At 39.8% G+C, this 72,089-nt stretch overlaps 4 long non-coding RNA genes across 5 annotated transcripts; 1 reads left to right on the forward strand and 3 right to left on the reverse strand.

Annotated features, from left to right (window-relative positions):
* Window positions 1-27,346: 27,346 nt before the first annotated feature.
* On the reverse strand, window positions 27,347-37,333 carry LOC132781417 (uncharacterized). Its single transcript, XR_010908871.1, has 7 exons — window positions 37,277-37,333; window positions 36,229-36,261; window positions 34,722-34,739; window positions 33,611-33,646; window positions 30,547-30,699; window positions 29,120-29,170; window positions 27,347-27,542 (listed from the first exon to the last, which is right to left on the reverse strand). It is a non-coding gene; the product is annotated as an uncharacterized lncRNA (long non-coding RNA).
* A 1,313-nt stretch (window positions 37,334-38,646) lies between these two features.
* On the reverse strand, window positions 38,647-39,855 carry LOC137095128 (uncharacterized). Its single transcript, XR_010908796.1, has 2 exons — window positions 39,762-39,855; window positions 38,647-38,684 (listed from the first exon to the last, which is right to left on the reverse strand). It is a non-coding gene; the product is annotated as an uncharacterized lncRNA (long non-coding RNA).
* A 2,073-nt stretch (window positions 39,856-41,928) lies between these two features.
* LOC137095534 (uncharacterized) lies at window positions 41,929-48,845 on the reverse strand. 2 transcript variants are annotated; one of them, XR_010908867.1, is made up of 4 exons: window positions 48,473-48,845; window positions 47,183-47,329; window positions 44,082-44,132; window positions 41,929-42,122 (listed from the first exon to the last, which is right to left on the reverse strand). It is a non-coding gene; the product is annotated as an uncharacterized lncRNA (long non-coding RNA). The 2 variants fall into 2 exon arrangements; XR_010908866.1 differs by having other exon boundaries at window positions 48,290-48,845.
* A 17,208-nt stretch (window positions 48,846-66,053) lies between these two features.
* On the forward strand, window positions 66,054-68,569 carry LOC137095100 (uncharacterized). Its single transcript, XR_010908789.1, has 3 exons — window positions 66,054-66,160; window positions 67,609-67,653; window positions 68,524-68,569. It is a non-coding gene; the product is annotated as an uncharacterized lncRNA (long non-coding RNA).
* The last annotated feature ends 3,520 nt before the right edge of the window (window positions 68,570-72,089 follow it).

Below are 72,089 nucleotides of genomic sequence, written 5' to 3' on the forward strand. Positions count from 1 at the left end.
GGTACTGTTCTATCATTTGGATTTACATACGTGTTGACATCAGTTGATTCGATAGCTTTACTATGGGCCCTTCCAGACAGGTCAGAAACCTGAAAAGAACTGGGTTATTTTAACCCAGTTCTTCCTGGATTTGTGTCCCCGCCCTCAAGTTAAACCCTGGGCTTTTCCTTGAGGAGTTGCTAGATGCCATACCCCATACCCCATTCCCCCCCAAAAAAAACTTACCTGAGGGGCCTTCCAGCAGTGCAGGCCCCTCTGCCGAATACTCTTGAAGCATGAAAATGATGTGTTAGGAGGAGAGGGATAAGGGATTTTCTTTCTCCCCCTCCACCTTCTGGCGCTTCATTTTCACATATCAGAAGTACTCTGCAGAGGGGGCTGTGCTGCCGGCAGGTCCCCCGGGTAAGTTTTTTTGGGGAGAAATGGGACTGAGGGGAGGGAGTGTGTTCCCATCAGATCATTCAATCTCCAGGAGTCCAAAGAACTGGGATGGCTGTTACGATTGGCCCGCAGAGCTGACACTTGGTATCCTCAACAGGGTCCAAACCTTGAAAGATCTGGACCAGTTTTCTCTAGATTAATTCAGTTTAACCTGAGGTGTCATTTGGATGCCTCAGGTAAAACTGAAACAGGTCTGACATTTGGGCCTGTCTGGAAGGGTCTTATATCTCTCAATGTATAGGAAACTGTACAAAACTTTATGGAACTGCTCATAGATGAAAGGAGCCATTACATACTAATACATCATCTTGTGCACTTATTTTTACAGAGTGTAGACAGCTTTAATGGCAATGCAATTGGTGGCAACAGTTTTGACAACAATGCGGTAAGTGCAGGGGGTCTGTCAATTGCCAATTTAGTTTGGGAAATTGGGGGGGGGGGTTTGCTGCAAGCAATCAAACAAACAAAGAGGATGAAATTTTGATAAAACCTGACATGTTTGGAGAAATACTAAAGTTCTTCCCTATTTCTTTTTTGAAATTGCAGAACAGCTTTGCAGCCGACCCAGGAGTAAGTATCAGCAATATAAATGATTGACTGAATCTAGTGTTATGATAATATATTTAAAATCATTGCTTTCTGTGCATTTTGAATAACTAATTAAAAAATTTCCAGGGTTTTGATTAACATAATCTTATCCCACCCCATCCCCAATATAAAGCCGTCAAATTGAGCATCTTCAATCATTTATTTATTTTAAGGGGAAAAAAGACTAAATAATAGGGTAGCTGATCTGCTGGTCTGGAATTTGTATTTGGTAGCAATGATGTAGCAAGAAAAAAATTGTATCAAAATCTGAACTTTGGAGTCAAAATGCAAATGATGTTTAGAGGCAAACCATATCCTCTTGGTAGCCTGTCTGCAGTAGTTCCGTTCTATCATTTGGAGTTTCAAAAGTGTTTACTATAGTTGATTCAATAGGTCTAATCTTTCTGGGACTACAGACTATCTCTCTCAATGTATAAGAAACTGTAAATAGCTTGTGTAATTGCTCATAAACTGAAGGAATTACAAAATGCTAACACATCAACTTTGTACTTTTTTGTAGAGTGTAGACAGTTTTAATAACAATGCGATTGGTGGTAACAGCTTTGATGGCAATTCGGTAAGTACAAGGAGGAGTCTGTCAATTGTCCAGTGTTGTTTGCCCACCAGTTTGAGGGACCCTATGTCTGTTTCTCTGTCAGATGGTCTTAGGCAAATGTATTGTCGAAGGCTTTCATGCCTGGAATCACTGGGTTGTTGTAGGTTTTTTCGACTGTATGGCCATGTTAAGCCATCCACTAGAAAACTATCCTGTCCCTACTTTAAGTTCTGCACCTTATTTCGGCCCTCTTATCGGCCACCACAACACTTCCAACAATAGTATTCCCCAACAGGGCATGCATATTTTGAAGGTGTACTGAACTTCTTCCATATCTTCTTTTTATATTTCCAGAACAGCTTTGCAGCTGATCCAGGTGTAAGTATCATCAATAGAAATGACTGTCTGAATCTAACATTATGTTAATACATTTCAAATCATTGCTCTTTTTGGATTATGATAGTTATTTTAAAAATTCCCAAGGTTTGATTCAAGAAAAATCTGCCTCGCCCCATCCCCAAGATAAAGAAATGGATTTGTAGAGAAAATGGATTGAACACAGCAGTGTGTGAAATTCTGTAGGTCGATTTGGATTTTTGGTAATTTTGGCGATTTGTCAGGCAAACTGCCAAAAACAAAACAGGGGAGAACCCCGTCTGAAGCCTTACCAGAACTAAACATAAGCTGCTGAATCTTTCAGCTAAATTTGGGAAAGATTCGTTGATTCAGACTTATTTTTCATCATTGGTATTCTGATGGTTTTTTTTCCTTTGCAAACACAAGCAGCAATTACTCCGTGGTGGAGGTGATGAAGTTGAGTGGCGAGAGCAGCCACACTTGCTGCTGAATGTTTCTCAGCCAATTTGACAGCTTGTTTTGTCCGTTTTCCTTCCCTCTTGTGGCGTATCCTGTTTTGGACTTAAAATCCCAGAAATTACTGGGATTTTTTTTTGGTGGGGGGGGGGGGACGGTTTAATTTAAAACTTTCCCAAAATTGGTAAAATATTTAAAACTTTCCCAAAAATCAGTGAATTAGCAAAATGTTCTGAAACTTGGGGTGGGGATGAAGGTAATGGACCTAAATGTGTCCTACAAGTGTGCTAGGTTTCATCCTGATAGCTGTAAAAATGACAGACAAACAATGTTTGTGAATGTGGCCACCTTCATCATGTTTCTCAGCCAATCAGAGGGCTGGTTCTGTCCATTCTCCTCTCCTCTTGTAGTGCACACTGTCTTGGACTTAAAATACCAGAAATCTCTGTTGTAATTTTTTAAAATGCTATTTGGAAACAATTTAAATTTTTCCCCAAAAGCAGTGGATTACTGAAATGTTCTGAAACTTGGGAGGCTTATGGTCATTAATGTGTCCTACAAGTATACCAAGTTTTTGATAGCCTGAAAAATGACAGAGAAATGGGCCTCTAAAGGTTCCCCATTGCCACAAATAAACCAAAACTTACTTAAATGAAAATGGAACTCAGCGTTCTGAATTACAAATCTCAACGGCCTCCTTCCTAATCTTGGAGGCCGTTGGGGGGGGGGGGGGACACCCAAAATTCGATATGAAAACAGAACTGATTTCTGCAGTTTCACACACCTCTAGCTAAATATTTTAAGACCACATCCTCTTGATAGCTCAGCTACAATACTGTTCTATCATTTGGAATTACATAAGCATTGGCATCTGTTGATTCAATAGCTTTACTATGTATGGGATTACTAGTTATGTCTCTCAGTATAGAAAACTGGACAAAATTTTATGGAATGCTCATAGATAGAAGGAGCTGTTAAATACTAATACATCATCTTATGCACCTTTTTTCCATAGAGCTCAGGCAGTTTTAATGGCAATAGAATTGGTGGTAACAGCTTCGACAACAATGTGGTAAGTAAGGGGATCTGTTAATTGGGGGTTGAACTAGATGGCCCATGTGGTCTCTTCCAACTCTATTATTCTATAATTCTATCAATTGTGCAAGTTTATTTCCTCACCGGTTTGAGAGACCCTGTCTCTTTCTGTCAGCTGGTGGTGGACAAAATTTCTCATTTTACGGGGAGGTCCAGGGGATATTCACCCCTGGGTCGCATGTATTTCCCCACCCCTGCTCTTTGGCTTTTAACCATACATTCCATTCTCAGCCAATTCTACCGTTCCTTCTGCACATGCTTAATATATATGATTCTGCATTATTTCAGTTATTTCATTCTCTCGCATGAAAGCATGAACAGTATGAATTCCCCAGTTGTTAAGTGAGTTCACAAAAGTTGTTTTAGTGGAAGTCAGGTGTGGTGTCCCTTAACAAATGAAAAAATATTGGTGAAGGCTTTTATGGCCAGAATCACTGGGTTGTTGTGTGTTTTCTGGGCTGTATGGCCATGTTCCAGAAGAGAATCCTTCTGGAACATGTCCATAAGCCTGGAAAACACACAACCCAAACAATCTCCTGTTCTTTCATAGCACAGGAAACATCTAAATGAATTCTGTAAAGAAAATACTATGTTCTGAACAGAAAATGGTGCAAAGAATCAACATGTAATTTTGTGCAGAATTGCAAAGTATTTTTTCAATCCATGCTTTTAATTGTCATAGTTTTCTGACACATAAAAAACAAAATATTTAATGATTTCTCCATTTAAATATTCATTCCTTCCCATCCTATAAACTGGACCTTTTAATTATTTCAATGAAAGGATATACTCAAGTGGGTTTTACTACAGAAGATTTTTTTTCCTTGATGCCAACAAACAAACAGAATCACATCTTGCTAAAGGCTTGCATGTTTTGAAGACATACTAAACTTCTTCCCTATCTCCTTTTTAAAATTGCAGAACAGCTTTGCAGCTCAACCAGGAGTAAGTACCAGAAATAGAAATGACTGGCTGAATCTAGCATTATGTTAATATATTTGAAATGATTCCTTACTTTGATTTGAAAAGCAATTTTAGAAATCTACAGGGCTTTGTTCAAGGAAATGTTGGCCCACCTCTGTATAAATAAATGAATTTGGGCATGCATTTCTTTTGTAGAGAAGATGGACTAAATGTTTAAAGCTCACAATCTTTTGGTAGCCTGACTTCACTGTCCTTCATTTGCATTTACATACATATTGATGTCAATTGATTCCATAGATTTACTATGACTGGGACTACCAATTATGTATTTCGATATATAGGAAACTATAAAAAAATGTTGCTTATAGACCGAAGGAGATATCAAATACTAACACATGATCTTATGCACTTTTATGTAGAGTGCAGACAGTTTTAATAACAACGCAATTGGTGGTAACAGCTTTGACGGCAATTCGGTAAGTACAAGGAGACTATTGTACGTGAAACATTCTGAAATTTGGTGGGCTAACAGTGGTAACTGTGATCTACCATTATAGCAAGCTTCACCCCAATAGCTTTAAAAATGAGGGAGAATGGAGCCCCTGAAATTTCCCCAATTATAGTAATTTATGCACAATTACTGTAATGAAATAGTAACATTTCATTACTGTTGTTAAAGTAACATTTTTTTCATTATACTTTAAAAATGAAATGCCAGTGCCCCCCAGTTTTGCAATAACTTTTAAACCATTTTGTTTTATGGATTGCACATCCATAAAACAAATCCTACTAAAATACCCAGCTCTTTAGGGCATAGTCTCATAGGGCATGGTCTTCAGACCTCTGATCATTTTAGTGGCCCTCCTTCAAGTATAATTTTGTGTAGATTAAGTCCTGTATTGCACAATATTTCTTCAATCTAGTGTCCTATTTGTCATGGCTTTCACACACATAGGAAACACAATTTCTGCATTTAAAAATATTATTTCCTTCCCACACCATAATTTGAACTTGTGGCACAGCTGGCTAGGAGTCAGCTGCATTAAGATCACTACTGACCTAAAGATCATGAGTTCGAAGCCAGCCTGGGTTGGAGTGAGCTCCCGACCAAAATTTTGTAGCTTATTGTCAACCTTTGCAGCCCGAAAGACAGTTAAGTAGGAAATTTAGGTACCACTTATGTGGGGAGGCTAATTTAACTGATTTACAAGGCCATAAAAATCTCCAGGAAGTATGCAAAGAATAACGAAAATACTTAATCAGTTTCACAAATGGACAATGAAGCAACAGCTCCCCTGGTGGCCAGAAGCTGGAATGTTAAATAGCCTCTGAGTGTCTGTCTAGTGTCTATATATGTTGTGTGTCTATGGCATTGAATGTTTGCCATGTATATGTACATTGTAATCCACCCTGAGTCCCCTGAGGGGTGAGAAGGGCGTAATATAAATAATGTATATAAATAAATAAATAAATAAATAAATAAATAAATATTAGTATCATGAATGACTGTACTGAAGTGGCTTTTCACTATGGAAGATTTTTATTCTCTGTTGCAAACAAACAAACAGGATTAAATCTTGGAAAAAAATCTTACATGTTTTGAAGACATACTAAACCCTTTCTCTATTTCTGTTATACAATTGCAGAACAGCTTTGCAGCTGATCCAGGAGTAAGTATCAGCAATACTGATGACTGACTGACTCTAACATTATGTTAATATATTTGAAATCATAGCTTTCTTTGGATTTGAATAGCTATTTTAAAAATGTCCAAGATTCAGTTCAAGATAAACTTGCCTCACTTTGTCCCCAATATAAAGAAATTGGTTTGATAATCAATTTTCTTTAGAACAGTGCTTTTCAGCATGTGGGTCCCCAGATGTTTTGGCCTTCAACTCCCAGAAATCCTAACCGCTGGTAAACTGGCTGGGATTTCTGGGAGTTGTAGGCCAAAACACCTGGGGAACCACAGGTTGAGAAACATTACTTTAGAGAAAACGAATATAACGTTTTAAGTTCACATCTTCTTTGCATGCCAACTGCAGTACTATTGTATCATTTGGATTTACATAAGTATTGACATCAATTGATTCAATAGCTTTACTGAAGACTGACAGGTCGCAGGTTCAAATCCGAGGAGAGCCTGGATGAGCTCCAGCTCCCCATGTGGGGACATGAGAGAAGCCACCTACAGGGATGGTAAAACATCAAAACATCCGGGCATCCCCTGGGCAATGTCCTTGCAGACAGCCAATTCTCTCACACCAGAAGTAACTTGTAGTTTCTCAAGTCACTCCCGACATGAAAAAAAAAATAGTTTTACTATATTTGGGACTAACAATTATATCTCTTGTTGTATAATACACTGTGAGAAATCTTATGGAACTGCTCATAGATGGAAGGAGTTGCCAAATTCTAACACTTCATCTTATGTCCTTTTTTATTATAGAGTGCAAACAGTTTCAATGGCAATGCAATTGGTGGTGGCAGCTTCGACAACAATGCAGTAAGTACAGGGGTCTGTCAATTGCCAATTTGCTTTAGAAAATTTGAGGGTTTTTTTTTGTTTTACAAACAAATGGTGAAATCTTGATCAAGGTTTGCATGTTTTGGAGAAATACTAAATTTCTTCCCTCTCATTTTTTTAAAATTGCAGAACAGCTTTGCAGCTGATCCAGGAGTAAGTATCTCAACCTAGTATTTTCTTAATATATTTGAAATCATTGTTTTCATTGTGTTTGCATTTTGAATTTTAAAAATTCCCAGGGTTTGGACTGAGAAAAATCTTCCCTAGCCCATCTCCTATATAAAGCAGTTGCTTTGAGCATCCAATTGTGGTTTTTTTTATAGCAAAAATGTGCTAAATGTTTGAAAGGCATCAACAGCGTAGCTGATCTCTTGGTCTCTAATCTATATTTGGTAGTGATAAAGTAGTAAAAAAGAAAATAGATAGGAATCTGAACTCTGGAGTCAAAATGCAAAGGATGTTTAGAGGCAATCCATATTCTCTTGGAAGCCCAACTACAGTTGTTGTTGTTCATTCGTTCAGTCGTCTCCGACTCTTCGTGACCTCGTGGACCAGCCCACGCCAGAGCTCCCTGTCGGCCGTCACCACCCCCAGCTCCTTCAAGGTCAGTCCAGTCACTTCCAGCAAAGGGTCGCCGCCTTGTTGTGGCGCTGGAGCTTGAGCACCTCAATGATGTCATGAGCGAAACCGTGAAGGGCCACCCAAGACGGGACGGTTGTGGCAGAGAGGTCAGACCAAGCGTGATCCCTGGGGAAGGCAACGGCAAACCACCCCAGTATCCTTGCCAAGAAAACTAAATGGACCAGTACAACCAGAGATATGTCGGTATGCCATTGGAAGATGGGACTCCCAGGTCGGAAGATGGCCAAAATGCTACTGGGGAGGAGCAGAGGATAAGTTCAACTAGCCCCAGATGTGATGACGCAGCTAGCTCAAAGCCGAAAGGAAGGCTAGCGGCCGACGGTACTGGAGGCGAACGACGAATCCGATGCTCTAAAGATCAACACACCATAGGAACCTGGAATGTAAGATCTATGAGCCAGGGCAAATTGGATGTTGTTATTGGTGAGATGTCAAGACTAAAGATAGACATTCTGGGGGTCAGCGAACTGAAATGGACTGGAATGGGCCACTTCACATCAGATGACCACCAGATCTACTACTGTGGACAAGAGGAACATAGAAGAAATGGAGTAGCCTTCATAATTAATAAGAAATTCGCTAAAGCAGTGCTTGGATACAACCCAAAAAATGACAGAATGATCTCAATTCGAGTGCAAGGAAAGCCTTTCAACATTACAGTGATCCAAATATACGCCCCAACCACAGCTGCTGAAGAAGCAGAAGTAGATCAGTTCTATGAGGATCTGCAGGACCTACTGGATAATACACCAACTACAGTAGTTCCATTCTATCATTTGGAATTACAAAAGTGTTGACTGTAGTTGATTCAATAGGTCTACTTTGTTTGGGACTACAACCTATATCTTTTAATATATAAGAAACTGTAAATAGATTGTGCATCTGCTCATAGATCAAAATATTAACATATGGACTTTGTACTTTTTTTTATAGAGCACGGGCAGTTTTAATAACAATGCAATTGGTGGCAACAGCTTTAACGGCAATGCGGTAAGTACAGGTAGTCTGTCAAATGTCCAATCTTGTTTGCCCACCAGTTTGAGGGATCCTGTGTCTGGGTTGCTGTGAGTTGTCCAGGAAGTATGGCCATGTTCCAGAAGCATCCAAACATGAATCAAGGAACACGAAAGGCACTGCAGACTAATTCAACCTGAGAAGTCAGCCATAGCAGAGCACCTGATGAACCAACCTGGACACAACGCATTATTTGAGAACACAGAAATGCTGGACCACACCAACAACCACCATGTCAGACTACACAGAGAAGCCATTGAAATCCACAAGCATGTGGACAATTCCAACAGAAAGGAGGAGACCATGAAAATGAACCTAATCTGGCCAATAGTATTAACAACTCTAAAATCAGGACAGTAAATTAATAGGGACACTCAAACAATAGGGAAATTCTAGAATGAATAAATCAGAGCCAGCTAAACTTCCCAACAAAGGATTCCCCCAGGCAGCAATCAGCCAAGCTTTGAAGCTGCAATGCCATTCAATGCTAACCAAGGTGACCAACTGCAACATTCAAACTTGCCTCAAGCAGACAAGAGTTCTTTCTCCCACCCTGGACATTCCACAGATACATAAACCTCACTTGCCTAGTTTCCAAGAGACCTCACAACCCCTGAGAGGGGCAGCGAAATGTCAGGAGAGAATATTTCTGGAACATGGCTATACAGCCCAAAAGACTCACAGCAACCCAGTGATTCCAGCCATGAAAGCCTTCAACAACACATTGATCCTGTATCTGTTTCTCTGTCAGCTGGTCTTTAGCAAAGTTTCTCATTTTACAGGTGGGCCCAGAGGAAATTCACTCCTGGGTCCCATGTATTTGAATTCTTGCCATAGTTTGTAAGCCACCCTGAGTCCCCCTTCGGGGGTGAGAAGGGCAGGGTATAAGTACAGTAAAATAAATAAATAAATAAATAAATATCTGCCTATTCTGCGCTATAATTTCTAAACATAAATTCAATGATCAGTCAATTCTAGCTTTCCTTCTGCACATGCTCAATATACACAACTTTGTATTATTTCATTTTTTTAATTCTCTCACATGCAAGCAAGAACTGCATTATTTCCCTATTTGGGTTTTTGTAGGTTTTTTGAGCTATATGGCCATGTTCTAGAAGCATTCTCTCCTGATGTTTGGTATGCATCTATGGCAGGCATCTTCAGTGGTTGTGAGGTCCCTATTTGTTGATTTAGTTCACAAAAGTTCTTTAGTGGAGGTCTTGCATTGTATAACAGGCCTGGTATTCTTTAACAAACAAAAAAAAATTATTATCCTGTTATTTCATAGCACATGAAACATCTCAATGGATTCTGTGAAGAAAAGGAAGTATTCGGAACTGAAAAAAGTGCAAAGAATCCATGTGGTATTTTTCTGTAGATGAAGTCCAAAATTGCATATATATATATATATATATATATATATATATGTATATAATTCAGGGCTCTCATTCTCATGGTTTGCATAAACACATGAAACACAATTTTTAACCATTTCTCCATTTGAAATAGTCTTTCCTTTCCCACCCATAAGCTAGACCTTTTTATTATTATCATCAATGTCCAAACTAGGAGCCTCCGGTGGTGCAATGGGTTAAACCCTTGTGCTGGAGGGAAGGAAGACCGACAGGTTGCAGGTTCAATCTGGGGAAAGCGTGGATGAGCTCCCTCTGTCAGATCCAGCTCCTCATGCAGGGACATGAGAAAAGCCTTCCACAAGGATGGTAAAACATCAAAACATCTGAGTGTCCCCTGGGTAACGTCCTTGCAGATGGCCAATTCTCTTGTGTCAGAAGCGATTTGCCGTTTCTCAAGTCGCTCCTGACACACACAAAATGGCCATACTGAAGTGGTGTTTTACTACATAAGATTTAGTCTTTGTACTTTTTATTACTGTTATGAATGGATTTATTATAGTGGATTTTTACTATAGAAGATTTTCTCTCTTTCATCTGCAAATGGAAAAACAAACAGGATAAAATCTTGCATGTTTTAGAGACATACTAAACTTCTCCCCTTTCTCCTTTTTAAAATTGCAGAACAGCTTTGCAGCTGATCCAGGAGTAAGTATCAGCAATAGAAATGAACAGCTGAAGTTTGAATGATGTTAATACCAGAGCCCCTGGTGGCGCAGCAGGTTAAACCGCTGAGCTGCTGAACTTGCTGACCAAAAGGTTGGAGGTTCAAATCCAGAGAGCAGGGTGAGCTCCCACTATTAGTCCTAGTTTCTGCCAAACTAGCAGTTAGAATACATGGAAAGGTAATGGCACTCCATGCAGTCATGCTGGCCACATGACCTTGGAGGTGTCTATGGACAACACTAGCTCTTCATCTTAGAAATTGAGCTGAGCACCTACCCCCAGAGTCAGACATGACGGGACTTAATGTCAAGGGGAAACCTTTACCTTAAAACATTTCCAATGCTTGCTATCTTTGAAATTGATTTTTTTTAAAAATTCCCAAGATATTATTTTTAAAAATCTGCCTCTCCTTATTGTCAATATAAAGAAATGGATTTGAGCATCTATTTTCTTTGTAGAGAAAATGGGTTGAATATTGTAAGCCCACACTCTCTTAGTATCCTGGCTTCAGTACTGTTCTATCCTTTGGATTTACATATGTGTTGACATCAGTTGATTCAATAGCGTTACTATGACTGGGACTACCAAATATTTTTCACGATGTATATGAAATTGTACAAAATGTAATGGAACTGCTCATAGACTGAAAGAGTCACCAAATAATAATGAATCACTTTGTCCCCCCCTTTTTCGGTAGAGCGCGAACAGTTTCAATGGCAATGCAATTGGTGGGAACAGCTTCGACAACAACGCTGTAAGTATAAGGGGTCTGCAATAGCCCAATCTTTTTTGACCACCAGTTTGAGTGATCCTGTCTATTTCTTTGTCAGTTGCCCTTATGCATTTTTAATCTCATTTTATAGGTGGGTCCAGGGAAATTTATCCCTGCATCCCCTGTATTTACAAAACCATGCTTTATGGTTTCTAACCATACATTCCATGACCAATCAATTCCACATTTCCTTCTGAACCTGCTCAGTATACCCATGAACTGTATCATTTCTCATTCCTTGTTGAGTTCAATCACTAAAGCTCTTTGGGTGGAAGTTTTGTGTCATGCTCTTTTACAAACAGAAAAGATTATTATTCTGTTCTTCTATAGCACAGAAAACACCTCAATGGATTCTATGAAGCAAGACTGTGTTCTGAACAAAAAAAGAGTGCAAAAATCCTTGTGAAATTTTGTGTAGATTAAGTCTAAAACTGCAAAATATTGTTTTCAATCCAGGCTTGCAATTGTTATGGTTTTCACACTCATCGCAAATACTGTTTTTAACTGTTTCTTCATTTAAAATATCCTTTCCTTCCCATCACATAAATTGTTGTTATTATTATTTGTACTGTGATGGCCTTTTATGTGGCACAGTGGGTTAAACCACTAAGTTGCTTTACTTGCTGACCAAAAGGTTGGCGATTAAAATCCAGGGAGCGGGGTTAGTAGATTAATAGGTACTGCTTCAGTGGGAAGGTAACAATGCTCCATGCAATCATGCTGGCCATATGACCTTGGAGGTGTCTATGGACAATGTCAGCTCTTCAGCTTAGAAATCGAGATGAGCACCACCCCCCAGAGTCGGACACCACTAGACTTAATGTCAAAGGGAAACCTTTACCTTTACTAGTGACTTTAAAAGATTTTTTTCTCTCTGTTGCAAATAAACAAACAAGAAATGTTGATAAATGTATTGTCGAAGGCTTTCATGACTGGAATCGCTAGGTTCGTGTGGGTTTTTTCGGGCTATAGGGCCATGTTCTAGAGGCATTTCTCCTGACGTTTCACCTGCATCTATGGCAAGCATCCTCAGAGGTAGTGAGGTCTGTTGGATAAAACCTTGCATGTTTTGGAAACGTACTGAACTTCTTCCCTATCTCTTTTTTTAAAATTACAGAATAGCTTTGCTGCTGATCCAGGAGTAAGTATCAGCAATACAAATTATCATTATGAAATTAGCCTTAGGTTAACACATTTCAAAACATTATACACACACACACATAGACATATGTGTTTATTTTTAAAATCCCCAGGGTTTTGTTTGAAAAAAAGCTGTCCCACCTCAATCCCAATATAAAGAAATGGATTTGATAATCTATTTTTCAGTTAAAAATAATGGACTAAACATTTAAAGCCCACATTCTCTTGGTACATTACTACATTACTATTTTCTCATTTCGATTCAACATTTATTCTGACTGGGACTACTATGTCTCTTGACGTTTAGGAAACTGTCATTAATGTTATGGAACTGCTCAATGACCAAAGGAGCCACCAAATTCTAACACGTCATTTTGTGCCCCTTTTTTGGTAGAGTGCAAACAGTTTTAATGGCAATGCAATTGGTGGGAACAGCTTCGACAACAATGCGGTAAGTACAGAGTGTCTTTAAATTGTCCCCCTGTTTATTTCCCCACCATTTGGCGGCAACCTCTGTCTCTGCAGCTGGTCTTGGGCAAAGTCCAGGGGAAATTCACACTTAGGTCCCTGTATTTTCAAACCAATAGGCTATAGTTTTTAACCATAAATTCCATGATCAGTCAATTCCAGATTTCTATCTGAACTTGCTCAATATAGCCATGAACTGTATGATTTCCCCCCTCGTTGAGTTAAATCACAAAAGTTCTTTGGGTGGAAGTTTTGCATTTTATAACAGGTCTTTAACAAATAAAAAAAAGATTATTATTCTGTTCTTATATGGCACAGAAACCTCCTCAATTGATTCTGTGAAGAAAGTGTTCTGAACAAAAAAGAGTGCAAAAATCCCTGTGAAATTTTGTGTAGATTAAGCCCAAAATTAAAAACAAATGTTCAATCCAGGGTTCTAATTGTTATAGTTTTCACACACATACACAGCAAACACTATTTTTAACCATTTCTCCAGTTAAAATATTATTTCCTTCCTGGCACTATAAACTGCACCTATTATTATTATTATTATTATTATTATTATTATGAAATTATGTACTGCAGTTGCCTTTAACTTTAAGTGATTTTTTTCCTGTCTGCTGCAAACAAATAAACAAGCAGGATGAAATCTTGATAAAGGCTTGTAAGTTTTGGAGACATACTAAACTTCTTCCTATTTCCTTTTTAAAATTACAGAACAGCTTTGCAGCTAATCCAGGGGTAAGTATCAGCAGTACTAATGACTGACTGCTTTTAGCATTGTGCTCATATATTTAAAGGTTTCAATCTTTATTATAGTCCAAAGACCCAATTTGCTCAGTGGAAAAAATGCACAGCAGATTCACAAACTGATAAGATAGTTTAAAAGCAAAACAAGTGCAATGCTAGATGCATATCAACTAGGGTAAAAAGCACACACACACCCCACCCATGGCCAGAACCGAGCACAAGCCTCCAAGATGCCGAAGATGGGTATATATATATATATATATATATATAGAGAGAGAGAGAGAGAGAGAGAGAGAGAGTTGTCTGTCTTATCAATGTATAATGGCATTGAATGTTTGCCTTATATGTGTTCTGTGATCTGCCCTGAGTCTCCTTCGGGGTGAGAAGGGCAGAATATAAATACTGTAAATAAATAATGAAAAACATACATACATAAAACACTGCAAATACTGTACATACAAGGCAGGTTTCAACCTACATCTAATACAGGAAGTTGTCTTATCCTGGCTACCTCAGAGCCACAGTCACATGGAGGAAATTGTCACCTAGTAAAAACTTTACATGGAATTGGACTGATCTACCAGGTAGATTGCTCAGTAGTGGGTTAATAATATGTGAAATGATTGCTTTCTTAGAATTTAAATAGCTATTTGAAAAATCCCCAAGATTTAGTTCAAGATTTAGTTCGCCCTGTCCCCAAATTTAAAAAAATGGATTTGGAAATATATTTTCTGTAGAGAAAATGGACGAAATGTTTTAAACCCACATCGACTTAGTATCCCAGCTACAATACCTTTCTATAGTTTGCATTTATATAAATGCTGACACTAGCTGAATCAATAGCTTTTCCATGATTGGGGCCTATGTCTCTCGATGTACAGGTAACTGTACAACATTTTATGTACAGTTTATGTTCTAGGCTGAAAGAGCCACCAAATACTAAAACATTGTCTTGTGCGCTTTTTTATAGAGTGCCAACAGTTTCAATGGCAACGCAATTGGTGGCAACAGCTTCGACAACAATGCGGTAAGTATGGGGGCTTAGTCAATTGTCAGTCTGCTTTAGAAGATTTGGGAGGGGAGGTTGGATGAAATCTTGATAAAGGCCTACATGTTCTGGAGAAATACTAAACTTCTTCCCTATCTCCTTTTTAAAAATTTCAGAACAGCTTTGCAGCGGCTCCAGGAGTAAGTATCAACAATAGAAAGAACTGTCTCAATCTAGTTTTTTCTTAATATATTGAAATCATTGTTTTCTTCGCATTTTGAATTTTTAAAATCCCCAGGGTTTTGATTGAGAAATACCTGCCCCAGCACATTCCCTATATAACGCAATTGATTTTAGCATCTAATTATTTTTAGAGAAAATGTACTAAATGTTTGAAAGGTATCAAAAGTGTATCTTATCTGTAGGTCTGGAATCTATATTCAGTAGTGATATATAGTATTCCCTCGGTACTCTGTGGTTCGCTTCCTGCGGACTCACTGTTTCACGGTTTTTAAAAAAATATATAAATTTAAAATACAAGTACCAAGAGAACACTGTACACACAGATCTATAAACCCCACTTGCCAAAGTGGTGCCAGCGAGGCGTGCAGAGAGGGCCACCAAGTCAGCTTCTGCTGGGGCTTCTTCCCGGTTGCTCTTTCTCGGGTGACCAGGTGAGAGCCCCATGTCAGTGGGAAAGCAGGGAGGGAGGAATAGAGGGAGAAGAGTGGCTCCTGCAAGGGGAGGGGGAGGTAGGGAGGAAGGGAGGGAGGGGGAAAAGAGGAGAGGAAGAGAAAGAGAGAGGAGGCGGGAGAGAGGAGTCGGCGGAGCTATACTGTACATATAAAGTATAGCGTCCCTACATCGCTGTTTTTCACTTATCGCTTGGGTTCCTGGAATGGTACCCCTGCGATAAGTGAGGGAGCAATGTAGTAGTAAGAAAGAAAGTAGATAGGAATCTGAACTTTGAAATCAAAATGCAAAGGATGTTTAGAAGCAACCCATATCCTCTTGGAAGCCCAACTACGGTAGTTCCATTCTACTGTGACTCAAGGCGGCTTTACAACAAAGGCAGCTATTAGGAGCCAATTAAAACAATGTTAAAATTACAATAACCATTTAAACAGAATTATGAGCAACATACATTGCTTTCTTTGCATTTTGAATTTTGGAATTACAAAAGTGTTGACTGTAGTTGATTCTATAGGTTACTTTGTTACGGACTACAAACTATATCTCTTAATGTATAAGAATTATGCATCTGCTCATAGACCGAAGGAACTACAAAATACTAACACATCAATTTTGTACTTTTTTGTAGAGTGTAGACAGTTTTAATAACAATGCAATTGGTGGTAACAGCTTTGATGGCAATTCAGTAAGTACAAGGCGTCCGTTAATTGTCCAATCTTGTTTTCTCATTAGCTTGAGGGATCCTGTGTCTGTTTCTTTGTCATCTGGTCTTGGGCATTTCACCCCTGGATATCATGTTTCTAACCATACGTTCAATGATCAAATGGCTCCAGCTTTCCTTTGGACTTGTTCAATATACACGACTTTGCATTATTTTGGTTATTCCATTCTCTCACATGCATGCATGACCAACATCATTTCCCTATTAGTTGAGTAAGTTCACAAAAGTTCTTTAGTGGAGACCTTGCATTTTAAAAGAAGTGTGGTGTTCTTTTACAAACACAGAAACTTAAGATTGTTTGGGGAGGCCCTTCTCTCAATCCTGCCTTACGAGAGACAGGACCTTCTCAGTGGTGGCCCATTGGCTGTGGAACTCCCTCCCTAGGGATATTAGGTCAGCCCCCTCCCTCTTGAACTTCTGGAAAAATAAACATCTGGCTCTTTGAACAAGCCTTTGGAAATCTTTGCAATAGACAAACACGGAATTATATAAGTTTGAAACATGGAACGGCTTAGACGATGCTACTGGAAAGTGAGATTAACAGGAAGATATTGGATATTATATGCTTTTAATGGTTTTTGTATTGTATTGATTTTGTATTGATTTTATAATGTTGTTTTAAATGTTTTAATTGTATATTGTGGATTTTTATGACATTGAATTGCTGCCAATCTGTAAGCCACCTTGAGTTGCCTTTGGGCTTGAGAAAGATGGGATAGAAATATCATAAATAAATAAATAAATAAATTTACTATAGAAGATTTTTTTCTCTGCTGCAAATGAACAAACAACAACAACAACAACAACAACTTTATTTATACCCCGCCACCATCTCCCCAGGGGACTCAGGGTGGCTTACATGAGGCCAAGCCCAACAATACAACAAAGCAATATACAACAAAAACACAGCAGTAAAATATAAAGAAAATAAAAATAAAATACAAAAACCAGTATAAATACACACCAAACAATATAAAATCCCAATATTTGAACACAGAAAATTGATCACAGTGAGCAGGGCCAATTGCAAAAGATTAAAAATTTTAAAACACTGAGTGAGAGAGCAATGTAATGTATCTGTACAGGGGATCCGGAGGACAAAGTAGAGTTTAACTTCACTAGCAGATAAAATAAAGTGCTTCCGTGAGCATTTTATGCAGGGTTTGATCAGGTGAGGGATTAACAACAAACAGGATTGTATCTTGATAAAGGCTTACATGTTTTGGAGACGTACTAAACTTCTTCCCTATCTCCTTTTTAAATTTGCAGAATAGCTTTGCAGCTGATCCAGGAGTAAGTATCAGCAATATAAATAACTCATTGAATCTAGCATTATGTTAATATATTTTTAATCATTGCTTTCTTTGGGTTTGAATAGCTAGTTCAAAAATGCTCAAGATTTAATTGAAAAAAACCTGTCCCATCCTATCCACAATACAAAGAAATTGATTTGGTAGTCTATTTTTTGTAGGGAAAATGTTCAAACCCACATCCACTTAGTATCCTGGCTACAATACTGTTCTATCATTTGAATTTATTTCAATATTTACATCAGTTGATTCAATAGCTTGAATTATGTCTTTCAATATATAGGAAATGTTACAAAATTTTATGGAACTGCCCATAAACTGAAGGAGTCTCTAAATACTAACATGTCATATTATGCACTTTTTTTTGGTAGAGTGTGGACAGTTTCAATGGCAATGCAATTGGTGGTAACAGCTTCGACAACAACGCTGTAAGTACAAGGGGTCTGTCAATAGTCCTATCTTGTTTGCCCACCAGTTTGAGGGAGCCTAATTTTCTTTGACATTTGCTGTTATGCAGTATTTCTCATTTTCCAGTTGGGTCCAGGAGAAATTCATCCCTGTGTTACATATTCAATGGTTTCTATAAACCATAAGTTCCATTATCAGTTAATAATATAGACAGCTTTGCATTATTTCAGTGATTTTATTCTCTCACATGCAAGCATGAACCATATCCCTCCTGGCCTCTTGTTGAGTGTTGGGTGTGTGTCCACAGTAGCACAGTGGGTTAAGCTAGCTACAGAAAAACTGCCGATCAGAAGGTTGACAGTTCAAAGCCGCAGGTCAGCATGAGCTCCTGCTGTTATCCCCAGCTTCTGCCAACCTAGCAGTTCAAAAACATGTAATGTGAGTAGATCAATAGGCACTGCCTCAGCGGAAAAGTAAAAGACACCCATGCAGCCACACCAGCAACATGACCAGGAGGGTCTATGGACAACAGGCTCATTGGCATGGAAAAATGGAACAACAGCACCTTGCCTTTGTTTGTGTGTTATATGTAATTGTTCATTGTATAAAAGGCACTGAATGTTTGTCTATATATGTGTATCCTGTAAACCACTCTGAGTCCCCTTATACACTTATAAAAAAAAGTGTATTATTAATAAATTGTTTGGTGTCCTTTAAGAAACAAAACAGATTATTATCCCATTCTTTCGTAGCACAGAAACCATCTCTATGGATTCTGTGAAGAAAAGACTGTGTTCTGAATAGAAAAGGGTTCAACGAATCCATGTGTAATTTTCTGTTGATTAAGTGCAAAATTGCAGCCAAAACAATCAACACTGGTTTCTAATTGTCATGATTTCACACACAGGAAACATAATTGTTAACCATTTCTCCATTTAAAATATTATTTCATCCCCATCCCATGAACTAGAGATTTTATTATTATTAATGGCTGTACTGAAGCAGCCTTTTACTATGGAAGATTTTTTGCCTCTACTACAAACTGTACTTTTTATTACTATTATGAATAGATTTACTGTAGTGGATTTTTACTATAAAAAATGACTCTTTCGTGCAAAAAATAAACAGAATGAAATCTTGTATGTTTTGGAGCCATACTAAATTTCTTCCCTTTCTCGTTTTTAAAATTGCAGAACAGCTTTGCAGCTGATCCAGGAGTAAGTATCATCAATAGAAATGAACAGCTGAAATTAGCATTATGTTAAAACATTTCCAATGATTGCTTTCTTTGAAATTGAATAGTTACTTTAAAAATTCCAGTGATTGCATTAAATAAAAATCTGCTTCTCCCTACCCCCAATATAAAAAAATGGATTTGGCATCTATATCCTATGTAGAGAAAATAGATTTAATGTTTTAAGGCCACGGAGCCCTCGGTGGTGCAGCGAGTTAAACCACTGAGATACTGAACTTGCTGACCAAAGGTCAGTGGTTTGAATCCAGGGAACGGGGTGAGCTACTGCTGTTAGCCCCAGCTTCTAGCAGTTTGAAAACATGGAAATGTGAGTAGATCAATTGGTACCATTCCGGCAGGAAGGTAACAGCGCTCCATGCAGTCATGCCAGCCACATGACCTAGGAGGCATCTACAGACAACATTGGCTCTTTGGCTTAGAAATGGAGATGAGCCCCACCCCCCAGAGTCAGACATGACTAACTTAATGTCAAGGGTAAACCTTCTTTTAAGACCACATTCTTTTGGAATCCTGGCTTCAGTACTGTTCTATCATTCGGATTTATATAAGTGGTGACCCCAGTTGATTCAATAGTTTTACCATGACTGGGACTACCAATTATGTCTCTCAATGTATAGGAAAAGGTACAACATATTATGGAACTGCTCAGGGACTGAAGCAGTCACCAAATACTAATGCATCACTTTATGCACTTTTTTTGATAGAGCGTGGACAGTTTCAATGGCAATGCAATTGGTGGGAACAGCTTTGACAACAACGCTGTAAGTACAAGGGGTCTGTTAATAGTCCAATCTTGTTTGACCACCAGTTTGAGGGACCCTCTGTTTATTTCTTTGTCAGCTGCCTTTATGCATTTTTCTCAATTTCAAAGCACGAGAAATTCACCCCTGGGTTGCACATATATACCCATCTTTGCTGTATGGTTTCTAACAATAAATTCCATGATCAATCAATGCCAGCTTTCCTTCTGCACTTGCTCAGTATATACTGAAGATTAAGTCGAAAATTACAAAAAGAAATTGAATCCAGGGTTCTTACTGTTATGGTTTTCTAACACAGCAAAAACAACATAGCTAACAATTTCTCAATTTTAAATATTATTTCCTTCCCATTCCATAATCTAGGCCTTTTAATAAATCCCATTGTGTTTTTTTTTTAACCAGGGGCCACTCTTCAACATTAGTACCAAAAGGGTTACGAATCAGTTTCTGGTCAACTTTAAATTCACTTTGGTTATTTGGGATGCTGATTCAGAAAATTGCTTTGGCTAGATCACATCAGCTCTAGTTTCTGATGCAGAACATATGCCATCCAGTAGTCGTCATTTGCTCACCTACAGAAAACCACATTCAATAAGCCTCTGCACTATAAGTAGGTTTTGCGAGACCAGTCATGCTTGTTACAACAGTGTAGTAACAGTGAGGCCGTGGACTATATTTTAGTTCTTGTGGACCACTGGTGGTCCACAGACCACAGGTTGGGAACCACTGCTCTAAATGGATGTACTGAAATGGATTTTTACTATAGAAGATTTTCTTCTCTGATGCAGATAAACAAACAAGCAAACAGGATGAGATCTTGTTAAAGGTTTATATATTTTGGAGACATATTAAACTTCTTCCCCTTCTGCTTTTTAAAATTCCAGAACAGCTTTGCAACTGATCCAGGAGTAAGTATATTACAAAAGACTGACTGAATCTTGCTTTGTGTTAATATATTTGAAATCATTGCTTTCTTGGGATCTGAATAGTTTTAAAAAAGAAAAAAGCCCCAAGATTTGATTCCAGAAAAACTTGCCTCATCCTATCCCTAATTTAAATAAATTGATTTAATAATCTAGTTTCTGTAGAGAAAATGAACTAAACATTTAAAGACGACATCGTCTTGGTAGCCCAGCTACAGTAGTATTCTATCAATTGGATTTACATAAATGTTGATATCAGTTAATTCAATGGCTTTTCTATGACTGGGACTAATGGTTAATGGTTATGTGTCTCAGTGTATAGGAAACTGTGAAAAATCTTATATATATATATATATATATATATATATATATATATATATATATACCAAAGAAGTTGCCTAATACAAACACAAGTAAATAGAAATCTTAACTTTGGCTTGAAATGCAAAGGATGCTTAGAGGGGATCCATATTCTCTTCGAAGCCCAACTACAGTACTCCCATTTTATTATTTGGAGTTATATAAATGTTGACAGTAGTTGATTGAATAGGTCTACTCTATCTGTTGTTACAAACCATATCTCTTAGTGTATAAGAAACTGCAAATGAATTGTGCATCTGCTCATACACAAAAGGAACTACAAAATATTGACACATCAATTTTGTACTTTTTTGTAGAGTGTAGACAGTTTTAATAACAATGCAATTGGTGGTAACAGCTTTGATGGCAATTCGGTAAGTACAAGGAGTCTGTCATTTGTCCAATCTTGTTTGCTCACTATCTTGAGGATTCCTGTATCTGTTTGTCAGCTGGTCTTAGGCATTTTTCTCATTTCATGGGTGGGTCAAGGGGAAATTCACACCTGGAACCCATGTATTTGTCTATCTCTGTGCTGTGAGTTTAAACACAATGGTCATGGCTACTCAAAATCCCTGAAGACATTCAATGGGTCATTTTTCTATACTCTAGATACTATTTTATCTATTCTACTGATAAAAGTGTCACAAACTGCTTGCTTGTTTAGAGACATGCTTAATGTCTTCTCCTTTCAACTCTTTTTATTTTCTTCATTGCAGAACAGCTTTGCAGCAGCTCCAGAAGTAAGTTTGAATACATGACTCATTGTCCCACTTTTTAAAATTAATGTTTTTGTTGTAAACACAGATAGAATAATATCAAAATCAGTCACCATTTCAAAATAAATACAGAATGTCACTCTCCTGATATTCCTAACATTGCCCCTTCTCTCCTCCACCCTCCTGATCCATCGTAGAGAGAGAATGGTCCATTTATTTATATTTTCCTTTCCTTTGACTTCATCTATCAATCTTCCTCATTTCAGATCCCAGTTCTTTTTGATTTGGCCTGATGTATATTTGGTTCTCCTTTCCGCTAGATATTCAAACCATTTTTAACTTCCCATTTTTATGCTCTTTCCAACCCAAGGCCACATTTTCTTGGGCATTGACTGTCATATATTTTATAATTTCATTTAAAAATTATATAAAATGACTAATTATCCTTGACTCTGCATTAATGTATTACAAAAACACAATTTTCATTTGGGCTTTGGATAACCATTAATAGAGATAATATTCAATACAAGAGATCATAAAAGAGGACATAAGCTGCAAAACAAGTTCAAAATATCGCTAATTTGGATCCATTTTGGAGCATGGGATTGAAATGTAACAAGGAACTGGAAGGAACTGTTCAATGGAGTCAGAAATCTGAATTTTGTAGTTCCCCTCAAAAAGATAAGCATAGTTTTAAACCACAAAAATGCTTTGTGTTTACAATAAATCTTTCAATACCCTGGAAACAGACCTTGTTAAAAACTATTTGGAATAATTCAAGAGTCAAAGGGAGTCACAGAAAATTAATACATCATTTTATGTATTTTATAAACAGAATAGTGGCAGCTTTGATGGCAATACAGCTGGCGATAACAGCTTTAAAACAATGGCATAAGTATAGGCAATGCACAAATTTCAAACTGCATTAAATAGCAATGAAGATTGGGCTTGTTGATGTCATCCTCTTGCTGCCAAGCACATCTCCAAGCTTCCTTGTATACATGGTTGCATTTCTTTGGCTGTTGAGCAACCAATAGATCCAGTTCATGGTTGTGTACATGGAGTTCCACAAATTATTTAGATATTCATAGAATCATAGAGTCATAGAATTATGGAGTTGGAAGAGACCTCATGTGCCATCCAGTCCAACCCCCTGCAAATTATTTGTGAAGAATCACTGACTAAATAGAATTTACCTATGTGCAAGATTCACAATTCAACAAGGGAGTCAATGAGTCCAACCAACAAAGTGCATTTGTGCATTCTTGCATGATGTATTACTATTCATCAGCACCTTCAGTGTATCACTGAATTCATGGAGATTGCAAAGATAGCCACTGTGAATTTCCCATTGCATAATGGGACTATAAGTAGACACCTTTTTTAACTGTTTTATATCTGCCAGTATTCAGCGGAAGGGTGCCATGTAACCATGCAAGGATAGATTTATACTACATTGGAAAGATGTAGGTTCCTGGACATTTGGTTTTACACAAAATTCTGCAAATTTCTGTGAACAATTAGTAAAAAATTCATGAAGGGGTGCATGCCCATAAAATGTGATGAGGGAAGTTCAGAAATGTCAAAGAAAGCAAGAAAATTAGCAAGAAAGAAAGCTAGCTTTCAGCGGTTAACAATTTATTTCTACTGAGGATGAAAAAAATGGAAAATATTATTACAATCTACATCATACCTCAAAGGAGTCACTATGTCTAAATAGGCCAGCCACATGTTTTCTTGACCGATGTAAAGGAAAGAGCTCTTTACCCTTTCTCACTGCTTAAATCTTTCCTTGAAATCTAAACCCAACTCATAGTTACTGACAATATAATTAATCTTGATTTTTTTTAAAAAAAAACATCTAATGTAAATGTTAGCAAAATGTGAAAACCAAATGGTGGTTCTTTCCCCGTCCACATATTAGTTTAAGAATTTAATTTTCTTTCTATTTTTATTAAAGTGCCAAACAAATCAAATTATTTCCAAGGCAACTTAGAATAGACAATTTTTGGACAGTTTTTGTTTTGTACTTTAACTTCTCTGAAGCCAAGTGCAAAGCTTGAAAATGTGTCTGCTTAGAACTACAGCTCCCAAAAACTTGTCAGAAAATGTTTTCATTCCCAAGCAGTGCTACCCTCACTGGGAAACATAAATCCGACACATAGTGTAAGAATAAAATCCTTTTCTTTTTTGCCTTACAGGATACAAGTGATGAAAGTGATGATGTACCTCTCATAATCTATGTAAGTATTGACGTGTGCTTTCAAGTCACTTCAGAATTACAGAGACTTTAAAAAAAACTCTTTTATTTTTTCTTGGCAAGTTTTGTTCAGAGGGATTTTGTCTTTGCCGTCCTTCGAGGCTAAAAAAACATGACTTACCAAAGGTCACCAGTGGCTGAGCAGGGATTCAAACCCTAGGTCCCCAGGGTCATAGTCCCATGCTCAAATCACTATGCCATGCTGGCCATATGTAAGTATTACCAGTAACTTATCTGAAAGCAGGCATCAACGTATGCCGGTTGGAAGTCGCCCTGAGTCCCCCTTCGGGGGTTGAGAAGGGCGGAGTAGAAATACCCGAAATATATAAATAAATAAATAAGCATTGATGACATGAAAGGCTTATTGATATAAAGATGCAGAGCCTTTATTTTTGCCATGTAAGTGATAATATTAGTTGCATAGATATTCTTTTTTGCATAGCTAAGATGACACTCCAAAATTGTCATCCCAAAGGAGATTATGGCCATGATTGTACATTGAGGTGGGTAAAGTGTGGTGCCTGCTATATGTAGCATATTAGTTATACATTTGTAGATAATGAAGAACACCCTCAAAATATTGGTACCCTAAAAGGCAATGATCCATTTAAGTTCTCTTTCTGGGTTTTAATTCTTATCAATGTTTCTTCTTTTCTTTTACAGTAAAATGCCACCATAGTCCAGACACTCTCTAACCATTTTGGATGACCTCTGAAGGAAACTACACTGTCATCACTACAGATTTCCCTCCTGTCCCCTTTGCAAATAAATAAACCAATCTTCTCAAACTATAAGCATTCTCTCTCTCTGTTTTGGTCTCTACCAATGTTTTGGCCTCTACAAAACTTGTTTTCTACTGCCCTGGAGACTAGGACACGGAACAATGACTTCAAACTACAGGAAAGGAGATTCCACCTAAACATGAGGAAAGATTTCCTGACTGTGAGAGCTGTTCAGCAGTGCAACTCTCTGCCCTGAAGTGTGGTGGAGGCTCCTTCTTTGGAGGCTTTTAAACAGAGGCCTGATGACCATCTTTCGGGGGTGCTTTTAATGCATTTTCATGCTTCTTGGCAGAATGGGGTTGGACTGGATGGCTCACAAGGTCTCTTCCAACTCTATGATTCTATGAATGTTTGTTGCTTTAAGGTAGGGTTGGGTCACTGTGCTGCACTTGATGGCCATTTTTTGCCTTCTATAATCTCTTGGTAGCCACAAGAACTTTGAAAAACACATTTTAAAAAGAAAGAAAAAAAAAACCCAAAATGTCTGGAAATTGATTTGCAGGAAATTGACTCCAAAAACACACTATGGCTTATTTTCAGGGGATGTCTTTTATTATTATTATTATTATTATTATTATTATTATTATTAAGTATGGTAAATAATCTGCATTTATGGGATGATCCCTCTGAGCTCAGTAGCAGACTTTTTTTGAAGCTTTCCCCCAATACCCAGGTGTTTGTGTGGGGTGAGAGAGACCCACAGACTGTTGGTTAGTGCTGGAAGGGAGAGACCCACAGTGTTGAGTAAAACGCCACAGCTTTATTTCTTCCCCCTGAGGACACTCAATACCTAAAGCAGAGCATCCTGCTCCTCACTTCACTGAGGAAACTTTTCCTGTTACTTTCTATGTCTCCTTCTATGCCTCAGCTTGCAACATGCAGAGAACAACTGGGACCTGATGGGGGAGCTGACCTTGTACGCTGCATAGCCATGCCTATCACTATGTCTTATTTTCAGGGTATGGCTTATATTTCACAAAGACTTAGAAATCCTGCTACAGCTTATTTTATGGGTAGGTCTTATTTTCAGGGAAACAGGGTACATATGGGTGGGAAGTGGCCAGACTTCATGGAAAGGGTCTCAAAGTATCAGCATTTTCTTATTACTTTGTTGTATGGATGCAGACCTCTGCATATTTCAATATCTGAACTGACATCCCTATTTCAAAAATTCTGTGAGCCTTGCAATATTCAAACATGCAAACAGATATTTATATAATATATACTAATATTGTGTGTGTGTGTGTGTGTGTGTGTGTGTGTGTGTACACTAGCCATCCCCTGCCACACATTATTGTGGCCCAGTCTGTAATTAGAAAGTATATGTAATTTCTTTATGTTTGTGGGTAACAGTATTTCTTCTTGCTTCTTTAGTCAATGTTGATGTTGAGATTGTCTGATTTGCCTACTCTAGAACATGCAACATATAATTGCCCTTCTTTAGGGGTCCCTTTCAAATCTATGATACTATATCTGTCATATACATATATGTGTTTGTGTGTGAATCATATCTATCTATCTATATCTATGGCTAGATGGCTCTTTGTCAGGAGGGCTTTGATTATGTTTTCTTTCACTGGTGAAGGGAGTTGGACTGGAGGGCCTTAAGGCAGCATTTCTCAACCTGGGGGTGGGGACCCCTGGGGGGTTATGAGGGGGTGTGAGAAGGGTCACCAAAGATCACCAGAAAACACAGTATTTTCTATTGGTTATGGGGGTTCTGTGTGGGAAGTTTGGCCCAATTCTATTGTTGGTGGGGCCCAGAATGCTCTTCAATTGTAGGTGAACTATAAATCCCAGTAACTACAACTCCCAAAGGTCAAGGTCTATTTTCCCCAAACTCCATCTGTGTTCATATTTGGGCATATAAAGTGTTCACCCAATTTGGTCTAGATCTTTCATTGTTTGAGTCCACAGTGCTCTCTGCATATCGGTGAACTATAACTCCAGAACTCAAGGCCAATGCCTCCCATGACCAACAGTATTTTCTGTTGGTCATGGGAGTTCTGTGTGCCAAGTTTGGTTCAATTCCATTATTGGTGGAGTTCAGAATACTCTTTGATTGTAGTTATCCCAGCAACTACAACTCCCAAATGACAAAATCAATCCCCCCAATCCCACCAGTACTCAAATTTGGGCATATTGGGTATTTGTGCCAAATTTGGTCCAGTGATGAAAATACATTCTGCATATTAGACATTTACATTAAGATTCATGACAGTAGCAAAATTATAGTTATGAAATTGCAACAAAAATAAATTTATGGTTGGGGGTCACCACAACATGAGGAAGTGTATTAAGGGGTCATGGCATTAGGAACTACTGTCTTAGAAACAATATGTAACAACAAGAATATTGCTTTTAAAGGCATTTTTTTATTTTTTATTGTCATCAAGCATTCCTATATCATGATATGTTCTACAAGAGAAGGAAATGGAATCAAATATCAGCACTGCCCACAATAACTATTAAAGCTTGCTTATTTCATTCATGTATCATTTGAACAAGGTATCTAATCTAGTTGCCAGGTCTTGATCACAGAGACGCCAGGTGAATGCTGTAAAAGAAAAGAAAAAGGTGGTCAATTGGAAGAGACACAAACATATACATTCCAGAGATAGCAAATATGGATGTTCATCTGAAAAAGAGAGTCATGCCACAGCCATATTGTGAAGGTACAAAGAATCAAGGACATCTTAGGCAATGCTAACCATCACCATCAACATGATTGTTTACTGGCCCATTTGGTCAAGTGAGGAAAAGTCATTAGGAAGCACATACAGGGATATGAAGGCAGGAGGAGTGTATGTTCCCCATTCATTTTGAACAACTAAGTATTTCCTCTAAACTGGGGAGGAAACCTGTATGTGTCACATGGCTTACCTGATGCCTCCTAAGCTAGTTTGCTGCCCTCATAGGTAATGGACAACAGAACCCCCTTTGCAGCTTTGAAGTAAAATACAGCCCATATTTCAATTCATTTTTGGAACATTTTTTTTGTGACGGGAGCAACTTAAGAAACTCCAAGTTGCTTCTGGTGTGAGAGAATTGGCTGTCTGCAAGGACATTGCCCAGGGGACGCCAGGGGATGTTTTGATGTTTTACCATTCTTGTGGGAGGTTTCTCTCATGTCCCCACATGGAGCTGACAGAGGGAGCTCAACCCGCTCTTCCTGGATTCAAACTGCTGACCTATTGGTCAGCAGTCCTGCTGGCACAACAACACATTTTGAACTGAGACTGATTAGTAGTACAGTGAGCCCTCCACACTCACTGGGGTTATAGGTACAGAACCTGCATGAAAATGAAAAACTGCCAATAAGGAAATTGATATGTTTTTTACCTGAGAAAACACTTCTATATGAATATCTATGTCTTCCAACATGACTTTATGCTCACCCTTTGGTGGAAGATGAACATAAAGCCACATTGGCAGAATCTTGAAATTCCTAGTGAGGTGTTCTCTCTGGAAATCTCTAGGAGTGCATCTACACTGTGAAATTAATACATGCACACCACCTTAACTATCAAATCTCAATGCTATTTTTTTACCGTGTCAGAAGCAACTTGAGAAACTGCAAGTCGCTTCTGGTGTGAGAGAATTGGCTGTCTTCAGAGACGTTGCCCAGGGGACACCTGGGGATGTGTTACGATTCTATGGGAGGCTTCTCTCTTGTCCCTAATGGGAAGCTGGAGCTGTCAGGTGGGAGCTCACCCCATCTTGCAGATTCGAACCACCAAATTCAAGTCAGCAGTTCAGTCGGCACAAGGGTTTAACCCATTGTGCAACCGTGGGTCCATCTCAATGCTATGGAATTGTGGGAACTGTGGGCGTTTAGCCCTCTCTGTCAAGGGAAGAGTGCTATAACTCCCAAGATTCCATAGCATTGAGCCATGCCAGTTAAAGTGGTGTCAAACTGCATTAACTCTACAGTGTATTTGCACCATAAGTCCTCTAGTATGACCTGAAGAAGTTGACCATAGAGTCACACTGGAGGACCAAAGGATTGCTGGGGAGAACAATTCAAATCAAATTGGTGAATACTCAAATCTGCAAAAGTCAAAATCACAAATGTGGAGAGATAGCTATATTAAGAAATGTATATCTGAAAAATGGAAGCAATGAGTGACTTACCAATGATGTGATCCTTATTGCTTACGGTTCAAATATATCTTCCTGATCCTCCTAGAAAGGAAATGAGATTTATGGTAAAATCTGAGATCAGTTATACCTATTTAATAACATGAAATAGCCTTAACAATAACAGAAGTTAATGCTTTCCTGCTTATAATTGCTTGAAGCAAGAGCAATCTATTGGCTGTCCATTGGGAATGGAAAGAATATTCAAATAAAATGTGTTGTCGGAGGCTTTCGTGGCCAGAATCACTGGGTTGCTGTGAGTTTTCCAGGCTGTATGGCCATGTTCCAGAAGCATTCTCTCCTGAAATCATAGAATCATAGAGTTGGATGAGACCTTGTGGGCCATCCAGTCCAACCCCATGCCAAGAAGCAGGAAATTATATTCAGAGCACTCCTGACAGGTGGCCATCCAGCCTCTGCTTAAAAGCCTCCAAAGGAGGAGCCTCCACCACACCCTGGGGCAGAGAGTTCCACTGCTGAACAGCTCTCACAGTCAGGAAGTTCTTTCTATTGTTCAGGTGGAAACTCCTTTCCTGTAGTTTGAAGCCATTGTTCCATTTCCTAGTCTCCAGGGCAGGAGAAAGCAAGCTTGCTCCCTTCTACCTATGACTTCCCCCCACATATTTATACATGACCATCCTGTCTCCTCTCAGCCTTCTCTTCTTCAGGCTAAACATGCCCAGTTCTTTAAGCCACTCCTTATAGGGTTAGTTCTCCAGATCATTTTAGTCGCCCTCCTCTAGATTCCAGCTTGTCAACATCTCCTTTCACTTGCAGTGCCCAGAATTGGACACAGATGTGGTCTGACCAAGGCAGAATAAAAATGTAGCATGACTTCCCTGGATCTAGACACTAGACTACTATTTATGCAGGCCAAAATCAAATTGGCTTTTTTAGCTGCATAATGCTTCTAATTCTCTCCTAATGCTTCCTAATGTTTAGGAGAGACTGTTTCTAGAACATGGCCATACAGCTCAGAAAACTCATAGCAACCCATTTAAATAAAATGTTTGAATAAGAGATTTAGAAATCAGTTTCCCAAGTATAGGTAAACTCTATTGGGGAGAATCTTGAATAGATGAGATCACAAAGGGAGAGGGATGACTTTTCACCCTCTGAACATTTGCCCACCCCTGGTGTAAGGCATGCATAGGTCACCAACTGGGTTCCATTCATGTGGGATCTCATTTTCAATGGTGACCTTGTCATAACAGTGCAGGTAGCAGTGGGTTCTCTTTTTAGTAGACAACGGTGAATCCAAGAGAGATGATTTCTTTCTTTCTTTCTTTCTTTCTTTCTTTCTTTCTTTCTTTCTGCCCCAGTTTTTTTCTCCACGGGGATACTCATTAAAAGCATTCCAATACAATTTCAAAAATCTACTAATATAACATAGTCTTTGGGAATTAATCTTCATATCTCACCTCAAGTTCCTCTTCTGGTTCTTTCGGCTCTCCTTTTCCATCTTCTTTGTCTTTGTCTTTTCCTTTTCCTTTTCCTTTTCCTTTGCCTTTGCCTTTCCCCCTGCCTTTTCCCTTGCCTCTTCCTCTGCCGCTTCCTTGGCCTCCTGGTCCAAACTGAAAAAGACAACAGTGCTATCATTCTCTTATGTTCAGAGATTTAGAGTTAGTCCAAATGAACTTCCTGAGAACCCTCAAATGGTTGTCCCCCAGAAACGGTGAACTATACAGCCCACCATCCCTAGCAAGCAAATCACTCTACAAATTGGTAGATACAGAGGTATAGTGGAATCAGGGATCTTGGGTTCAAAGTGTTTGGACTTATGCATTAGCAAAGTAGTTCCCAACATTTGGTCTTCCAGATATTTTGAACTTCAAGCAAACAAATCTTTATTACAGTCATAGAAATATGGTCATATTTCAGAGCTCCAAGAGAGAGGGTTACAGAACTTTAGAATTGCTGACAGTTGAACAAGCTGATTTGGGATTATAAATTGACACCCCAAATACCTGGACCAAAGGATAATGTTAGCAGCTTCAGCTGCTGTGCCACCTGTACATTTAGTTGCAATTCACAACAGCTAACTGCACAAGGGGGATGGATTTACAAAAGGAACAAAATGTGGTTATGAGTGGTTCCTATTATAAACCAAAACATTGTGTGTTTCTGAATGGGCAATCAAGAGTCATTATTGTTATTTTATACCTTCAAGTCATGATGAGACTCAGGGGCTTCCAGAAAGGCATTTATTTGTTTATTTACTTACTTACTGTATTTGTATACTGCCTTTCTCAGCCTGTAGGCGACTCAAGGCGTTTAACAGGGTAAAATTCAATGCTTACAATATCATAAATACAATTAAAACATAACATATAAAAAACTAAAGAAATCAATAAAATATAAATTCATAGTGTCTCCTTGTTAAAAACTTGTTGTCCAGTCTCGTTGTCTAGTCCAGGGGGCCTCAAACTATGGCCCGAAGGCCGAATACGGCCCTCCAAGGTCATTTACCCGGTCCTAGCTCAGGGTCAACCTAAGTCTAACATGACTTGAAAGCACACAACAACAATCCTATCTCATCAGCCAAAAGCAGGCCCACACTTCCCATTGAAATACTAATAAGTTGATATTTGTTAAAATTGTTCTTCATTTTAATTATTGTATTTTAAGTGATTTCTTGCACTACAAATAAGATATGTGCATTGTGCATAGGAATTCATTCATTTTTTTTTCAAATTATAATCCGGCCCTCCAACAGTTTGAGGGACTGTTACTTGGCCCTCTGTTTAAAAAGTTTGAGGATCCCTGGTCTAGTCGTTCCATTTTCCTATGTCAGTTACTCTGCATTTTGAAATGTTTGTTCAAAAAGCCATGTCTTGACTTTTTTCCGGAATGTTAAAAGGGAGGTTCCACAGCTGAGGGGCTACCACGGAGAAGGCCCTGTCTTTTGTCTTGCCCATCCACATACAGCTCAGAAAGTCCATGATTTCTGGGGTGGGTGTCCAGATGTTCTCTTGGAAAATAGCCATACAGCCCAAAAAACCTACAACTACCCAGCGATTTTGGCCATGAAAGCCTTTGACAATACATTCTCCCGGAACTTTCTGGGAGAACACCCGGACACTCTAACCTCCTCCCCAAAAGTCCCCAAAAGCCCTGTAAAGAACAGAAGACCTTACCTGGTCTCCATTAGAGGGCTGCCGGAGTTCTCCTGGCTTGTAGAAATGACATGCCAGGAGAAAGGGGGACAGGAGTGATTTTCTCCTGGCGCGTCATTTCTATGTGCTAGGAGAACTTCCTGGTCTTCCTGGTTTGTGGCAAATTAATTCGGGTTTGTCCAGAACATCATCTGGACAGCCCCCTTTTTATTGTGGTAACTCCTGCATTAAAGGGCTGCCTGGATGCGCCCTAAGATAAATTACTATCACATGGTTTTCTTAACAAGATTAGTTCTGAGGTGGTTTGCCTTCGCCTTTCTTTGAGAATTAGAAAGTGTGATTTGCTCTAAGTCACCCAGTGGGTTTCCATGGCTGATCAAGGATGCAAACTCTGGCCTCCAAAGGCATAATCTAACATGTAAACCACCACAATGACTCTCTAGCTGTATGGGATTCACTCACTTTACAAGAGATATCCATTCAGGAAAATGAAATCAGCTAAACCGGTTTATTCATATGCTGAGCAATAACAACAACAAAAATACACAACTGTGTATTTTGGATCTCTCTCTGTAATAATCACTTTATGTAGAATGTCTTAATGCATGGTTACTGTTCAGAATTTACCACGATTCCACTTACCCATCCCCAATGTTCTCTAGATTTGGGTCATGGGATGGATGAGTGTGTGTTATACTTCTTTGCAGTCCAAACAATATGAACAATGTTCAGGGCTGATGTAAATCAGATTTCTAAACTCAATCCCCTACACTGAAAAAAAAAATGCTGAAGTCCTTCCTGGAGGTATTATTGTTTTCAGTTTGATGACAACCGGTATCACATATCAAGAAAAAACACAGATGCTCATATGCCCCTCATATCTGTTTAATAGATAGACTACTACAGTGTGGAAGGGTTGCTCTTTATGTTTAAAGGTCATGGAATGTGCTGATGTATATGCATAAGTATCCATATAATCCAGGGGTCCTCAATTTTTTTAAACCAAGTGCTAGATCACAGTCCCTCAAACTGTTGGAGAGCCAGATTATAATTCGAAAAAAACATGAATGAATTCCTATGCACACTGCACATATCTTATTTGTAGTGCTAAAAACACTTTAAAACAATACAATAATTAAAATTAAAAACAATTTTAACAAATATAAACTTATTAGTAGTTCACTGGGAAGTATGGGCCTGCTTTTGGCTGATGAGATAGGATTGTTTTTGTTGTGTGCTTTCAAGTCATTTTAGACTTAGGTTGACCCTGAGCGAGGGCCAGGTAAATGACCTTGGAGTGCCGTACTTGGCCCATGGGCTTACTTCGAGGACCCCTGATATAATCCCTGTATCAATCATGCATACTCACGGGAGATCTTTCCTCAGCTCCATTCACCACAAAAGCCTGAAAGGAAAGGAAAATAAAAGCTACAGATTTCTGTTTTTCCATCCCATACATGATAATAAGAAAAGCTTTATTTGTTTATGTATTATGTATTTATTTGTTGATATATTATTTATGTATTGTGGGAAGCCTTTAACTCTATTTATGTATTGTCTGTCTTTGTTAATTCTATAACTGCACTGAGTGTTTGCCGTATATGTGTACTGTAATCCTCCCTGAGTCCCCTGGCAGAGATAGGGTGGAATATAAATAAAGTATATTATTATTATTATTATTATTATTATTATTATTATTATTATTATTCATGTATATACTGCCTTATTTATTTATTTATTTATTTATTTTTATTTCCGTTACTTCTACCCCGCCCTTCTCACCCCAAAGGGGGGACTCAGGGCGGCTTACAAAAGAAGGCACAATTCGATGCCTATGTCAAATATACATACATACATAAAAGCAATTAAACAGTTAACAGGCTAAAAACATCAGTACATAACACAATAGTAAACAATCTCATGCTCAGTGTTCAGAGTTCCATAAATCCATTCTGTTCCGTCAATTCCTGCCCATCATCAAGGTCTTTTCTTTAGCTGCCAGACTGTCCAAAAGCCTGGTCCCACATCCAGGTCTTCAATTTTTTTCTGAATGAAAAAAGGGAAGTCGCTGATCTAATCTCCCCGGGGAGTGAGTTCCACAGGTGGGGGCCACCACCGAGAAGGCCCTGCTCCTCGTCCCCGCCAGCCTCACTTGTGATAGAGGCGGGGTCGAGAGCAGGGCCTCCCCAGAAGATCTTAAACTCCGAGGTGGGACGTAGTGGGAAATCCGTTCGGACAGATACACTGGACCGGAACCGTATAGGGTCTTTGTACTAATATAGTTGGTTTTCCATATCTATGGTCCTGTATCCATGATTTTTTAAAAAATCTTGATTTTCCCATTTTATATAAGGAATAATTTTTTACATCACCATTATGTGTAATGGACAAACACTCTGCTTTGTTAACTAAAGTTTTTCTCTGGTTTCTTAGATGCCGCCTTGTCACAGTGTTTATTGTACCATTTTCTTAACACTCACCCCTTCAGATGACCATGGCTGCAGAATGAAAGGGGAGAAAAAACAAATGTTGGTAGTCATTTCTGAATTTAGTCTCTAACTGCAAGAATAAAATGTTAGGCCAGGATAGGGGCAGGGAAATTGTGTTCTTAGTATGTTCTTGATCATAACCAGTTTCACCTCTGGCTTTGCTGACTGAGAATTTGTGAACTTTTGGAAGACACCAGGACCATTGCAGCTGTGAAAGAGTGTAAGTGGTAGATTGTTTTTTTTTTCATGTGAGGTGCAACTTGAGAAACTGCAAGTAGTTTCTGGCATGAGATAATTTGTTCGCCTGCAAGCATGTTGCTCAGGGGATGCCCAGATGTTTTCGATATTTTACCATCCTTGTGGGAGGATTCTCTCATGTCGCTGCATGGGGAGCTGGAGCTGACAGAGGGAGCTCATCTGCGCTCTCCCCGGATTCGAACCGCCAGTCTGTCAGTCTTCGGTCCTGCCGGCACAAGGGTTTAACCCATTGCATCACCGAGGGCTCCTCAAGGGTTTGATAGCAATCAAATTTGCCACTTTACATGGTGATGTAACTCTGGGTTACACCACCAAATAGGAATTATGACCCACTAGGTGGATTTCTTCCTTTAATCTTCAATTTTCAAGCATTGCATTAATATAAAACCAGTTAAGCATTCAGAAACAAAGGAAAGGGACAAACAAAATGGCAATAGTAATACAAATATATAAAAAGTTTTGAATTTGAATGTCTCTCTTTTGACAATGGCACAGATTTTGGAGAAGTCTTAGTTTGAAGGACAATGTCATCATTTTCCCCTCCCTGTAGCTGACTTGAAGGAGAATGGTATTTATATTGTGGGAATGGTATTTATATTGTGGGAATGCTATTTGAGTACGTCCCAATCTAATCGCAGAAGAGTCCACCCTTGGATTTGCAGTAGTCTGGATGTGCGAGGGGGCTGACTTGAGATCACATAGCAAACTTCTCCCAGTTGTTACATGTAAGGTAGACCAGGAATGGGAAATTCAACATGTATCAAGATTTGTCTTCATTCTGGTGTCTGTGTGCACTTTCCAAAAATGGCTCTTATAACCTTTAGGAAAAACCTTTCAAACTTTTTGAATGGGTAAAAAGGATATAAACGTATTGTCGAAGGCTTTCATGACCAGAATTACTGGGTTGTTGTAGTTTTTTCTAGCTGTATGGCCATGTTCTAGAAGCATTCTCTCCTGACGTTTCTCCTAACTTTTCTGACCTCACAACCCCTGAGGATGTCTGCCATAGATGCAGGTGAAACGTCAGGAGAGAATGCTTCTAGTAATGGCCATACAGCCAGAAAAACCTATAACAACCCAAGAATATAAACATTTGGGAACTACTCTGTTATTTCATGGAAATGGTGCATGCTTATCTGGAGAAGCCAGGGAGCAGGTTCTATGTCTACAAAAGGCCATATTGAGGTCAGCTGTTTCATGTACCTAAACTGGTATAGTTGTGTGTCTCTTTCTTACTTACGTCCAGAACAGGGTTTTCCTCCGAATCTTCAGACTGAGGAGGGGAAAAAAAAAAAAGAAGTTAAAACTGCATTGATTTGGGGAAGGGAAAATCTCCTTGGGGTGTAGGTGTGTCCATGTCATATCCAGCTAAAGTACTGGAGGATTATACTTATTCTTTCTTTCAGTATCTCTCACACAAGCACATTCCAAAAAAGAATAGTAACTGGGGGCCCATCCAGACACTACCTTTAGTGTGGTATCTACCGCAATAAAGGAGGGGCTTTCCAGACAATGTTCTGGACAGTCCCAAATTAATTCACTACAAACTAGGAAAACTCTGGTCTGTGGTGAATTAATTAGATAGTGGATTTGTTCCGTGCCTTCTTGGAAGGTGTGGGATAAACCCATTATTTCCAGTGTCTGGACTACAATCCAGGCACCATTCTCACAGTTTACCAGGCTAAATAAGCCTGGTAAACTATGGAAATACCCACATCCCTCCCCCAAAGTCCCCAGACCTCTTTGAAAAGTAATGAAAACTTACCCATCCTCCATTACAGGCTTCAAGCAGCTCTCATGGCACATAGAAATGATGCAACAGGAGGGGGGGGGAGGAAAATCCCCTCCCCCCCCCCCCCCCCCCGCTCTCCTGGCACGTCATTTCTATGTGCCAGGAGAGCTGCTCAAAGCCTGCAATGGAGGCTGGGTAAGTATTCATTACTTTTCAAAGGGGTCTGGGGGCTCTGGGGGAGGGGGGTATGACCTCCAGATGTTCTCCCGGGCTAGTCCCGAAAGAACATCTGAACACCCACCCCAGAATGCGCACACTTTCTGGAGTGGGTGTGGACAGCCCTCCAGGAAAATCCACGTTTTTAAAATCCAGATTCTGCTGAGATAAAGGCCTGTCTGGATCTGCCCCAAGAGTTGCCACAAACTGGGCTAGTGGAGAATATTAGGAAGCCATTTTCTATTTCATCTCCATCAGACATCCATAGTGCATTCTCTGACTAATAAATGAAGATACTAGGAATAAAACCAAGCAAGCAATAATGGAGGGGAAAACTTACCTCTTCGTCATTGGGTACATGTACCACCTTGTTCTTTGCCTGTGGATGAGAAACATGAGTTTCATTACAAATCACTCTCTTGAAAATCCATATGCAAGTGTCCTAGTGTCATATTTATTTCCGATAGTGGGAGAAGACCAAGTAGGCAGGCATTATTAGGGGTTATTGAATTGCTGGGAGAAGAAGGATTATTATGCAAGCAAGATAACAGATATTATGACTGAGACCTATGGAGGCAAGGACTGCATATCATGGAAAATCTCGGTGAGCCTATGCCTCCTCTGTACATTGAAGTAAACTGTGATAGTGAAGATAAGGGAGTTAGTTGCTCAGAAGAGGAATATTATATTTTAGAGGGGAGAGAAAAGAGAATGTGGCAGCACTTTTTATTTTAGTATGTCTTGACTCATAGTGCATCTGAAGAAGTGGGTTCATATGCGATAAGAACCCACTTCTTATTCTAGGCACACTTATTGTTGTTTATTCGTTTCCAGTGGCTTCCAACTCTTTGTGACCTCATGGACCAGCCCATGCCAGAGCTCCCTGTTGGCCGTCACCACCCCCAGCTCCAGGCATGTAGCCGGGGGGGGGGGGGCCCTCGGGGGGCTTCAGCCCCCCCCCCCCATTTTTCATGGTAGTTCGCGAAAAGGCCTTACTGGTGCAGTATTTAAACTGTTATGTTTATTCACATCATGATCTGATCACCATACTCAATATATCCCATATGCATGGGGGTATTGGGGTAATGATACAAAAGGTTTGCTAGGGTAGACCCTCTTTCACTCAGACTCAGCCCCCCCCCGAAACTCAGCCCCCCCGAAACCCCGCTGAAAAAAATTCAGCCCCCCCCCCCCCCCCGAAACGAAATCCTGGCTACGGGCCTGCCCAGCTCCTTCAGAGTCAAGCCACTCACTTCAAGGATACCATCCATCCATCTTGCTCTTGGTTGGCCCCTCTTCCGTTTTCCTTCCATTTTCTCCAGCATCATTGTTTTCTCTAAGCTTTCCTGCCTTCTCGTGATGTGGCCAAACTACTTCATCTTTGCCTCTAATATCTTTCCCTCCACACTTATACCATCTCTTTTCTTTCTATGATCAAGAAGCCTATGAGGCTATGAAGTGTTTTGTGCCTTTTGATTGGGCAAAAAAGCTGCCATCACAATCTGGATTTTGCATTAAACTATCTCCAGTTTTGAATTTTTCCTCATGATGTGGCCCAAGTAAGATATTTTGGTGCATTGGGAAATGTGACAACTATGTGTAACTCTAACTTTAAAGCAACCCACAATAATTTTTCCCATATCCCTGTAAAGAACAACAAAACTTACCTTCCCAGGTCCACGTGGATGACCATGTTGGCGTCCTAGTCCATGCTCATGTTTTCTCCCTTCACCAGGGCCAGGGCCATGCTGAAAGAAGAAGTTAATGTCAATCGACAAAGGGCTCAACAGATCTATATAGAAGGGAAAGGAGGAGAAAGGAGAGGTACGAGAAGAAGACAAAGCAGAAGGAAAAGAAGACTGGTTGTTATCCTAAAGAGCATAGAAACTATGCTCCAGTCACAAGGAAAGTAATAAGCAGGAAAAGCAGATCCAACAGTACAAAAACCCAACACAGAAATAAAGTAGCAGAGTCACTGGAGTGTACAAAGCTGAATGCATGGAATGAGACCTCAGTGGTGCAATTCTGTACTGGTCTATGGGTAAGGAGGTCCCATTAATATCCCAGATAAATAGGTGCAGTATAATATAACTGCCCAACATGAAGTTTAGTGCTACATACCTAATGCTGAATGTGAGAGTGAAATCCCCATTAACCTGCTCCATGTGCAAATTTGTTTTGAAACTTTCCAGGTAAACTGTTATTGATTCCATGTTGACCATGGATCTGTTATTCTAGCTGCTTTGGACTAGCAAAAGGCATGCAAGTTGCCAAGAAAGCAAAGGTCATCTAATCTTAATCAATTTGCAGGATATGCAAAGGGATATGCAATGGGAAAAGGCAATGGCTCTATCCAAGCTACTGAACTCTAGACCCCAATTAAGTTCAGTACCTTGGATAGCACTTTAAAATCTGGGATAAAATTTGGAGAGACTCGCTAATATTAACAGTTGCCTATATGTAAGCCACCTTGAGTCCCCTTCAGGGTTGAGAAAGGGGTAGGTAAATAAATAATAAATTAACATTGCTTTTAGGGAACCCTTGGAAATTACATTTTACAGAAAGGTGTTTAGAAATCATTATTCCAATACAAAAACAACATGACTGGAGAACGAGAAGGATACAAACAAAACCAGGGGTGAAATCAGAGAAAAAAGCAGAAAAGCTGGAAGAGAAAACAGGCACAGAAAGCAGAGGTTCACTTGATGTCAAAGACAAACAGCTGAACATCAATCTGATAGCATAGGAATCTTTAGATGGATACTTTACTTCTAAATTTGCAAATGAATAACTAAAGTCCTTATGCTGCAAAAATGCTCCCTTACCTTATGATTAGCTGATACCAGCACAAAAAAAGCAGCCAGCAATGGGAGAAGCATCATCTTTTCTCTTGTTTTGTTTCTGCTCCTTCTCAGGTAGAACTAGACTTTATGATGCTAGCTGATCCAGTCTGTGGTATTTATACATGACTTTGCAAGCCTCAGTGGGCCTGAACCAGTCACTCTATTGTTTAAAGGAGATAATAGCTTTATCAACAAGGAAAGGTCAAAGGATGGACTACATAATTCTAACCATTATAAGAATAACATGATTACATACAACCAAATGGACATGGCGTGACATGACACTTAGCACTTCTCCTGCAGACATATCCAGGACTTTATGTGCTACTTCTTTCATGCTTGAACACCTAAGGATCAGTCACAAAGCTATCATGATTTCCTTTTGTATCTTTCTGATGCCAGATGCACACAATCCCATTGTCAGTTCCTCTACTTTCTACAAATCGGGTCTCAAAGTATCAACATTTTCTTATTACTTTGTTATATGAATGCAGACCTCTGCATATTTCAATATCTGAACTGACATTTCTGTTTCAAAAGTTCTGTGAGCCTTCCAATATACAAACATGCATATATCAGTTTGCAACCATATATATATATACCAATATTTTATGTGTGTGTGTATAGATGATAGATAGATAGATAGATAGATAGATAGATAGATAGATAGATGTGTGTGTGTGTGCATATATGTCCACACACACTAGCCATTCCCTGCCATGCATTGCTGTGGCCCAGTCTGGTGGAAAATAAAGTAACAAGAAAATATTGGTTTCTAATATATGTAATTTCTTGATGCTTGTGGGTAAACAGTTTTGCTTGTTGTTTCTTTGTCAGTGTTGATGTAGAGATTGTTTGTGTCGTGACCCACAGAGCACAGAATGTCTTAAACAGTAGAAATGGTGTCAGAATGCTGACTCACAACAGTTTGATTTGCCTACTCTGGAACATGCAACATATAATTGCTCTCCTTTAGGGGTCCCTTTCAAATCTATGATACTATATCTGTCATATACGTATATGTGTTTGTATGTGAATCATATATATCTATTAGGCCTGGGTAACAACGGAAAAATTTGTTTCTAAAATCGATTCGTTTTTTGGGGTTTTTTGCGTTTCGATATTTAAAAGAATTCCGAAATTTTCCTTAAAAAAAGTTCAATATTTACGAAATTTCGTAAATGGTAAAAAAATTACAAAACAATAACGAAACAATAACGAATCGATTCGTTAATGGCGGCCGCGATCGCGCAATATGCTAAAAAAACTTCTGAAGCTTCCCTCTCCCTCTGTTGTTGACTGTTGGTGTGATATTATAATTTTTTTTCACTAATTAAACAAAAAACAACTATAAAACTTGCCCCAGACATGCGGAAATAATAACGAAACGACCTCAAACCAATAACGAAACGAATACATAACGAAATACGACGCATTTACGAAACGAATTGAAAAATTCGTTTCGTTTTTAAGTTGCTCCAGAATGGTTCGTTATCGCTTCGTTAACAAAAAAATAATGAATTTTTAACGAATTAACGAAACAAAACTGCCAGCCCTAATATCTATCTATTTCTATGGCTGGATGGCTCTTTGTCAGGAGGGTTTGATTATGTTTTCTTGCCCTGGTGAAGTTGGACTGGATGGCATTAAGGCAGTATTTCTCAACCTGGGGTTCGGGACCACTGGGAGGGGGTTGCAAGGGGGTGTGAGAAGGGTTCCCAAAGACTAGCAGAAAACACAGTATTTTCTGTTAGTCATAGGAGTTCTGTGTGGGAAGTCTGGCCCAATTCTATTGTTGGTGGGGTTCACAGGTGAACTATAAATCCCAGTAACTACAAGTCCCAAATGTCAAGGTCTATTTCCCCCAAACTCCATCTGTGTTCATATTTGGCCATATGGAGTATTCGAGCCAAGTTTGGTCCAGATCTATCATTGTTTGACTCCACAGTGCTCTCTGGATGCAGGTGAACTACAACTCCAAGGCTAAAGGTCAATGCCCACCAAACCCTTCTAGGGTTTTCTGTTGGTCACAGGAGTCCTGTGTGCTAAGTTTGGTACAATTCCATCATTGGTGGGGTTCGGAATGCTCTTTGATTGTAAGTTAACTATAAATTCCAGCAACTACAACTCCCAAATAACAAACTCAATATTGCTTTGAAAGGCATTTTTTATTGTCATCAAGCATTCCTATATCATGATATGTTCTACAAGAGAAGGAAATGGAATTAAACATCAGCACTGCCCACAATAACTATTAAAGCTTGCTTATTTCATTCATGTATCATTTGAACAAGGTATCTAATCTAGTTGCCAGGTCTTGATCACAGAGACGCCAGGTGAATGCTGTAAAAGAAAAGAAAAAGGTGGTCAATTGGAAGAGACACAAACATATGCCTTCTAGAGATATGACCTTCTGAAAAAGACCTGAAAAAGAAGGTCATGTCCACAGCCATATGGTGAAGGTATAAAGGATCAAGGGCATCTTAGTCAATGCTAAATGGCTTGGCCCGGCTTACCGGGCCGAGCGGGTTGCGGCGCTTGGTGGCCTCACTGCCATTTGGCGGAGGGGGCTTCTTCTTCCCAGAAGCCTCCTGGGTGGCAGGAAAGTTTCCCACTGTTGTGGCCTCCTGACCTACTTAAGGTTGCCCGAGGCCTTTGAACAGATACTTGCCTGCATTGGCTTTTCCATCCCACCCACCCTGCATGTTTATTGGTTTTGGGAATGTTGTTGGCTCATTGTGTTAGCCTAATTTGTTAGCTTGTTTATCTTGTCACAACTCCATGTTTGGCTTGTGGCATGGACCCTGGATCTGGCCAGTTATTACCCCTTGGTGGAAGGGGGGATAACGCCTGTGGCCCCTGGGGTGCCGAGATTATGTTGACCGGTATTGTGCCGGTGGCACCCAGGCTTGTAGCACCATCAGACAGCAGCGGGCTGCCTGATTCCTGATCCAGGACCCATGCATGGCTGCCAACCCTTGTTCCTGTTATTAATAAATGAGTTGTGGCCAATTTTCTCTCCAGTTTACTTGTGGATGTGTCTTTTGTGGGTTGTCTGGAGGGAGGTGTATCACCCATGCACATGCAACCATCACCACCAACACAATCGTTTAGTGGCCCATTTGGTCAAGTGAGGAAAAGTCATTGGGAAGCAGATACAGGGATATGAGGGCAGAAGGAGTGCATGTTACCCATTCCTTTTAAAGAGCCAAGACTTTTCTCTCAACTGGAGAGGAAACCTATGTGTGTCACATAGCTTATTTGATGCCTCCTAAACTAGTTGCTGCCCTCATAGGTAATGGGTGACTGAACTCTCTTTGCAGCTTTGAAATAAAATTCAACCCCCATTTCAATTCATTTTTGGAACATGAAATGGCTTTTGTTTGAGGCTTCAACACATTTTTAACTGAACCTGATTAGTAGGACAGTGAGCCCTCCACACTCACTGCGGTTATAGGTACAGGACCTGCATGAAAATGAAAAACTGCCAATAAGGAAATTAATATGTTTTTACCTGAGAGAACACCTCTATATGAATATCTATGTCTTCCAACATGACTCTGCTCACCCTTTGCTGGAAGATTAATATAAAGCCACATTGGAGGAATCTAGAAATTACTGGGGAGGTTTTCTCTCCAGACATCTCTAGGAATGCATCTGCACTGTAAAATTAATACATGCACACCACCTTAACTGTCAAATCTCAATGCTATTTTTTACCGTGTCAGAAGTAACTTGAGAAACTGCAAGTTGCTTTTGGTGTGAGAGAATTGGCTGTCTGCAGAGACATTGTCCAGGCAACGCCTGGATGTGTTACGATTCTATGGGAGGCTTCTCTCTTGTACCTGAGAGGAAGCAGGAGCTGCCAGGTGGGAGCTCACTCCATCTCACAGATTCAAACCACCAACATTCAAGTCAGCAGTTCAGCCAGCACAAGGTTTAACCCATTGTAACACTGTGGCTCCATCTCAATGCTATGGAATTATGGGAACTATGTGTCTTTAGCCCTCTCTGTCAAGTGAAGAGTGCTATAACTCCCAAGATTCCATAGCACTGAGCCATGTCAGTTAAAGTGGTGTCAAACTGCATTAACTCTACAGTGTATTTGCACTGTAAGTCCTCCAGTATGACCTGAAGAAGTTGACCATAGAGTCATACTGGAGGACCCAAAGATTGCTAGGGAGAACATTTCAAATCACATTGGTGAATACTCAAATCTACAAAAATCAAAATCACAAATGTGGAGAGACAGCTATATTAAGAAATGTAAAATCTGAAAAATGGAAGCAATGAGTGACTTACCAATGATGTGATCCTTATTGCTCACGGGTCAAATACATCTTCCTGATCTTTCTAGAAAGGAAATGAGATTTATGGTAAAATCTGAGATCAGTTATACCTATTTAGTAGGCCTGGGTAACAACGCAAAAATTTGTTTCTAAAATCGATTTGTAATTGGGGTGTTTTTTTGTTTCAATATTTAAAATAATTACAAAATTTTCCAAAAAAAAAGTTCGGTATTTACGAAATTTCGTAAATATTTACAAAACATTTTGTAAAGATGGCGCCCTTTTTTTTCAATATTTTTTAAATATTTTTTAAATTTAATTATTAATTTAGTAGAATAGGGAGGAGAAATTATTATTGAGGGAAGGCAGGCACTCACTCTGGCGGGCCCTCTCGCTCGCCGCTCGCTCGCCGCTCGCCCTCTCGCCCTCTCGCCCTCTCGCTAGGATGGGTTCCTTCCAGGAGGGGCTCTTTTTCCCAGGCTGCCAAACTACAACTCCCAGGATGCTACAGCATTGAGCCAATGTGGTGCCAAACCTCATCCAGGCTGCAGTGTAGATGGCTGCAGGATGGAGGGGTTTCCTGCCTCGAATTGAGAGAGAGAGAGAGAGAGAAGAGGAAGCAAGTGAGCTTTCTTTGGAAGAGAGCTCAGAACCCCCCTGCGAAAGGTGAGAGAGAGAGAAAGAAGAGAAAAGGAAAGAAAGAGAAGGAGACCTCCCTCGCGCCCTCTCGCTCGCCCTCTCGCTCGCCGCTCGCCCTCGCCCTCTCGCTCGCCGCTCGCCCTCTCGCTCGCCGCTCGCCCTTGCCCTCTCGCTCACCGCTCGCCCTCTCGCTCGCCCTCTCGCTCGCTTGCTCAGCCGGCGCCGAGAGAGGAGAGCTCCGAGCAAGCCAGGCGGCCATCTTACGTATTTCCGAAATGGACGGAAATACAAAATTTTTTGGCGCTTGCCGTTTCGATATTTAAAAACACTTCCAGGTTTAAAAATAAGTTTTGTAATCATTTTGTAATTCAAAAATTAACGAATTTTTTAACGAATTACGAATTAACGAAACGAATTGCCCAGCCCTACTATTTAGTAACATGAAATAGCCTTAACAATAACAGAAGTTAATGCTTTCTTGCTTATAATCCCTTGAAGCAAGAGCAATCTACTGGCTGCCCATTAGGAATGGAAAGAATATTCAAATAAAATGTGTTATCAAAGGCTTTCGTGGCCAGAATCACTGGGTTGCTGTGAGGTTTCCGGGATGTATGGCCATGTTCCAGAAGCAGGCATGTAGCCGGGGGGGGGGGGCTTGAGGGGCTTCACCCCCCCCCCCAAATTCTCATGGTGGTTCGCGAAAAGGCCTTACTGGTGCATTATTTAAACTGTTATGTTTATTCCTATCATGATCTGATCACCATGCTCAACATATCCCATATGCATGGGGGTATTGGGGTAATGATACAAAAGGTTTGCTAGGGTAGACCCTCTTTCACTCAGACTCACCCCCCCCCCGAAACTCAGCCCCCCCCCCGAAACCCCCCCTGAAAAAAACTCACACACATACCCCTAATTGAAATCCTGGCTACGGGCCTGTCCAGAAGCATTCTCTCCTGGAATCATAGAATCATAGAGTTGGACGAGACCTCGTGGGCCATCCAGTCCAACCACCTGCCAAGAAGCAGAAAAATTGTATTCAAAGCACCCCTGACAGGTAGCCATCCTGCCTCTGCTTAAAAGCCTCCAAAGAAGAAGCCTCCACCACACACTGGGGCAGAGAGTTCCACTGCTGAACAGCTCTCACAGTCAGGAAGTTCTTCCTAATGTTCAGGTGGAAACTCCTTTCCTGTAGTTTGAAGCCATTGTTCCGCATCCCAGTCACCAGGGCAGCAGAAAGCAAGCTTGCTCCCTTCTACCTATGACTTCTCCCCACATATTTATACATGACCATCCTGTCTCCTCTCAGCCTTCTCTTCTTCAGGCTAAACATGCCGAGCTCTTTAAGCCACTCCTCATAGGGTTAGTTCTCCAGATCATTTTAGTCGCCCTTCTCTGGATACATTCCAGCTTGTCAACATCTCCCTTCACTTGTGGTGCCTAGAATTGGACACAGGTGTGGTCTGACCAAGGCAGAATAAAAGTGTAGCATGACTTCCCTGGATCTAGACACTAGACTATTATTTATGCAGGCCAAAATCCAACTGGCTTTTTTAGCTGCATAATGCTTCTAATTCTCTCCTAATGCTTCCTAATGTTTAGGAGATAATGCTTCTACAACATGGCCATATAGCCCAGAAAACTCATAGCAACCCATTTAAATAAAATATGTTAATAAGAGATTTAGAAATCAGTTTCCCAAGTATGGTATAGGTAAACTCTACTGGAGGGAGTCTTGGAGAGATGAGATCATAAGAGGAGAGGGATGGCCTTTCACCCTCTGAACATTTGCCCACCCCTGGTGTAAAGCATGCATAGGTCACCAACTGGATTCCATTCATGTGGGATCTCATTTTCAACTGTGATCCTGTCATAACTGTGCAGGTAGCAGTGGGTTCTCTGTTTAGTAGACAACGGTGAATCCAAGACAGATGAGTTATTATTATTATTATTATTATTATTATTATTATTATTATTATTTTATGCCCCAAGACCTGTTGGTTTAAACAAGCCTTTGAGAACGACTAGTTCTAGCTTAGTCCCAGATACTGTTGAAATTGGCCATATCTTTTTCTACAAATTACCCAGGTTACTTTCTTCGATTAGGCCCTGGAAATGAACAGCCATAGACTCTACCTAATTTCCTGGGCCCTCTAAAATTGCACTAGCTTTGGCCCAGCCTTTTAAATGGCCTTGAACAGGCAGGATTATTTAAATATATATGTGCTATTGTGGGTGTAATGCTTACACTGTTTTGTTAATTTTATGTTTATGCTGTTTTCTTTGTATGTATTGATTATGTTATTTGGAAACCACTCTGAGACCCCTCGGGGAGATAGAGCATAATATAAATAAAGTGTTGTTGTTGTTTCTCTCCACAGGGATACTCAAAGCAGCTTACATTAAAAGCATTTCAATACAATTTATAATCTACAAATATAGCATGGTCTTTCGGAAGTAATTTTCATTTCTCACCTCAGATTCCTCTTCTGGTCCTTTTGCCTCTCCTTTTCCCTCTACTTCGCCACTTCCTTTGTCTTTGCCTTTGCCTTTCCCCCCGCGTTTCCCCCCACCTATTCCCTTGCCTCTTCCTTTGCCTCTTCCTTGGCCTCCTGGTCCAACCTGAAAAAGACAACAGTGCTATTATTCTCTTAAGTTCAGAGATTTAGAGTTGGTCCAAATGAACTTCCTGAGAACCCTCAAATGGTTGTCCTCCAGAAATGGTGAACTATACAGCCCACCATCCCTAGCAAGCAAATCACTCTGCAAGTTGGTGGATACAGAGATATAGTGGAATCAGGGATCTCGGGTTCAAAGTGCTTGGACTTATGCATTAGCAAAGTAGTTCCCAACCTTTGTTCTTACAGATATTTTGAACTTAAAACAAACAAATATTTATTACAGTCATAGAAATATGGTCATATTTCAGAGCTCCCAGAGAGAGGGTTACAGAACTTCAAAATTGCTGACAGTTGAACAAGCTGATTAAGAATTATGAGTTGACATCCCAAATACCTGGAGGACCAAAGGATAATGTTAGCAGCTTCAGGTGCTGTGGTACCTGTACATTTAGCTACAATTCACAACAGCTAACTGCACAAGGGGAATGGACTATGTTGTCGAAGGCTTTTGTAGCCGAAATCACTGGGCTGCTGTGAGTTTTCCGGGATATATGGTCATGTGCCAGAAGCATTCTCTCCGAATGCTTCTAACTCTATTTTAATGCTTCCTAATGCTTAGGAGAGAATGCTTCTGGAACATGGCCATACAGCCTGGAAAATAACAGCAACCCATTGAAATAAAATGTTTGAATAAGAGATTTAGAAATCACTTTCCCAAGTACAGGTAAACTCTACTGGGGGAGGGGGGGAGTTGGGACAGTTCCAGACAGTTCTATACCAAAAGCATCAGAATTTTAAAAAGCAGACATTTGGGGGGGGGGGCTGTCCACACCCACCCCAGAAAGTGCACACTTTCTGGGGTGGGTTGTCCATACGTTCTCTCAGGACTAGCCCGAGAGAACATGGGGAGACCCTCCTCCCCCAAGCTCCCAGACTCCTTAGAAAACTAAGAAAAACTTACACCGCCTTCATCAGAAATCCCGGTGGGCTTTCCCAGCATGTAGTGGCACGGTAAACTGTGGTCTGGTGAACTCTGGAAACAGTGTCCGAACTGTAGTCCAGACACCGGAAATCGTGTTTTTGTCCTTTTTCTTTATCTTGGTCTTTATTATTTTTCTCAGGTTTCCCCAAGCACTTTACTTACTATCTTGTTTTCATGTCTTCTTGGTGTCTAAAATGTGGGTGGTTGGCAGTAATCCTGTGTATCCGATGAATCCCAGGTCACTCTCTCAGTGATTTGCCTTCCCTGCGGGGGTCTCATCTGGACCTGTGACTACTTCCCTTGAGGGGAAAACACTTTTTGGGCCATCATTTTAACCCCTTGTGGGTTTGCAACCTTCTCTGACCTCTATCCGTCAGAGAGGAGAGGGCTAACATTCCCCTGATCTACCAAGGGCTGCAGCTGTGCAAGAGCTCTCACAGCCACTGTCCTGCCACCATGCCTCCCACACCTGAAGTCTGCCTGCTTTGACTAAGTGCACTGCTGAAGACAAAACAATCTTAAGGGAGGGCTTCACCCAAAGAGAAAGAAAAGGAGGAAGTGACGACAAAGAAGAGACAGAGGAGGCGCAGACGCAGAAGACTGAGAGAAGCCTGTAGGAGAAGGGCAGAAGTCAATCGGAGAAGTGGGTGGAAGAAGGAAGCACAGGCACAGTGAGTCATCTGAAGTTGAGGACAGACAGACAGAGAGGGTGGAAGTAACGTAAAAGGAGGAGAGAGAGAGATTGATGGCACAAGGAACTGGAAAAGTGAATGGAAGAGAAGAAGAGATGTAAAATGGAAAGAAATTAGTAAAGAAATGGCTAATTGGAAGTTCCTAAATTTGTCATTGCTGGGAAGAATCTCAGCCATAAAAATGATGGTTCTGTCAAAACTTCTCTTCCCATTCCAGGTGCTACCCATCATAAGAAATACACAGACAACTAGAAACTGGAACAGAGAAATAACAAAATTTATTTGGGCCAGGAAGAAACCTAGAATAAAATTCATAAATCTAATTCAAAGAAAAGAAAAGGGCGGTCTCCAAGCATACCATGATGCCTGTGGTCTAATCTGGAGCAAAGAATGTGCAAACATCAATAGAACGAAAGACCTAGCTCTAGAAGGACATGATCGGAGAAGCGGGTGGCATGCATATATGTGGTACGCCAAAAGAAAGATCGAAAAAAACCTTTGGAAATCATTTTATTAGGTCCTCGTTGATTAAAATATGGGAAAAATATAAATCAAAATTTTACCAAAAAACACCTCTCTGGATCTCCCCCCTTGAAGCGATACAGAGAAGAGAACTGGGTTGGGAGAAATGGCCAAGGTATAAAGACATTCTAAAAAAGAACAATGATGGTTTTCCATGAAGACGCTGGAAGAGATAAGAGACTCATTCGGAGAGATAACATGGTTCCAATTTAGACAGCTCACAGAAGCCTACAATAGAGACAAAAAAATAGGCTTTGATAAAGGAGAAAACCACTTGGATAAAATCATGATAGGAGAAAAAAAGGGGATTACCAAATTCTACAAGATTATATTAAGTTGGACAATGGAGAAAAATAGAATAAAAAATCATATCTCAAAATGGATAGCAAACTTAGGTCACACTGTCGGAACCACAGAGTGGGAAAGGATATGGAGAGTCAAACTAAAGTGGATAAACTCTTACGACCTAAAAGAAAAATGATGTTTCTTTGGTATATCACACTGAGCTTTCTGGCGAAATGTTATAGAAATGTTTCAGAAACATGTTGGAAATGTTAAAGCAAAAAGGGCACCTTCTTCCACTCATGGTGGACATGTGAAAAAACAAAAAAATTGGAAAGGGATACATGAAATAATAAATAAGATACTGGACTTGAAAATAGAAATGAAAGCCGAATACTATCTTCTAGGACCACTAGACTTTGAACTCAAGGAAAATAAAGATAAGTTATTCTTCCACATGACGACGGCAGCGAGAATTATACTGGCAAGGAAATGGAAGAATAAAGAACTACCAACAATAGAGGAATGGATAATCAAGCTTCTAGACATAATAAACATGGACTCTCTAACATGGTACCTAGAAAACAAACAGACGTCAAGATCAACTAGATTCAGATATACGAGAACTAAAGATTAGGAAATAATAACACTAACAGTGTTTTTTGGGGGGCAAAATGACCAAGTAAGATCTATAACTCCTCCCAGAACCATTTCCTAACCCTCACATTTCCCTCACCTTCCTCTTTTCCTCGCACCATTGATATTCATAATGGCATTAGAAGTTCTACTTAACAATATAAGAGAGGACTAAGAATTAATAGGATTAAGGTAAAGTGATCTACAAACCAAGAGCTTTTGCGGATGACTTAATATGGATAATTGAGGACCCAGTAAACAATTTAGGAAAATAGATAAACAAAATAGAAGAATTTAGGGCAGTATAGGGCTTCACGATAAACAGAGAGAAATCAATGCTATTAACAAAAAAAATCTCTAAAGCAAGACAAATAAAATAGAAGAAAACTCCAAGATTACAAATAGCCAAAAAGATCAAGTACCTGGGAATTCATATCATGGCTAAGAACTCGCGATTGATGCAGAACGATTATGACAGTAAATGGAAAGAAATTAAAAAGAGTCTAAGAAATTGAATGAATCTAAAACTATCTCTGCTAGGAAGAATCTTGGGCATAAAAACAAATGTCCTCCCAAAAATGATGTTTTTAGAATTTACCTATAATTAGGAAGATGCAAATATACAGAGAATGGAATAAGGATCTATCAAAATTTATTTAGAATAACAAGAAACCCTGGCTAAACTTCACAAATTTAACAGAGCATAGGAGAAGAGGAGGCTTTGGTGTACCAAACTTAGGCTTATACTCTGAGGCTACTGGCCTAGAATGGATGAAAGAGTGGTTAACTCTTAAAAACAAGAAGATTTTTACGTTGGAAGGTCATGAGTTAAGAGCAGGATGGCACACGAAAGAGGATAGAAAAAAATTGTAAACAATTTTATATGTTCCACATTATTGAAGATATGGGACAAATACAAACAAAGAATCCACAAGAAGATCCCACTTTGGTTATCTCCACTAGAGGCATGCCAAAGGAGAGAACTCGGATGGAGTATTTGGCCAACTTAAAAAGATATGCTTTAAAAAGAAAACAAGAAATGGAAAATGAGAACACAAGAATAATTAAACCAAAAATTTCCAAACATATCCTGGTTTCAATACTATTGAATGAGAGACTATTACAGAAAAGACTCTGCCCTAAGTTTTGAGGAGGGGCACTCAACATGGCAAAAAAAGACTATCACCAAAGTTATAAACAATTTTTAGAATGGAATACAGAGAAAGAAAGAAAAAGCAAACATTGCATGGTGTAATGGGCCAGGGATATAAGAAGATCTATACTGCTGGAGGACTGGGAGATAATATGGAACAAGAAATTAAATTACACATACGCATTTGATCTGAAAGAAAATTGGATAAAAATGACATACCAATGGTACATGACACCAAAGAAGATTGTTAAATTCACCAAAGATACAAACTATAAATGCTGGAATTGTGGAAAATGTGAAGGATAATTTCTACATATGTGGTGGACTTGTGAAACGGCAAAACTTTTCTGGAGATCGATGAAATTTGCCAAAAAATCCTAAAAAAGAAACTCCCATTCCAACCAGCACTCTTCCTCCTAGGAATGATTAAGACACAATGGGACATTTACAAAGATAAATTATTTACCTATATGATAACCGCAGCAAGAATCGTGTATGTGAGAAAATGGAGGCAAGAACTGAGACCACAGAAAGAAGAATGGATAGAAAAACTCTTTGATATTATGAATATAGACAAATTGACATATTTAAGTACGAAAGTGCAGAATAAACATATGAAGATAACGGACTGGTCCCCACTGATAGCCTGGTTAAAAGAAAATAAAGTGAAACTATTAATCTAACAAAACCATAATGACACAGAAAAAAACACCGCTGCTGAAGAGGAGAAGATAATACTGAAGTGCGAACAAGGACAGCATGACACAATTTTACCCTTTGCAAAGAAGAATGGAAGAAACTACCCCCCCCCCCCCCCCCACACACACACACCCTTTTTTCCCTTGGATCTTTCCCTTCCGTTTCTTTTCTTCCCCTACCTTCTTTTACCTTACTCCCATTACCTGCCCTACCCCTTCTACTCCCTCTTTCTTTTTCTTTCTAAGATACATTTTTCTCAGATCTACCCTTCCCTTTTACCCCCCCCCCTTTTTCCCTCTCTGTTTAGTAGACAACGGTGAATCCAAGACAGATGGATTATTATTATTATTATTATTATTATTATTATTATTATTATGTTTATGTTTATGTTTATTTATACCCCACTTTTTCGCTCCACAAAGATACTCAAAGCAGCTAACATTAAAAGCATTTCAATACAATTTCAAAAATCCACTAAGATAGCATAGTCTTTGGGAATTGATCTTCATATCTCACCTCAGGTTCCTCTTCTGGTTCATTCGCCTTGCCTTTTCCCTCTACTTTGCCACTTCCTTTGTCTTTGCCTTTGCCTTTTCCCCCGCCTTTCCCCCCACCTTTTGCCTTGCCACTTCCTTTGCTTTTTACTTGTCCTTCTGGTCCAACCTGAAAAAGTCAACAGTGATATTATTCTCTTATGTTCAGAGATTTAGAGTTGGTCCAAATGAACTTCCTGAGAACCCTCAAATGGTTGTCCTCCAGAAATGGTGAACTATACAGCCCATCATCCCTACCAAGCAAATCACTCTACAAGTTGGTAGATGCAGAGGTATTGTGGAATCAGGGATCTGGGATTCAAAGTGCTTGGACTTCTGCATTAGCAAAGTGGTTCCCAACCTTTGATCTTCCAGATATTTTGAACTTCAAGCAAACAAATCTTTATTACAGTCATAGACAAGTATAAGGTTACAGAACCCTTTCTCCTTATGCTCAAAGATGCCCAGTGGGTTTCCATGGATGATCAAGGATGCAAAATCTAGCCTCCAAAGCTATAATCAAATATGCAAACCACCACAATGGCTCTATAGCTTTATATCTCTATAGCTTTATGGGATTCACTTCACTCAGGAAAATGAAAGAGTTCAACTGGTGTGTTTATATGCTGAGCAACAACAACAAAAATACACAACTGTGATAATGACTTTATGTAGAATGTCCTAATTCATGGCTACCATTCAGAATTTATCACTATTTCACTCACCCGTACCCAGTGTTCTCTAGATTTGGGTCATGGGATTGATGTGTGTGTGTGTGTTATACATCTTTGCAGTCCAAACAACATGGACAATGCTCAGGGCTGATGTGAATTAGAGTTCGAACCTCGATTGTATCCTCTACACTGAAAAAAATGCTTAAGTCCTTCCTTGAGGTATTATTGGTTTCAGTTTGATGACAACCGACATCACATATCAAAAGAAAAAACACAGTTGTAGGTTTTTCTGGCTGTATGGCCATGTTCTAGAAGCATTCTCTCCTGACGTTTCGCCTGCAGCTATGGCAGGCATCCTCAGAGGTTGTGAAGTCTGAGGATGCCTGCCATAGATATGCAGGTATTTTTTGTTGTTGTTGTGTCAGGAGCTACTTGAGAATCTGCAAGTCACTTCTGGTGTGAGAAAATTGGCCGTTTGCAAGGACATTGCCCAGGGGACACCCAGATGTTTTGATGTATTCTCATCCTTGTGGGAGGCTTCTCTCATGTCCCCGCATGAGGAGCTGGAACTGATAGAGGGAGCTCATCCATGCTCTCCCCGGATTTGAACCTGCAACCTGCTAGTCTTCAGTCCTGCCGTGCACAAGGGTTTAACCCACTGCACCACTGGGGCTCCTGATATGCAGGTGAAATGTCAGGAGAGAATGCTTCTAGAACATGGCCATAGAGCCCAAAAAGACCTACAATAATCTAAAGGATATAAACAATTGGGAGCTAGGTTGTTGTAGGTTTTACCGGGCTATTTGGGAGCTAGTAATTGGGAGCTACTCTTTTATTTCATGGGAATGGAGCATGGTCATCTGAAGAAGCCAGGAAGCAGGTTCCATGTCTACAAAAGGCCAGAAGCTCAGCTGTTTCATGTACCCAAAATGGTATATTTGTGTGTCTCCTGCTGGTGAATACATCATACTACTACTTACATCCAAAACAGGTCTTTCCTCCGCATCTTCATACTAAGGAGGGGGGGAAAAAAAGATAAAACTGCATTTATTAGGGGAAGGGAAAAATCTCTTTGGGGAGTAGGTGTGTCCATGTCATATCCAGCTATACTTATTCTTTCAGTATCTCTCACACAAGCTCATTCCACAGGAGAATAGTCACTGGGGGCTCGTCCAGACAATACCTTTACTGTGGTATCTACTGCAATAAAGGAGTGGCTGTCCAGACAACATTCTGGACAGTCCTGAATTAATTCGCTACAAACCAGGAAAACCCTGGTTTGTGGCAAATTAATTGGATAATGGATTTATTCCACGTCTTCTTGGAAGGCGTGGGATAAACCCACTATTTCCGGTGCCTGAACTACAGTTTAGACACCATTCCCACCCCCCACCCCCATGTGCCAGAAGAGAGGGGGGGATGCCCCCCCCTGCTCTCCTGGCATGTCATTTCTTTTTTAAAAAATAATTTTTATTGTGTATTTTATGATATTTACAAATAAGAGTAGTGACAAGAGTAGTGAAAAAATTGGAATATACGGCAGCCAATGATCTTAAAGAGAATTGGTATAAAATGTTATACCACTGGTATTATACCCCAGAAAAACTTGCCAATTTTAATAAAGGGATATCAAATGTTTGTTGGAAGTAAAGGAAGAAAAAGGGACTTTTATACATGCAGAGTGGACATGCAAGCGAATCAAAAAATACTGGAAGGAGATATACCTCATAACTCAAAAAATATTAAAAACCAAGTTCTCTTTAAAACCAGAGTCCTATTTATTAGGGGTATCGGATGCAAATTTAAATGAAAACCAGGAAAAGGTGCTCTTCCTATTCAGCACTGCAGCCAGATTACTACTAGCAAGATTATGGAAACAAGACAAAATACCCAAAACGGAAGACTGGATAATCAAATTTGACATAGTACAAATGGACTGTCTATCACAAAAACTGAATAATGTCCGGAAAAAGACGGATTGGTCAGGACTCAAAGACTTTATTAAAACCAAGAAAATTCCACTTCTGATAGATCTGTCCAACGTATGAAAGGGTTAAAAAGTGACTTCGAGAAGATCAGATTGAACAGCTTTGAAAACTAACCAAAAATTAATTAACCTCAGAAGACTTTGGGAAGTACAATCACTATTTGGCGATTTTGGGGCGGCGGTGGTGGTGGGGTGTATGTCACTGTCTTCATGTTTTGTTTTTGTTATGGTGTTACATCATTTCAGTACTCCTGGCATGTCATTTCTACACACTGGAAGAGCTGCTCAAAGCCTGTAATGTTTTCATTACTTTTCAAAGGGGTTTGGGGTCTGTGGGTGGGGGTAGGGTCTCCAGATGTGCTTTTAAAACACAGATTCACCTGGGACAAAGTCCTGTCTGGATCCACCCCGAGAGTTACCATAAACTGGACTAGTGGAGAATATTAGGAAGTCATTTTCTATTTCTTCTCAATTAGACATCCATAGTGCATTCTCTGACTAATAAGTGACAATATTAGGAATAAAACCAATCAAGTAATCATCCAGGGGAAAACTTACCTCTTCACCATTGGGTGCAAGTGGATGTACTACCTTGTTCTTTTCCTGTGGGTGAGAAACATGGGTTTCATTATAAATAACTCTCTTGACAATCCATATGCAAGTGCCCTAGTGTCATATTTATTTCCGATAGTAGAAGATGACAGAGCAGACAGGCATTATCAGGGGTTATTGCATTGCTGAGAGAGGAAGTATTATTATCCTTGCAAGGTAACAGATGTTATGATTGAGATCTATGGAGGCAAGGACTGCATATCATGGAAAATCTTAGAAAGCCTTTTCCTTCTCTGTACATTGAGGTAAACTGTGATAGTGAAGATAGGGTATTTAGTCGCTATATTTTAGAGGGGAGAGAAAAGGGAATGTGGCAGCAATTTGTATTTTAGTGTGAGTCTTGACTCTATAGTGCACCTGACGAAATGGGTTCATATACAATAAATCTCATGCTATTTTTTTTAAAAAAAACCAAATATGTAGGTGCAAATATGTATAGGCACACTTATATCATAACTTTTCTTTCTATGATCAAGAAGCCTATGATGCTATTATGTGTTTCGTGCCTTTTTATTGGCCCAATAAAGCTGCCATCACAACCTGGATTTTGCATTAAACTATCTCCAGTTTTGGTATGTGAATTTCTCCTAATGATGTGGTCCAAGTAAGATATTTGGTGCACTGGGAAATGTGGCAACTGTGTGTAACTCTAACTTTAAAGCAAGTCACAATAATTTTCTTTCCATATCCCTGTAAATAACAATAAAATAATAATATCAATTTTCCTGCTCATTGAAGGATACTGAAGATGGGCAACCCTAAACTAGTTGGTTGTACTCCAGATTCACAGGTTATGAAGCTCAGATGTTTGAGCACTCAGTATCATTATTGGTGTGTAGTTTCCTCCTCCACCCAACACCATCCTCCCATGGTTTATTTTCCAAAAAAGCAGTGAATGCCTGCTGTTCAAGATAATGCAGAAGGACGATTTAAAGAGAATATCTATCCTTTATCCAATTGCTAACCTCTGGCAATGGGACATTCAAGGCACCATAGATCCACCAATTCAGCTACCAAATTAACTTATATGTAAACCCAAGACAAGGATATTCTCCCTCTATGAACCACCACAGAGTTTAAGATCTGGGAAGGCCCTGCTCTCGGTCCTGCCTCCCTTGCAGACACGATTGGTGGGGACAAGAGACAGGGCCTTCCCAGTGGTGGCCCCTCTACTGTGTAACTCCCTCCCCAGGGATATTAGATCAACCCCCTCCCTCCTGACCTTCTGCAAGAGAGTGAAAATGTGGCTTTGTGACCAAGCCTTTAGAGAACTTGTGCTATAGATAGACTTGGAACAATGTGCAATGACCACTGGAACGGCGAGGATTATGCTCATGGATTACATGTTTAACTCTGAATCTATTGTTTTTAAATGTTTTAATTGTTTTAATGTACTTTTAAATTCTTTTAAAATATTTATTTAAGTGTACAATGTGCTTTAAGGCATGGAATAATTGCTTGTATGTAAAGCTACCTTGAGACCCGTCCGGGGTGTGAAAGGTGGGGAGAAATGTCATAAATAAATAAATAAATAAATAATATTTTAACTGGGCATAAATTTAACAGTGCATAAATCTTTAGCCTGTTTGTAGCCAGATAGATTGACCTGGACTCATTCAAGGTTCTATTTTCCCTTAACAAAATGTTGGAAACTATATGTTCTTATGTGGGCAATTAATCTTGACAGGTTAAAAACACTTTGTGGTCCTTTGTTTAGTGGAAGAGAACTAACATAATGGTGTTCTAAAAACTGGCAGCTATAGTCAATTTGGAAATATAGCCCATCTAACATACCTTTCCATTTCCACGTGGATGACCATATGGGTGCCCTACATCATGCTCATGTTTTTTCCCTTCACCAGGGCCAGGGCCATGCTGAAAAAAGAAGTTAATGTCAATCTACATAGAGCTCAACAGATCTATGTGGAAGGGAAAGGAGGTGAAAAGAATAGTGGGGGAGGAAAAGAAAGAAGAAGGAAGAGAAGACCAGTTTCTATCCCAAAGAGCATAAAAACTATGCTCCATCCACAAGGAAAATAATAAGAAGGAATAGCAGACACAACAGTACAAAAACCCAACACAGATATAAAGTAGCAGAGTCGCTGGAGGTACGAAGCTGAATACATGGAATGAGATCTCAATGGTGCAATTCTGTACTGGTCTATGGGTAAGGAGGCCCAACTGATATCCCAGATAAATAGGCAAAGTATAATATAACAACACAACATGAAGTTTAGTGCTACATACCTAATGCTGAATGTGAGAGTGAAATCCTCATTAACCTGCTCCATGTGCAAATTCGTTTTAAAACTTTCCAGATAAAATGTTATTGATTCCATGTTGACCATGGATTTGTTATTCTAGCTGCTTTGGATTAGCAAAAGACATGCAAGTTGCCAGGAAAGCAAAGGCCATCTAATCTTAATCAATTTGCAGGATATGCAAAGGGATATACAAAGGGAAATGCAATGGCTCTATCCAAGGTACTGAACTCTCGAAGCCTATTAAGTTCAACACCTTGGATAGCACTTTAAAATCTGGGATAAAATTTGGAGACTCTCTAACATTAACATGTAAGCCGCCTTGAGTCCCCATCGGAGTTGAGAAAGGCGGGGTATCAATAGGGTAGATAAATAAATAATAAATTAACATTGCTTTTAGAGAACCCTTGGAAGTGACATTTTATGGAAAGGTGTTTAGAAATCATTATTCAAATACAAAAACAACATGACTGGAGAACAAGAAGGATACAAACAAAACCAGGGGTGAAGCCAGAGAAGAAAACAGAAAAGCTGGAAGAGAAAACAGGCAGAAAGCAGAGGTTCACTTGACGTCAGAGACAAACAGCTGAACATCAATCTGATATCACAGTAATCTTTAGATAGATGCTTTACTTCTAAATTTGCAAATGAATAACTAAAGTCCTTGTTCTGCAAAATCCTCCCTTACCTTATGATTAGCTGATACCAGCACAAAAAAAGCAGCCAGCAATGGGAGAAGCATCATCTTTTCTCTTGTTTTGTTTTTACTCCTTCTCACATAGAACAAGTCTTTGTGATGCTAGCTGATCCAGTTTGTGATATTTATACATGACTTTACAAGACTCAGTGGGCCTGAACCAGTGACCCTACTGTTAAAGGGGCAATAATAGCTTTATTAACAAGGAAAGGTCAAAGGATGGACTACATCATTCTAACCATTATAAGAATAACATCATTGCATACAACCAAATGGACATGGCATGACATGACACTTAGCACTTCTCCTGCAGACATGTCCAGGACTTTATGTGATACTTCTTTCATGCTTGAACACCTAAAGGGTCAGTCACAAAGCTATTATGATTTCCTTTTGTATCTTTGTGATGCCAAATGCACACAATCCCAATGTTAGTTGTTCTACTTTCTACACATCATTCGTTATATACAAGATTGTGAAGGACTCTTCTGTAGATTTTGATTGTCTAGCAGAGACATTACAAGCCTCTCTTTCTAGCCTCTGCAGATGAAATGTCCCTTTGTTACTATTTTTGTTAATTAATATGGACAATTCAGATTATGCAAGGCCTGTATTAGTTCTGCATATATTCTGTCAAATTAAAACACACACAAATATATACACACAAATAATATCAAATTTCATACATAATTTTCACCCACATTCTGTATGCAATTCTCCCAGACTTAATAAATACGTGATTCATTTTTGAATTTTCTGTAATCTTTGCAAATTATTTGGTAATTTCTAGATTTGAATCACAAAATTCAGAAAAGTATCAAGTCTGGAGGTAATATTATCATCAGCTTTTTTAATAGCAACCAATCTAGTGTTCAGATTATAGGAGGAGGCTGTATCAAAATGTAGAAGCTTCGCCGACTTCTTTCCTTTACTGGTTTTAGTCCATTCATGCCCCAATATATCTAAGGAACATGTTAGATATGCCAAAGGACATGGCTTTTTCTTAATTCAAACATAAATGTTGCCCTTATAATGATGAGCTCAAAAATCTGATGGCAGTAATGTCATAGGGTAGATAGGGTGGAATTTGGGGAAATAGAACGAAATAGAAATAAAGTTTTTATTATTGCAGGCTGTGTTTTTTATTTAATTTTAGTTGTTAAATTATAATTCATGTTTATATATTGGGTTGTTTAAATTTTGTTAGTATGGATGTATTGTTGTTGTATTCGAGCATTGAATATTTGCTTTATGTTTGGAATCCTCCCTGAGTCCCTTCGGGGAGATAGAGTGGAATATAAATAAAGATGATGATGATGATGATGATGATGATGATTATTATAATTATTTTATTGACACAAAAACACAGTATGTCACAGCAAATGAGATCTATATACTGGATTTCGTATCACAAAGTCACAAGTCGAACACTTCCCAAGCGTCTAGGACTATGTGATGTACACAGATCCAAGTAAGGTGGCCTTTTGCAGTTGACACATTGTGATTTTGTCAATGTTTATTGTTTCCAAATGCCGGCTGAGATCTTTTGGCATGGCACCCAGTGTGCCAATGACTATTGGGGTCACCTGTGCTGGTTTATGCCAGAGCCTTTGCAGTTCGATTTTGAGGTTTTGATAACGGCTGAGTTTTTTCTGTTGTTTTTCCTCAATGCGACTGTCACCTGGTATGGCAACATCACTAATCCAAACTTTTTTCTTTTCCACAATCATGATGCCTGATGTATTGTGTTCAAAAATGTTGTCAGTCTGGATTCAAAAGTCCCACAGTATTTTGTGTGTTCATTTTCCACTACCTTTGCAGGTTTATGATCCCACCAATTCTTTACTGCTGGCAAGTGGTACTTGTGACATAAGTTCCAGTGAATCATTTGGGCCACAGAGTTGTGTCTTTGTTTGTAGTCCATCTGTGTGATTTTCTTGCAACAGCTGAGGAGATGGCCCATGGTTTCATCAGCTTCCTTGCACAGTCTGCATTTTGGGTCATCCGCTGATTTTTCAATCCTGGCATTAATTGCATTTGTTCTGATGGCTTGCTCCTGGGCTGCAAGAATCAGGCCTTCTGTCTCCTTCTTCAGGGTTCCATTGGTGTATTTTATTTATTTATTTATTTATTTATTTATTTATTGGGTATTGGGTGACAACCTGTGCTCGACAGGGTTACACTCCCTCTGAGGACACAGTATCGCAGTCTGGGGGTTCTCCTGGATTCATCGATGATGCTTGATGCTCAGGTGTCTGTGGTGGCTGGGAGAACCTTCACACAGTTAAAACTGGTGTCCCAGCAGCAACCGTACTTTGAAAAGCCTGACTTGGCCACAGTGGTCCATGCCTTAGAGATACATCTAGAATGGACTAATGCAATGCACTCTACATGGGGCTATCTTTGAAGATGGCTTGGAAACTGCCGTTAGTGGAAAGGTCAGCAGCCAGATTCCTAACTGGGGCTGGTCATAGGGAGTATATATACCTCTATTGAAGCAGCTCCACTGGCTGCTGACAAGGTTCCAGGCCCAATTCAAAGTTTAGGTTATCACCTATAAAGCCCTATACAACCTAGCTTCGAGATCGCATCTTCTTCTATGAACCAGTGTGGGCACTGAGATCTGCTGGGAAGACCATTCTCTTGGTCCCACCTCTGTCTCAAGTATGGTTGGTGGGGATGAGAGAGAGGGCCTTCTCAGTGGTGCCCCCCTCCCCCAGCTCTGGAATGCCCTCCCTAAAGAGATTAGGCTAGCCGCCACTCTCCACTTTTTATCTAATCTGAAAATGTGTTTTTTAAACAGGCCTTAAACCTGGATTAGAATTTTAATGGTTAGAGTTGAGGATTTAGTGATTTGCTTCAATCCGGCACTTTGGATAGTTACTTGAAGACAGCCATTTTATCCGCAGGTGCTGCTGCATTCTATGGAATTTTGAATCTTATGTGTGATGTTTTATGTGTAATTGTTGTGTAAATTTATGTTGTTACTGTTTTTTATATGCTCATGCATTGTGTATTTTTGTGTGTGGCATCTTGGAGTGCTTTTGTGAGTCGCTCCAAGTCCCTTCAGAGAGATGGTGACAGGATATAAAAAGTTTTATTATTTATTTTATTTTAGATTAAAAGAGAAGTTAGAATGACTTGTGACTACTAAAAGGTTTGTGGATAAGATACTTTAAAGTTGTTTTGTGATTTTATATATAATAGTATAGGTATATAGAGCTGCTATTTGATTTTCATTAGGTAAATCAGTGTTTGAAACCTCAGATGCCACTTTTCATTTTCCCACCACGTGTTTGCAGCTGCTTTTCTCTCAAATCTCGTTCCTTCAGGCCCATCCCTTTCACTTCAATGCTTCTTCATAAACCTGATTCTGCTCAATTAAGGATTGTGTCACATTTATGACACTATGATGGCCCCATGTAACCAATCAGGAAAAACACTGGCTACAAGTGGACAAACAGAAGCAATCAGGTTTGGTTAAGTACAGCAGAAGTCAGAATTTGCTGGCTGTTTCTGTTGGCTCCAAGCAATATAGCCACCATGTCACCTGAGGACTTTAGTTGAATCAAGTGACTTTGCTACTCTTTTAAGCCTTAAAAACTGTTTGTAAAAGGATGCTAATTACTGATAAGCAAAATTGAGAAAATGAACATTATCAGTAAAAGGGCATCTAGTTGAATGAGCATCCTGTATACATAAAGCATTTGACTGTCATGTTGTAGATCAGAAAAATGAGCCAAAAACATAATGTTCTTGGCATGGACACTAGGTGCAGATAAAGCACAGACACTTGAAGAGAGTCTTTGAAGTCCTATCAAGAAGATTCTGTCTAAGCACTGATTCAAACTTGACCAAACATGCAACTGAATGAGCTGGCAAAATCTTATGACCCTTCCACACAGCCCTATATCCCAGAATATCAAGGCAGAAATCCTACATTATCTGAGTGTGGACTCAGATAACCCAGTTCAAAGCAGATATTGTGGGATTTTCTGCCTTGATATTCTGGGATATAGGGATGTGTGGAAGAGCCCTTAGAGGAGCAGCATGAATATTGTGCTTGTTTGAGGTCTATACTATTGAATGCTGCCTTTGATCAAAGAAGAATCCCAGCATAGTAAAAGTCCAGCTATTCTAGTCATTATTCCGTCTTCTTCTTCCTCTTCCTCTCTTCCTCTTTGGGCCCTTCCACACAGCCCTATACCCCAGAATATCAAGGCAGAAAATCCCACAATATCTGCTTTGAACTGGGTTATTTGAGTCCACACTCAGATAAAGTGGGAGTTTCTGCTTTGATATTCTGGGATATAGGGCTCCTCCTCCTCCTCCTCCTCTTCTTTTTCATGTATCAATTTTTCTCTCCATAAGGATCATCAAACCAATTAACATTAAAAGCATAACAAAACAATTTTAAATGTATACATATACAAAAATTAAAACAGTATTAAACATCATTAGTGTTAAAAACAATTAAGTTAAATCCATAAAACATTTTGAAAAATGCAGCATCCCCTGACATGATCTTTAAAACCTTTATCCTTTAAAGCCTATCTGAATAAAAGGGTGTTAGCCTGCCACTGGAAGCACAGCAGGGAGGGGGCCATTCTGGCTTCCCTGGGCAGGGAGTTCTAGAGTCAAGGGGCAGCCACTGAGAAGGCTCTCTCATTCCCACCAACCGAGCTTGAGATGGAGGTGGGACCAAAATACCTCTTCTGAAGATCTCAGGGCCTGGGGAGGTTTGTAAAAAGGGATACAGTCAGCCAAATAGCCTGGAGCTGGACCATCTAGGGCTTTAAAGGTCATAACCGGCACTGGAAACAGACTGGCAGCCAGTGGAGCTGCTGCAAAAGAGGGGTTGTCCACTCCCTGTAGCCAGCCCCAGTGAGAAACCTGGCTGCAGCTCTTTGGACCAGCTGAAGTTCCCAAGCACTCTTAAGAGGCAGTTCAATGTAGAACGTATTGCAGACATTATGTAACTAAAGCATGTACCATTATGGCCAAATCTGGCTTCTCAAGGAACAGGTACTGTTTTTGCACAAGTTTTAATTGTGCAAAGGCCCTCCTGTACATCGCCAATACCTGGGCCTTCAGGTTCAATGCCAAGTCCAGGAGAACCTCAAATTCCAGTCCTGTGTTTTCAAGGCCATTGTGATCCCATCCATTCCCTGATCTTCCTTCCGATTGACCAGACTACCTCTGTCTTGTTTGGATTAAGTTTCAATTTGTTTCCCCTCATCCAGTCCATTATTGATGACAGACACTGGCTTAGGGTCAGGACTACTTCATTGGCCTTAGGTAGAAAGGAGTAATAGAGTTGGGTGTCATCAGCATATAGGTGGCACTGCACTCCCAAATGTCAGATGACATCTCCAAGCAGTTTCATGTATATGTTAAACAGCATGGAGGACAAAACAGAACCCCGGGGATCTCCATAGGACAATGGCCAGGGGTTTGAACAGGAGTCCTTAGCATCACCTTCTGGGTAAGACCCTCTAGGAAGGAACAGAGCCACTGTAACATGATCAATGGTATTGAAAACCACCGAGAGGTCCTGGAAAATCAACAGGGACACACTCCTCTGGTCTGTCTCTGCTTAGGTCATCCACCAAGGCAACTAATGCTGTCTTTGTCCCATAGCCAGGCCTGAAACCAGATTGAAATGGATCTTGCTGTCATATGCCCATTTGAGGACCCTTGAAGAAGATGTTTGGAGAATTATCCCTTTCTGAAGTGAGGCTCTGGATTTGGAAAATGCAATGTCACTTCTAGGCCCTGAAAGATGGTCATTGTGGGGCCATTTTTCATACCTGCACCTTTCTCTATAGACTGTGCAAGCACACTGATATGTCAGGAAGTGGTATCATGTTGCTTCCAGGTTCGTTTTCCAGAGATTGTGGTGTAGCAGTTTTTAGGGACATTTGGTCTTGAAAGGTTGTGAGGGTGCATTTTATGACAGCAGGCTTTTTTAGTGTTTTCTTCTACAGGAATTTGTGATCCATATGCCATACTTTCAGCACACTGAGCTAAAGACACTGGAAAGCCAAGTTAAAGTAGCCAAGTTTAATTTGGCCTAGTAAGGACTGAATGTCCAGATCTTGATATAATCCATTCCGTTCTGATAGTGTAGGACAGTCAGTCTAAAACAATATTGCATCACTCAATGAAAAAGGCAACAGTGGACAGCAATAGATAAAGAGGGGAAGACCATATTACCGAAGCAAAGTCTCAGTAATGGAAGCCACAGCCCTGAGCTTGCAAGACCAGAGCAGGGCTGTTCATAACCAGGACTTCTGGACATCTTTCATTTGTAGTGATGTCAAGCATCAAAGGTCACTTGTTAGCAACTCCCCCCCCCCCAATCATAAATTGAGATTTTAAAATAGATGATAATTTTTATTTAGTGATAAGCATTGCTAATGGTTTTATCCTCCTACAAGATCCTCTTGGCCACACACTGTGTTGCCATTTCCCAACAACTTGGTGAAATTGGCTGCTTCTAAAGAAAAACTACGGATAGCTTTGTAGTCTTCTTGGTCTTTGTTTAGTGCTCAGAGATGCACATTACACTGGATTGGTTGAAGAGAGGTATGTGTTTGTGTGTGCAATGAAAATGTTTCTGCATGCTGTGAAATAGCTATTTTGAATAATCAGTATTTACAATGTTATTATTTTTAAGAGAAAGAATATACCTTGAATCCTGTTCTAAACCTCTGCACTGATCAATATATTGACTCAATAGGCAACAATTGATTCAGTGAATATCTTCTACCTGGGTCTAACTAAGAAGATTTAGTATGCTGATAACCTCCAGAAAGGCAGACAATGGCATGATTTATCTTTTGATATTTTTTCTTTTAGCTTTAAGCATGATGCAAAGCTGTTCCCAATATTTCCTGACAGAGAAAGAAAACAGATAGTGGGTGACAATGGAAGCATTAGGTTTGATCAGTGGGGCCTGCCAAATCAGGTATAAATGTAGCTGTTCAGGGCAAAGTGCCACTCCAAGAGCTTCAAGGTCTGGAAGAGTCTGAGAGTGACAAAGATGCTGCGGATCTTTTTAGTGGTTCTCCTCTTTTCTCTGGCCTCTGCAAATTCTTGGGTAAGAGGGAATCAATCCTATGGGTTGGAACAGCATTTCAGTTGATGCCCTGAAAGACCTAGACCCCTTAGGACTGTGGTGGTAGTATTTGCAACTTCCAAATTCTTGACAGACTTAACTTTACAGTTTTTAACTGGGTTAATTATAAACTTCTGAGTCAACAATTCCATCTGGTTTTAAGTCCAGATTACAAATGTGCAGCTCCCAATTGTCCAGATTTGGCAGGAATAGTCATGATCAATCCTCCAGCACCCCTCTTTTTCAGCTGCTCTTCTTCTTCCACTTTCTTTTTTGTCCTCAGATTATTTTAAGTTATTGGGAACTGAATTTAAAGTGCAAATATTTTTATTTCTAAATTAGTCACTCATTTTGATTTAACTTTGCTGGCCTTTACTACGCTTTACAGATTTAATGTTTGCAGATCAGCCCAGTTCAAAATTTCAGGCTATGAACCCGACCTAGACATCACTGGGAAACTTGTTGCGGACAGGAGCAATTTCAGGTTTGGCGAGGCTATTACTGAAGTGGATCTTGGCAGGATTAACTGGTAGCAGCAATGGGAACTTGCAGCAGGCTGGGTATTTGGTCTTCTTGCTCCAATGATTTCCTATGATGTCCATGATGTAGCATTAATCCGGGTGCACTGAATACCAATTTAAATTGTATCTCAGGTTTTTAAAGCATTAAATAAGGCACAGACAACTGTTGGCAGATATTTTCTATGAAAGTCCATACCCAAATAGAAAAATGGCCATCAAAGGAGGGAAGAAAGGAAGGGACGGAGGGAGGGAATCTTTATAACTGCAGAGCAATGGTGTTTAGATTCTCCACACAATACTGTGTGAGAGAAGAACTGTCTAAAGCAGTGGTTCCCAACCTGCGGTCCATGGACCACCAGTGGTCCACAAAACCAAAGATATGGTCCACAGCCTCACCATTACTACACCATTGCCTTGAAACTACATAGCAACGAGAACAACTGGTCTTGCGAAACCCTCTTATAATTCCAAGGCAATGGGGATGTTGGGAAGGGAGAGACTGACTACCCACGCAAGATCACTACTGCCACATGAGCTCTAGATTATTAAATATGGTTTTCTGTGGGTGAGCAGATTGTGACTACTGGATGGCATATGTTCTGTATCAGAAACTAGAGCTGATGTGATCTATCCAATGCAATTTTCTGAATCAGCACCCCAAATAACCAAACCAGATCTAAAGTTAACCAAAAACTGATTCATAACCCTTTTGTTGGAGAATGGTCCCTGGTCAAGTGGTCCCTGGTCAAAAAAAGGTTGGGGACCACTGGTCTAAAGAGAGGGCAAAAGACCTGTGAGAAGGCCCAATAGACTGGAGGAGAAGCCACACCTCCAGAATCTTGTCTTCTTCTATGTCTCTTTTAAACTATCCACCTAATAAGTGACGATAATGGAGAGTTTATTTTACAGGACACTGGAGATGATGATGATGATGATGAAGAATTCGATATATCAGTAAGTTAAATAAAACTAAATGTTAGATACAATGATTTTGTTCCAAAAGTCTGAAATCCAACCAGGGTAAAGAAAACACATTTACTCCCCTCAGTTCCCATACTTCTGAAATAATGATTTCTCAATCATATCTCCCATTTTCTTCTAAAGCATGAGTTTGCCACCTTGGATCTTTAGGTGTTGATGGACTTCAAATCTCAAAAACTGCAGAAAATTCTGGGAAATCAAGTCCAAACTTATTTAGGGACATTGGATTAGAAAACACAGTTCTAAGGAGTGAGAGGAAGCCTACATAACACGTTCACCTCACTTTAATTTTCATAACAACCGTGACAAAGTTGGAACTAAGAAAGAACTCCTCCAGATTAGAAAATGGGTGAGGAGGCTGTCATTCTTTTGGGTTTTCAATCTCAATTATAGGTTCATGGAACTGGAAATTGTGATCATTAATACAGATGAGTAAAACTAGATAATTGTTCAGGATTCATTATAATTACTTAGGCGGTGTCTTCATCAAGCAATACTTGTCCTAGATACAGCAGCTGGAGTCCATAGTACCAGAGTGGAAGAAATTAATCTCTGGTCTGACCGGTTTTGTATTAATTGATATTGATCAGCATTTTTAACACAGAGAATGCAGCAATTCTGAGACCAGGTTTTGAATTGTAGCTTAACTCTTGAAACCCACTGGGTGATCTTCCGCAAGTCACACTCGGCAGCGGTCAACCTCCTCTGAATAACATTTGCCAAAATAACCGCTGATAGGTTCATTGTAGAGTTGTCATAATTCAGAAACAATTTAAAAGCATGCAATCAAAACAATAATTGTAACAACCAGAATGTGATTGACACCTTTTCTTTTTCATATAGAATTTAGGGTCTCTACTTGGAGGTGGTAACGGTGGCTTTATGGTAAGTCGATTAGCATTCCTTCCTTATAATTATATTCTTCTTCTGCTCCTTCTGGAATTCAGTTACTAGTTACTGCTTCTGGAATATAAGATAAAAGCATATTTAATTTGCCCTCCTTCCACGCATTACTGTTGCCTTAGCAATCCTCAGAAAGATTTAATATTCCTAAATATAAGCAACATGTGAATACAGTGATCCCATTTGGCTTATTTTGTCTGCACTTATTTTGTCCCCACATACTGGGATGTACTTATGAGGATGTTTTGTATTGGGTTTTATTCGTGGGCTTTCTAAGACAAAAATCTGTCAAAAATCTTTTCTGCCCAGAAGATGATGGAACCCCCTTACAAAAAAAAAAAAAGCTGGGTGTTATGTAATTGAATCTCCTTCATAGAATCATAGAGTTGGAAGAGACCTCTTGGACCATCCTGTCCAACCACCTGCCAAGGAGCAGGAAAAATTGCATTCAGTGCATTCAATGCAGATGGCCATCCAGCCTCTGCTTAAAAGCCTCCAAAGAAAGGGCCTCCACCACACTCTGGGGAAGAGAGTTCCACTGCTGAAGCACTCTCACTATTAGGAAGTTCTTCCTCATGTTCGGTGGAATCTCCTTTCCTGTAGTTTGAAGCAATTATTCTGTGTCCTAGTCTCCAGAGCAGCAGAAAACAGCCCTCCTCCCTATGATTTTCCCTCACATATTGATACATGGCCATGGTGTTTTCTTTCAGCCTTCTCTTCTGCAAGCTAAACATGCCCAGCTCTTTAAGATGCTCCTCATAGGGCTTGTTCTCCAGACCCTGGATCATTTTAGTCGCCCTCCTCTGGACACATTCCAGCAGGTCAACATCTCTCTTCAATTGCAGTGCCCAGAATTGGACACTGTGATTCCAGGTGTGGTCTGACCAAGGCAGAATAGAGGGGTATCATTTATTTATTTATTTATTTATTTATTTAGACCATTTCTATCCCGCCCTTCTCACCCCCGAGGGGGGACTCAGAGCGGCTAACACAGGCAACAATTCAATGCCAACAGTATCAAAACAACAATATAAAACAGCAATATAAAATCTATTACTAACAATTAAACAGTAATATTAATTAAAGTTACATAACCACATAGAACAGATCACATAATCACAGGTCATAAAGCCATTTCCACTTTTCAAACAATTCTATTATCCGAGTTCACTGCCTAAAGTGCTGTTGTGCCCACTAGCCAAAGGCCTGGCTCCAAAACCATGTCTTTAGTTTTTTCCTAAAAGTAAGGAGGGAGGATGCCAATCTAATCTTGCTGGGGAGCGAATTCCATAAGTGGGGGTCACCACTGAGAAGGCCCTGTCCCTCATCCCCACCAGACGCGCTTGAGACGCTGTTGGGACCGAGAGTAGGGCCCCCCAGTAGATCTTAAATTACGAGGTGACTTCCCTGTATCTAGAAACTATACTCCTATTTATGCATGCCAAAATCCCTGTTTTTTAAGCTGCCACATGACATTGTTGGCTCATGTTTACCTTGTTGTCCACATGAGCCAAAGCCAACAGTGTCATGTGGCAGCTAAAAAAGTCAGTGGCCCCAAATCCTGTCTTGCTAACTTCATGGTAGTTCAACAAAGGACCTCAGGACACTGCTCAAAATAAGTGTCCTAGAACCTTCTTTGGAGATGGAGCCCCATGGCAGCCTCCAGACGGCATTGCCTGTGGCTCCACCCCCAACTGGGGTACAGGCATTGCCAGACACTTTCCCAGCAACACAGGAGGTTTCTCATGTTATGCTGGCTCCAATGAAGCCAGCACTATCCTCCCAGTGAGGATGATGCTTTCCCAGAGGGAACTGCATGGGAGATGACACATTCGCCCTCCTGCTTCCTCTTTCCTCACTCGAAGCCTTTATGATAAGGTAGAAAGTTTAAAAATATTTGTAACAGCCTGAGAAAAATCATAAAGCATCCTAAAACATTTTGGGATGTTCTATAGTAGTATCCCATCATAGCAAACTAAATGCAAGTTAAATATTTAAAAGGAGTGATCTTGTCAAGGAAGACCTGTTAGGCAGCATACTATCACATTCAAGTCTGTAAGTTTAAGGGATCTCTCTCTCTCTCTCTCTCTCTCTCTCTCTCTCTCTCTATATATATATATATATATATATATATATCTACACTAGCCATTCCCTGCCATGCGTTGCTGTGGCCCAGTCTGTGCATATATGTTTTGTGTGTGTATATATGTGTATATGTGTGTGTATATATTTGTGTATCTGTGTATATATATGTTTTGCATGTATATGTGGTGTTGTGCATGCGTTGTAATGTATTTTTTTGTTTTTTGGCTTTTTAAGTAGCTTCTGCTGTGTTTTTCGGTGTTAGGAGTGATGGTCACTCGTTGGCCTGATAGGTATATTGTGTCCAAATTTGGTGTCAATTCATCCAGTGGTTTTTGAGTTGTGTTAATCCCACAAACGAACATTACATTTTTATTTATATAGATATGTATATATATTTCTGTTGTGTAAACAAAGTATAAAAGAAAAGCTACTTAGAAAACTCCCTAAACAAGACGTGTTGCCATCTTGAAATGAAAACTTATAACCATAATATGGCAACAAGTCTGGAAGCCAAAACATTGCTCAATGAATGGAGAAGGTACATTTCCTCACCAAATAATAACCAAGGGCAGTCGGTCTGATGTTATGGGGTGAGTTACACAGGCATTTCCCCCCAATGTGCCAGGGATCAGTATCAGGCTCGTAGCCAGGATTTCATTTCCGGGGGGGGGGGGGGCTGAATTTTTTTCAGGGGGGGTTCGGGGGGCTGAGTTTCGGGAGGGGGGGCTGAGTCTGAGGGAAAGAGGGTCTAGCCTAGCAAACCTTTTGTACCATTACCCCAATACCCCCATGCATATGGGATATATTGAGGATGGTGATCAGATCATGATATGGTGCAGTTTAAATAATGCACCAGTAAGGCCTTTTCATGAACCACCATGAGAATTTCGTGGGGGGGGGGGGCTGAAACCCCTCAAGCCCCCCCCCCCCCCGGCTACATGCCTGATCAGTATGATACTTGTGCCCAGGCATGTAGCCGGGGGGGGGGGGGCTTTGGGGGCTTCAGCCCCCCCCCCCCTAGAAATTCTCATGGTGGTCTGTGAAAAGGCCTTACTGGCATATTATTTAAACTGTTATGTTTATTCATATCATGATCTGATCACCATGCTCAGAAAGGGCCTTACTGGTACATTATTTAAACTGTTATGTTTATTCATATCATGATCTGATCACGCCCCCCCCCCCCCCAATCAAAATCCTGGCTACAGACCTGCTTGTGCCATATTTTTACCATATCCAGCTATGGAATTTTTTTGTGATCTGTTAACCAATAGTTCATAGATTGCCACTACTCCATCAGCAACAGCTTTGAGCAACATTGGTGGAGTATGTCTCTGAGATGGAGGCTTTAACATGTACATTAAATAAAGTAACAACTTGATTCCCCCTTTTTAGAGCATGCTACCTCTGCTTGCAGAAGT

The sequence above is a fragment of the Anolis sagrei genome, chromosome Y, assembly GCF_037176765.1.
Source record: "Anolis sagrei isolate rAnoSag1 chromosome Y, rAnoSag1.mat, whole genome shotgun sequence".
NCBI classification, from domain to species: Eukaryota; Metazoa; Chordata; class Lepidosauria; order Squamata; family Dactyloidae; genus Anolis; species Anolis sagrei.